The sequence below is a fragment of the Pistacia vera genome, unplaced genomic scaffold (assembly GCF_008641045.1).
Source record: "Pistacia vera cultivar Batoury unplaced genomic scaffold, PisVer_v2 Contig223, whole genome shotgun sequence".
Taxonomy (NCBI): Eukaryota; Viridiplantae; Streptophyta; class Magnoliopsida; order Sapindales; family Anacardiaceae; genus Pistacia; species Pistacia vera.
Window position 1 is genome coordinate 353,771 of NW_022196028.1, and position 72,089 is coordinate 425,859.

A 72,089-nucleotide genomic window follows, 5' to 3' on the forward strand; every position below is an offset into this window, starting at 1 on the left:
AGATCTCACATGTCAAAATTATTTGGTGATAACTTGGTGCGACGCATAGGTGCTTGTTTTTCACGTGTTCACTAGACTGACCTATATCAAGATTCCATATAGATAGTAACCCCAGTGTCTATGGAATACATCCTCTAACGGATGGTAGTGCATGTGATCCTTAAACTTGAGATCACCAAAGCACCATGTGTAAATATTGGTGTAGTTTGACACTAGCTAAACATAATCCTATTTAGGGTTATCAGTATGGTAGTAATTGGCTACATCGAGAAGTACACTATGACTATGGTGGGTTGACAAATGATTCATCACTCCCAGGTACGGGAGAAATTATTTTGGTGAGATATTCGGTAAAAGGCAACGACCTTAAATCTGTGACCACAATGGAATTGAGTTGTTGCTTAAATCCAATTTAGTTTGGTCGTTGGTCTAATAATTGAATACGAATATGTCAAGGAATTTCATACGTGAAGCTAACACTATTTCTGTGCTTCAAACTTTGATGAGATAATAGATGATGAAGGGATTGAATTACATAGTAACCATACCATTGATAGGAAGTTGTTACGCTGAATCCATATATGTTGGGTGGCAATGATGCCTTGCTAGGCATCAATCTTGGTCTGTGTATAGTGAGACGATTAATAGGTTGTTAATCGTGATACTACTCACTACCAACATGATAAGGAGCCTACGGGTCACACACTTAAAAGAAAATTTAAGGAAGATAATGGATAAGGGTATTTTTGTCTTTTCAAGACAAATGGGTATTTTGATAAATCTTACGGCAATTAAATTTGGTGGAAGGTCATTGCCTATGTCCAATTTTATATTAGGATTTATTTTGCAATATTATATATTTATTTAAATATATATATTGGTGTATATGTGTTTTAAATAATGAATTATTATTGAAATTAATATTAATATACATATTTATATATACACACATGTGTATTTATATATGTATTTATATATGTATTAAATATATAATAATAATAATACCAACTCTTACTTGGGGAACAAGTAATATTTAAATATTAAGAAATTAATATTAAATATTACTAGGAATGTTTCAAGAATATTCCAAAGCATATTAGGGTTTTGGTTGCCCTATAAAAAGGGCAACTAAAATAATTTTGCCCTAATCTTTTAGTCTTGCGACCCAAGCTAAAGTGAGAGATCAAATTTCTCTTTGAAATTTTCATCCCCTTTTCTTCCTTGAACCACCATCTTCATTCAACAAATTGATCTTGTGTGGATTATTGTTTGTTCATTTTTATTCTTGAAGTGGTAGCATTTTTCTACAATCAAACGAAGGAGCCATCGATGTTTGGTATGCAATCAAAACCTTGAATGGTTTATTATATTTTCGTGGCATGTAAATAATGTTTAATTCGTTATAAGGACCATGGGCTTTAGGTTTTAATAAAAAAAAATTTAATTTCCGCTGCGTTTTGCCTTGATTAAATACCAAACAGTGGTATCAAAGCCCTTTATATCTGATTCTATTATTTAATTTGTGTTTTGATTGTGTGATTTGTTGATTACATGTTTAAGCTTTTTAATTTGATTAATTTGACTTGATTGATTTAATTAAAATTTATTTTGTTGTGTTGATTTGAAAAATGCATCTGTTATGATTTATTATAACTTTTGTGGAAATTGGAAACTGACGGAACCCATGGAAGCACCACCGTGTGGTGGTGCCCACTGTCGTGTGTGGTTGCACATGGCAAGGGCAAAGCACCAATAGTAGCACGCTTGCACATTGCTGCTACTGCTGCTAGCACCGCATGCTATTGTGCGCAAGGAAAGTAATGGTTGCGTACTCTTACACGCGGCCTTGGCCAATGCTATTGGCCTCATTTGGTGGCTGTGTGCCATGGCACACGATCACCACTCTTGTAGCTACACATTGCCGCACGTATCCACTGTTACTTCCTCATTCGATGGCTGCCTTGGGCCATGTGTTGTCGCACATGGCTAAAACCCATTGGCTATGTGCTTTTACAAATAGCCTTGACCTGCACATTGTGTCTTCACACAAGTGCTTCATTCGTTGTGCGTTTTTACGCATAATAGATCCATTTTGGGAACCTTACTATACTCCTCATAAAATTGCTCCCATTTGCACTACGGTGCATTTTTTTTTTTTTTAGCGATTTAAAATCCAACATGTCATTGCATGTGTAAGGATCGCTTCGATTGGTCTATGTAAGTATTTGGACTTGTGTAGAATAAGGTTTCGTTTCATTTACGAACAATCAACGCTGGTGTGTGCTAATTCACTGCATGTTTGTAGATTGGTCATAATGGATACTATGGTGAGTCAACTGAATCACGAATTGTACCGTTAGCTTGTTGACGTGTTGGTGCATGATTAGCAAGTCTTTAAGCTGCTTCCCACATGCGTGGACGTGCATAAAACCTCTTCAACGAGCAGCCTACGCAATGGTACAAATGGGTTTATTTTGGGCTGGTTTTGCATTGTCACGCTGTAACACCCACATCAAGGTACGCAATTTTATTTATGCCCTAATACCCTTAGTTGGATTTCTTTGAAGTTACCTTAGACAAATGTGAAGAAAATTCCTTAAAACTTCATTAGGGGTAAAATGGTCTTTTCACTCATAATTATTTGAAAAAGTGGGAAGTGAAAGGAAGCAAAATAATGTGAAGAAGATAATAAAAATGAGGGTATTTTGGTAATTGACTAAAGGATTCTAGATGGAATTTCATTAGAAAGTGCATGCAGGGCAAATGGGAATATTATATATATATATATATATATATATTTATTTATTTATTTATTTAGTTATAAGGTTGCAATAACCTAAACCCTAGCCAGTCTAACCCTTATTCATGCCACCCTTCACCCCTATTTTCTCTCAATTTTCTTCACTAAATTTCAAAGGAAAATCATAGGATCTGGCTTGGATTTTCATAGATTTTCAATCCTAAAGCATCCAAAGGTAAGATTCTAGCAAAAGGAGTGTGATTAAACTTTAAAGTTTTAAATTCTTGTGATTTTTATATGATCTAGGTCCAAGAGGAAGAGACTTGTAGCAAAAGGAGGTGATATCACATATTTAAGGCAAGTAAACCTAATTTTATCCTTGATTTGAGCAAGACTTGTGTAGTATGATTCTTGCATGTTTTTATGTGATTGTATGTGAGAATTGCTGGCTGTTTTTGATGCTAAATGATGTGTAATTTCCAGCCATGAGAAGTAGTGTATGGTTATGTGATGATTTGGTGAAGTTATGGAAGAATTAGTGTTGAAATTTTTGAATTGTTGAGAATTGTTGAAAATGGCCAGGTATGATGCTATAATAAGTGAGTTTTTCTAAAATTTTGGTGGATTTACAGAGATGTGGAAGTGTAGCCAACTTAGTAGTTATATGTGCATATGAATTGTTTGATGAAAATCCAAAGAGAAAATGCATGCATGAGTTGGCTAAACTCTAATGAAGAAAGGGTTAGAGAAATGCAAGAATTAAAGTAGGAAGATTATGGTTGGGCTTAACCAAGTGTAAACGTTAGTATTCAAAAGTGCATATTATTATGCCAAAGTTTAATATATCACTTGGTTATGTTAGTTCCATGAGAGTAATGGCCCTTAGTGCTTGGTTCTAGTTACTTGAACCTTTACTACTTCTTGAAATGCACATGGAAGTGTTAGAGAAGAATTGCAAGTTAAAGTGTTACTTTGATATGGCAATTGTGATAGTAGAGAATGGTAGAATATGTCATGACATACCATTATGCCATCATGAATTTTCAAGTTTGTGTATGTGAACTTGGAAAGAACATTAAAGAATGGGCTTGATCATGCATATATTGTGCATATTATTTATATATAGCCTTGATTTGGTAAATGGGAATATGAAAGAATATGTTAGCTAAGAATGAGAAAGAAAGAAAAGAAAATGACTTGTAGTTTTCTTTTAAGCTAACATGCAAGTATGTATATTTTCTCATTTACTAAAGAATGCAAGTGTAGGATTTCCATAGCTTGGAAATTCATGTTGATATGTGCATAGTATCTCTTTCTATTCTCTTTCTACAACATGCTATGTTTAAGGTTGTTGTGATGGGGAACCCGTGAGTGTCAAAGATGCCCACATGAACACCGCCATCAGTGAGTGGCATCAGTAGAGAGATACAATATTTGTACAGTCCATCAGTAGTGTATGTGGATGAGGACTGTACCTAGTAAAGCATACCTACATGCAAGCTGCCATCAGTGAGCAGCCTCAGCAGAGAGATACATCATTGGTATGGTCCGTCAGTAGTGCATGTAGATGAGGATTGTACCCAGTATACACTCACACGGCCAGGGTTCCAAATCCATACATCAACCTAGTCCGATCGGCAAACCAGAATAGAAGAAAGAAAAGAAAGAGAAACGGAGAAGAAAATAAAGAGATACAACATAAGAGTTAGATAACAGAAAAGAAAAGAAAGTTCTTTTCTCAGGAAAGTTTATTATTTTGCATATGTATTATGCTACTTACATGATTCAATATTTCTTATGTGCTTGACGATGTACAGTTTTATTCATTGTCTTTGCACGTTGATAAGTAGCAAATCAGAGTATCAGAAAAGAATGTAGAATATCAGAAAAGAATGAAGAATATTATCAAAGATTAAAGTGAGAAAAGGAAAATCAGAACATGAGTTATGGAGGAAAAACAGTAGTGCAATTGGTTTACTTACTGTGCAATTAGTGCTCACTCTGTTATTCTACTATTTTGTAGGTACTTGATGATTTACAATTGGGTGGGACGTCAAGAAGCGGAGGAGTTTGGCAGCACTATCCAAGACTACCTTGCACTATAAGTTATTTTATGTATATGTTTATATGAATTAAAATTAAAATTTTTGGATTTTACATTATATACCTCTATGTATATATATGTTTACAAAGTTATTTAGTGGATTTTATAATATATTTCTTAAAGAATTACTAGCTAGAGAGTGTATTACACACGCATTGATAATGGACTAGAAAAATTCTCTAATGTGTTGCTACATATTATAGATATTCCGGAGGCCCACTTGGCCCAACAACAAGGGACTGTTAGAGTAGGTGCCCTAGAGTCAATCAATTATTGTAGAATTGACTCTTTCTAATAATGTTTATTAATCAATAAAAGACAATTTTCTACTATATCATGTAAATCATTATTGTATGTATTGATACATGTCCTTAGGATGGTAGAACCGTGATGAGGGTATCAAGTGTTTCAAATCTCGATAGTGAGAACCCTCTGATCATATATGGTGGTCACTCTAGAAAAGTCCGTAGCCCCAATATCATTCTGACCAAGGACACGGATAATACAATAAGACAATCATAGTGTTGAACGACCCTATCGAAAGATACTAACTGATCTCACTTGAGAAGGTTGTTTGCCGACAACCTATTGCAACACATAGGTGCTTGCTGTAGGCAAGTTCACTAGACAGACCAATTGAAGGATTCCATATGAATGGTAAATGGCAACTCAGTAAATGGCAATGACACCAAATTTGTGGCCACAATGGGATTGAGTTGTTGCTCAATCTAATTTGTTATTCCGGTCATTGGTCTAGTAACTGAATACAAAAATATCGAGAATAACCGAGGTTGACACTATTTCTGTACCTCAGCCTCAATGAGATAACGCATGATGAAAGGATTTGATTACATAGTAACTATATCATTAATAGGTAGCTATTTCGCTGAATCAAAATCTATCGGGTGACCATGATGCCTTGCTAAGGGCCAATCTTGGTCTGTGTGTAGTAAGACGATTAAATGGTGTTAATCGTGATACTACTCACTGTGGATATGATAAGAAGCCTACGAGTCACACACTTAGAAGATAATTTAAGAATCAGTTTGTGAAGGGGGTATTTTCATCTTTTAAGACGAAAATGGTATTTTGGTAATCTCACAGTGCAATTAACTTTGCTAAGGTTGTTGTCTGTATTCAATTTTAAAATTGAAATTAAAATTAGTGAGATTATATTTAAATATATGTGCACATATATTTAAATGGATTATTATTGTTAATTAAATGTTAATATATTTCTATATATTAATTGATTTTAATAATAATAATAATTAATTAAATTTAAAATACCATTAAAGGGGTGTTTGGTTGCTAGGGTGGATTTAGGTTGGTGCGCATGGCTATTCCTAAGTGGAATAGGGTTTTTAATTGTTGTACTATATAACTTAAAATTAAAACAATGAACATTATTCATTAAAACAAAACCCTAGCCACCTACCTCTCTCCCTCTCACGTTCTTCTTCATTGAGTGGAGAAGAAAAATCCTTTCTTCTTGATTCTTGAAGCCATCAAGTGGATCTAGCGAATCCCTTTTTGGTTCTACAGATTATCTTAGTGTGGATGACGTGAGTGCGATTCTACTTTGAATCGGGAGCGAGATCAAATCAGAGATATTCAAGGAGCCTCCAAACATTGGTAATGTGTTCTGAATCCTTGTATGGATTTGGTTTTTACACAGACTTGTTCATTAACATGCAAAACATTATAATCATTGCTCGGACTTTGGGTTTAGAGTAATGACAGATTCAGTTTTAAAAATATTTTATTGTGTTTTTCCGCTGCGTGAATCTGATCATTTACTTACAGGGACTAAAATGAAAAGTTTATAACTTGTTAGGTTTAAACACAACAAGATTTAACTTCAAGGGATAATTCGTAATTTACCAAAATGATCAGATTAATTTTTTATTGATTTATGCATATTCACGTGTTTGGATTTGCATGGTGTTTGGTGCATTTGCTTTTAGATCTAGTATTAGTTCATTTTGGGGTTTTCTAAATTCAATTTAAATAAGGCTTGCGTGCCTTGCCTTTCTTTATATTCTATTGTAATTCTTTCTCTCATCTTACTCCCCTCGCATGTAAATTGAGGTTTCTTATTATTTTTGTAAAGTTAAATTAGAATTTATTTTAATGTAATGATCAAGAAGAAGAAGCGTTGGATTGAAGAAGGCTGGTTTTTAAATTGAAGATTTCTCTTTTATTTTCTATTACCTAGGTTGACATACAAATTCCTCTAGGCTTGAGGAATTTGGTTTATTTAAGGCAATGCACCAACAAGTTTACTTTTATTGCATAGTATGCATGCTAAGGGTGGATGTTATGACTATAACATGTTAACCAAGATAATAAAATGATGAGACCAAATACAAAACCCTTATTAAAGATATTAAGTCTAATTCATGCCTTCCAACACCATGGGCCTAGCCAAACCATTATTTGCCGTAACCTTGTTTGCATCAGCGAAGGGTACACTTCTACTAGTGGGAGGCTAAGTCATTTTGGAGTTTTTCCTTAAAGGTGTTCGGTAAAGACTTAACTAGTAGTTTTGACTTGTTCAATCAACAAAGGTTGAAAACGTACTAGAGGCATAGTAGAGAAGTATAATTTAATGATGCACGAGTTGACATGTAGTGTCTACTCTACTGATCCAAGAGTTACACTTGAGCTCAATGGTTGGTGCCATTGACTTATGTAATTGGTCTTATGGCCCAATTTATATTTGAGGATTAATGATTGGTGCCATTAGTTGGTATAAATTGAGTTTGTTTGATCTACCTAATTCAATCTATTTTGGTTTGTTCGATCAACGAAGGTTTAAAATGAAATTGATGGGATCTTGGCCCACTAGGAAGACCAATAGGCCTTCCAGAGTTTAATAGTGAGGGCTATTAAATTTTCAGTAAAATAGTAGGAGCATTTAATTAATTAAAAAACCTTGATTAATTAAAATCATAACATGGGATTAATTAACTCTCTTTATTTTGCAATTGTAGACTCACAAAATGACTACCAATACACTATCATGGTGATCACTTATCGAAAAAGAGAACCAGTTTGATGATAAAAATTTTAAAAACTGGTATAGACATTTTCAGTCTATATTTGAGTTTGAAGATAAATTACATACCATAGAGCAAGCTTTAGAGCTTGATAATGATTCCACCTAGGAACAAAGAGACGTTTATTAACAATGTCTACATGATACTAAGATCGATCTTATAAAGTATCTTATGTTAGCGTCAATGACACCTAAAATTGCAAAAACAGTATGAGAACATGGATATATCCACCATGGTTTTAACCTTTCAACAAAAGGAGAGGTATAAGGTGTCACACAAATTGTTTAGAGGCAAGATGGACAAGGGTACCAAAGTTGGGCCTCATATGCTCAAAATGATGGTGTATATTAAGACATTAATGGTTTTAGGATATGGTCTTGGCGAAGGTTTAGCAATAGACCTAGTCTTACAATCCTTACCTGATACTTTCTCTCAATTCATTCTTGACTTTGTCAAGAATACTGGGGGAAAAAAAAAAAAAACCTTCATAAGCTTTTGAAGACATTGGAGGCCATAACTAGAGCTAGACATGAATATGTCAAATACTATGATGTTGGTCGATGCTAACTGTAGTAGTGATAAAGGAAAAGCCAAGGCTAAGCTTGAGATTTAACAAGCTCATGAGCTAGTGGGAGGGAATATCAAGTATGCAAAAGTAGGTTGTTTTCATTGTGGAAAAATTGGCCATTCGAAGAAACACTACAAGGCCTTCCTAGCAAGCAAGAAGAAGACTGCTACTTCTTCTTCTTCTAAAGGTACGTTCATGATTGAGACTAACCTATCTCCTATTACATCTTGGTTATTGACACTGGATGTGGATCTCACATTTGTACTAATATGGAAGGATTGTGACGAAGTAGATACCTTGGCTGATCGAGGGGAGGTGGACATACACGTCGGGAATGGAGTTAGAGTTACTGCATTAGCCGTAAGGGACTATCATTTATCATTGTCTTCAAGCCTTATTTTAGAACTCATGAATTGCTATCATGTACCTTCGATTTCGAAGAATGTTATTTTAGTGTCTAATTTGGACAATTATGGATATCGTTTTAAAATATATAATGGATTGTTGTCTTTTAGTTTAAATGATATTCATTATGGAAATGCTAGATTACATAATGGTTTATATGTTCTAGATATGGATAATAATGAAATACTCAATATTGAAAATAAGAAAGCCAAGCACGGCGATCTGAACCAAACATTTCTCTGGCATTGTAGGATAGGTCATGTTAATCAGATTCGCATTGTAAAACTCCACAAAGACGGAGCTTTAGACCCATTTGATTTCCAATCTTATGAGGTATGCTATTCATACCTTTTAGGCAAAATGACCAAATCACCTTTCACTAGAATCAGTGAAAGATCTATAAAACTATTAGGGATCGTCCATAGCGATGTATGTGGACCATTAATGGTTCAAGCAAGAGGAGGAAATTCTTACTTCATCACATTTACTGATGACTTTAGTAGATATGGATATGTCTATTTAATGAGACATAAATCTGAATCATTTGACAAGTTCAAGGAATTCAGAAATGAAGTACAAAATAAACTAGGCAAAAGTATTAGAGCTCTTCAGTCAGACCGAAGAGGTGAATACTTAAGCTTGAAGTTTGGTGAATACCTTAAGGAATGTGGAATAGTATCACAACTCACACCTCCATATACACCTCAGCATAATGGTGTATCTAAAAGAAGGAATCGAACTTTACTTGACATGGTTCAATCAATGATGAGTTTTTTTGATCTACCTGTATCATTCTAGGGTTATGCCTTAGAGACTACGATTCACACACCGAACCATGTGCCATCCTAGTTTGTGAATAAGACTCTATATGAACGATGGAATGGGCGAATGCCCAAATTGTCTTATTTGAGAATTTGGGGTTGTAGTGCTTATGTCAAGAAATTGACATCAAATAAGCTTGCCTAAAATCTAATAGATGTATATTTGTGGGGTATCCTAAGGAAACCATGGGATACTATTTCTACAAACCAGAAAAGCGAAAAAAATTTGTAGCTCGAACTAGGGTCTTCTTGGAGAAGGAGTTTCTTCAAAGAAGTTCTAATGGAAGAAAGGTCAAACTCAATGAAGTTCAGACTCCACGGGATATAACAAATGAGGAACATGTACCACCAGAAATGGAGGAACATCATGAGGAGGTTACTCCATCAAATGTGGAACAAAGTGAACCACCTTATACCACACAGAAGATACATAAGTCTGAGAGAGTACGTCGTGAGCCTGAGAGATATGGTTTCCTTATGACTCAGCATGACGACATATTGGTTTATCAGATTGACAAACCTAGAACCTACGATGATGCTATATCAGATCTAGATTCCGCTAAATGGCTAGAAGCCATGAAATATGAAATAGACTCCATGTACCAAAACCAAGTATGGACTCTAGTGGGTTTACCCCAAGGGGTCAAACCCATAGGATGTAAATGGGTCTTCAAGAAGAAGACTGACATGGAAGGTAACGTGCATACCTATAAAGCAATGTGCCAAAGGTTTCAAAAAAAAAAACGCATGGCATAGACTATGATGAAAGCTTTTCACCAGTAGCAATGCAAAAGTCCATTTGGATAATGCTTGCAATAGCTGCATACCATAACTACAAGATTTGGCAAATGGATGTCAAAACGGTTTTCCTGAACAGAAACCTTATAGAGGATGTCTATATGACACAACCCGATAGTTTCGTACTTAAAAGACAAGCAAAAAAGGTATGCAAGTTGTAAAGGTCCATATATGGACTTAAGCAAGCTTTAAGGAGCTGGAACATTCATTTTGACGAAGTTGTTAAGGAATTTGATTTCATCAAAAACAAAGATGAGCCTTGTGTTTATAATAAGTTTAGTGGGAGCACAATGGCATTCCTAATATTGTATGTCAATGACATACTTCTAATTGGGAATGATATGTTGAACTTATAGACAATAAAGAATTGGTTATCCAAGTGCTTCTCCATGAAGGACTTAAGAGAAGCAGCCTACATCCTTGGTATCAAGATCTATCGAGATATATCACATAGGTTGCTTGGCCTAAGTTAGGATACATACATTGACAAGGTACTAAAGAGATTCAATATAGAAGAATCCAAGAAAGGATTTCTTTCTATGTCACATGGTATTTATCTCTTAAAGGACATGTGTCCTAAAACACCCGAAGAGAGAGATAACATGAATAGGATCCCATAAGTATCCTCTATTGGATCCATAATGTATGCCATATTATGTACTTAGATTGATGTCTCTTATGCATTAAGCATTTGTAGTAGATATCAACTGGATCCAGGTGAGTGTCAATAGATAACAGTCAAGAACATTCTTAAGTACCTTAAGAGAACTAAGGATATGTTCTTCGTTTATGAAGGAGAAGATGAACTCACTATAAAAGAATATAGTGATGCTAGTTTTCAATTTGACAAACATGATTATCAATTGCAATCAAGTTTTTTCTTTTGTCTCAATGGAGTTGTGGTGAGTTCAAAAATTTTGAAGAAAATTACTGTAGCTGATTCTACAATGGAGGCTGAGTACATTACATTATCAGATGCAACCAAAGAGGCAATTTGGACCAAGAAGTTCATTACTAAACTTGGTGTAGTTCCCAGCATTGTTGAACCATTGCTCAAGCTAAATAACCACAGTCTCACCAAAGAACCACTTCTCATCAAAGATCCAAACACATACTCAACGATTCCACCTGATCAGAGAAATTGTTCAAAGAGGAGATGCACAAATAAACAGAGTACCTACCAATGACGACATTGCATACTCACTTAGAAAGCTCTGTCATAGCAGAAGCATGATAAGCACCTAGCTTAGTTTAGTGTAAAATACGTGAATGATTGGCTATAAGTGCAAGTGGGATATTGTTAGACTAGGTGCCTTAGAGCCAATCAAATATTGTAAATTAACTTTATGCATTGTGTTATTCTATTAATAAAAAGCTTTATTTATGTTATTAAATTGCATCTTATAATGTATATAATAATATATGTCCTCAGAGTGGTGAAACCGTGATGAGGGAATCAAGTAGCTATAAGTCTTGATTGTGAGATTCCTATAAGCACGTATGGTGACCATTTAGAAATGTTCATAGCCCTGACTAAGGGCACATATAATATGGTAAGATTGTCATAACATTGAACAGCCATACGAAAAGGTGGTGACAAATCTCACATGTCAAAACTATTTGGTAACAACATGGTGCGATGCATAAGTGCTTGTTATTCACACGTTCACCAGACTGACCCATATAGAGGATTCCATATAGATGGTAACCCTAGTGTCTATGGAATACATCCTCTAACGGATGGTGGTGCATGTGTAAATATTGGTGTAGTTTGACGCTAGCCAAACATAATCCTATTTAGGGTAATTAGTATAGTAGTGATAGACTACGTCGAGAAGTACACTATTAATATGGTGGGTCGACAAAGGATTTATCACTCCTAGGTACAAGAGAAATTATCTCGGTGAGATATTTAGTAAAAGGCAACGACATTAAATCTGTGGCCATAGTGGAATTGAGCTGTTGCTTGAATTCAATTTCATTTTGTTGTTGGTCCAATAACCAAATAGAAATATGTCAAGGAATTTCATAGTTGAAGTTGACACCATTTTTGTGCTTCAAACCTTGATGAGATAATAGATGAATATGATGAAAGGATTGATTGCACAATAACCATAACGTTGATAAGTAGTTGTTACGCTAAATCTGTATCTGTCAAGTGACCATGATTCCTTGCTAAAGGCCAATCTTGGTCTGTGTGTAGTGAGACGATTTGTAGGGTGTTAATCATGATACTACTCACTAGTCACACACTTAAAAGAAAATTTCAGGAAAATAATGGATAAGGGCAATTTCATCTTTTCAAGACGAAGGGGTATTTTGTTAAATCTTACGGAGCGCTTAAAAGATTATATATTTATTTATTTATATATACACACATGTATTTATATATGCATTAAATAATTAATAATAATAATAATGAAATACCAACTCTTACTTGGGGAACAAGTAATATCTAAATATTAAGAAATTAATATTAAACATTACTAGGAATGTTTTAATAATATTTCAAAGCATATTAGGGTTTTGGTTGCCCTATAAAAAGGGCAACAAAAATAATTTTACCCTAATCTTTTAGTCTTGCCACCTAAGCTAAAGTGAGAGAGCAAATGTCTCTTTGAAATTTTCATCCTCTCTTCTTCCTTGAACTGCCATCTTCATTCTAGCAAACTGGTCTTGTGTGGATTCTTGTCTTTATGTGGATTACCATTCATTCACTTCTATTCTTGAAGTGGTAGCGTTTTTCTACAATCAATCAAAGTAGCCGCCAACGTTTGGTATGAAATCGAAACCTTGAATGGTTTATTATATTTTCATGGCATGTAAATAATGTTTAATTCATTACAAGGATCGTCGGCTTTAGTTTTTAATAAAAAAAAATTAATTTCCGCTACATTTTGCCTTAATTAAATTCCTAAAAGTTCAAATATATGTTGATGACATCATCTTTGGTGCTAGTAATGAAAATCTTTGCAAGGAATTTTCTAAGATGATGTAGGGAGAATTCGAGATGAGTATGATGGGAGAATTGAATTATTTTCTTGGATTACAAATAAAGCAACAAAAGGATGAGAATTTGCTAAATCAATCCAAGTACATCAATGATCTCCTCAAGCGCTTCAAGATAAATGAGGCAAAAGATCAACCTACTCCTATGAGAATTTCACTCAAATTAGAAGCTGGTGAAAGAGGTAAAAGTGTTGATACAAAGCATTATAGAAGCATGATAGGTGTATTATTGTACTTGACTACATCTAGGCCTGATATCATGTTTAGCATATGCATGTGCATGTTTCCAATCATGTCATAAAGAATCTCACTTGAGTATTGTAAAAAGGATTCTTAGGTACTTGAAGGGAACAACAAACATTGGTTTATGGTATCCTAAGGATCTTTTTTAGTCTTATAGGATATTTAGATGCTAATTTTGGATGTTGTAGGATAGTTAGGAAAAGCACTAGAACATTTCAATTCTTAGGAAGCATGCTAGTGTCATGGTTTTTCAAAGAAACAAAATTTAGTGGCTACTTCTAGCATAGAAGCTGAATATGTGTTAGCAGCGAGTTCTTGTGCACAACATCTATGGATGAAGCAACAACTTGAAGATTTTGGTTTTAAAATGCATAGCATACCAATTCATTGTGACAACACAAGTGCCATAAATTTGTCTAAAGATCTTGTACATCACTCTAGGACAAAGCATATAGACATTAGGTGTTGAGCCCTCATGTGTTTTGATGTACCAAAACGATTCAAAACGTTGATTTGTATTTAAAAAACATACAAAGGTATGACAAGAAGTCATAACCAAAATAAAATATAGTTTTCCCAATTGGTATGACCGTGAAGGATGAAGGAACAAAAGTTTCATGTTTCATTGAGTTGCCCAAATGAATGTTCCTTACAGCACAACCACGTTCCAGATGATTGTGCATTCTTCTACCCAAAATGATGTCAAGTCGCTTCCAATGACACAACCAAGCTATATATCCGTTCCATTCAAGTCAAAATCCAAATGATTTTGCACCTTTGACAAATTAGAACAAGCCTTGAAGATCATGTTGAAGTTCAAATATTTCAAATGGAACAAGCATGTTGCATGACTGTTCCCATTCAAATATCATTCGTGGCAGAACGTCATCGTTCCAGGAAGTTGCGCATGCTTCTAAAATTTTATGGATTTTCAAGGAGCCAATGGACCGGCTGTTCCTCGCGGTGGAATGACTGTTTGCGCTGGTGGAGCAACCATTTGCATTGGTAGAATGATCATTCCGTAAACCCAAGAGCTAAGCAAAAGTATCCATTATGTCGAGAACGACCATTCGTGATGGTGGAATGCCCATTCCTCTAGGTACTTTAGCTTTTCAAAGTTGCATTAAATGTAGAAACGGCTATTTACTTCAAAGGGAAGAGACAAGCAATAAATAGAGTGTTTTATTGCAAAGAAAGATAGAGAGAATACCAAAGAAACAAAATTCTTATAAAAGACATTATCACATAATCCCTTGAGCTAAAAATCCAAATCATTACCATTCTCTTGTACTCATATTGAAAACCTTTGAGAGTATTGTTCTTAATGTGTGTTTAAGCCTAGTTTAAGAGGAAGTAATTAATAAGCTTTTATTCAAACATCTTTTTGGCGAAATCCTGTCAAACTATTGTAAGAGACAAATCCTATCAAACTAGTGTAAAAGGCAAAATTTGATTCTAGTGGAACTTCAAAGAGGTTGTCTTGAAGAAGTGGATGCTGGAGGCTTGTAGATATAGCTCCGAACCACTATAAATCTCTAAGCATTTATTCTCTCTCAACTCAATTATTATTCCTTGCATATTTACTTGAAAATAATCATCACTTGTTTATATTTATTGCTCACCACTATTTATCTTTATTGATCATTATCATTCTCATTCATTGCTTGTTGAGTTTACTTATTGCACATTGATTAGTTAAACTCATTGCTATTCGTTGGTGTTGTTGAAATTTTTTATTCTGCATTTATTTTCATTGATTCATATTCACACCAACCCCACCCCCCCAAAAAGGAATATTTGCCATATAGGGTTATACAATTGGTATTAGAGCTTGGGCTCTTGTGTAGAAAACCTAATAGTTTCAAGAGTTAACCGATCTAGATATGGATGGCTAGTACATCAATACCTCTCTTTAATGAAGGCCATTGTACTACAAGACCTCATTATTTTGTGATGTAAAATACACACAATAAAGAATTAGAATGAGACTTCATATTAGGTCCATAGATTACAATTTATGGAAAATAGTAGAACAAGGGAACTTTGTTCCTATGGACTAATAAGAGTTTGAAAATACACATTTACCTAGTGGTTTATGAGGTTATTCGTAAGAAATTAGGCTTAAATTGGTAAATTTGCTTAATATTTTCATAAATGTCTTTTATGGGATCACGGGTGTGTTTTAGTGTTATCAGGTTATTAATGCTAAATGTTATGCTCAGATGAAGAATCATGTTAGAAATGGAATAAGTGATGAGTAGAAATAAATGGATCGAGAATTAGAGTTGTTATGGAGTTTTGAAGTTAAAGAAAAGATTCTAGATTATGCTTCAGTATTTTGACAATAACTACATCTGTGGACCTCGGATTGAGACGATTCTTGAACAATTGGAAAGATGATTCGAAGCTACATTTCATATGTTTACTAGTGGGCTAGATTCGAACATTATATGCTCAAACATCACCATCTCTAGAGTGCTGAAGAATGATGCAAGGTCTGAACTGAAGAGAAGATTTGGACGCCATGCCGTGGCACTGTGCTGGGGCACAACAAAGTCAGAACCAACCATGCTACAGCATAGTATCACAACACACTCACAAAAACTGGAAAATTTATTTCCATGTTTGACTAGGAAATTGGGGTTTAAAGAGTCCTAAACTTAGTAGAATGAGGGGAAAAGAAACCATAACCCTTGTGCGATATAAATACAAGTCTTTAACATTGTTTGAGAAACTTTTTAGGGGAGATCAAAAGGAAAACCATTAGAAGAAAAGAAAAGAGCATCAGAATTTCTGGAGCTTTTGGAGAAAAATCATAGAGAAAATTTTCTTTGTTCTTCCTTAAACTCATGATTTTTGTTTTCATAAAGATTTTTGTTTTTTTATATTTGCTATGAACTAACTTTATTTTCTAGGGTTAAGAGGTAGCCCAATCTCTTGAATATGTATTGAATAACTTGTGTAATTGCTATTGAGATTGCTTCCTAAGTTTTATTATTATGCCTAATTCTTTTGATTCTTAGGGGCCTGAGAATTGGATGAATTAATGGACTAAGTTGAGAGCGAGAGATGATGCTTAGTTGGTCTAAGGTAGTAAAACCATAGGTTGAGCGAATGCTATAGATAGGTTGCCGTGACTTGTGAGGTTTTGGTAAACTCCATAGAACGTAATGATCTCTAATTGCTTAAATTTGATTAGAGATAATTTGGGTTAGTAATTAGGAGATAATTTGATAATTGTTTTGAGAGAAAATTATTGAAAATTTAGGAAGTTTGACCTTTGGGAAGAGCTTAATGAAATTAGCATGAGTTGTCAATGCATATGAATAAGACTTGGTGTGAAATCTATGCCTTAGGTTAGTCATCTTGAGTTAAAACCAAAGAATTATTGAGTTTGTCTTCTTTTCAGTTTTGTTTTTAAAATTCCATCATTTATTTTAATCTAGGTTTTTCTTGATAAAAGTTAGATTAATCAAATAGTAATAGGATAGTTTATTTTGGTAATTGGTAACTAGTAATTCCCTAGGGTTTGACATCTGTATACTTACACTTTATTACTTTAATAATTTTGTACACTTGCGAAAATCACAAGAAGTTTTCGGCACCATTACCAGGGAATTATTTTTTCCATCAATATCATTACAAGCTATTTAGTTGCTAATTTGATTTTTTTTTAATTTTAATTTTTTTTGTTTTTTAGATCCTAGAGAGCTTACGTTCTAAAGGTGTTGATCTTGATCCTTTTGTTTCAGAGATTTAAAGAATGGCTAGAAAGTTGAGAAAAGAAAAAAAGGCAAGCCAACTCACAAAAATCTATTGAAATGGCTAGATGGGTAATTATAAAATCAAGATGTGAAGAATCAAGAAAATGAGAATGAGGAAATCCCAGGGGGCAATGCAACTGGTGGAGCTGTAGTTATTCAAAGAGCATTGAAGGACTACTCTAGTCCTACTATTGAAGGTTGTTATTTTAGCATTAGGAGACCACCAGTTCAAGTGAATAATTTTGAAATAAAGCCAACCATTATTCAGATGATACAACATTCGATACAATTTGTAGGGTTGTCTAGTGATGATCTTAATTTGCATATTGCCAATTTTTCAAAGGTAGCGACACATTCAGACATAATGGGGTATCTGACGATGCAATTCGGCTAAGGATTTTCCTATTTTCTCTTGGGGATTAAGCTAAGGCTTGGTTAATTTCTCTACTACCTGGAAGTATCACGACTTGGAATGAGTTAGTTCAGGTGTTCCTTATGAAATATTTTCCACCTATCAAGTCTGCCAAGATGAGAAGTGACATTACTTTTTACCAAGAAGATATGGAGTCACTTTATGAAGCTTGGGAAAGATACAAAGATCTCTTACAGAAGTGTCCTCATCATGGATTGCCAATATGGTCGCAAGTGTAAACATTTTACAATGGGTTGCTGCCAAATATACAAGCTATGATAGATGCTACAAGTGGGAGAGCTTTGAATTCAAAAAAAAAAAAAAAAAAAAAAAAAAAACAGCAGAGGAAGCTTACAATTTAATTGAAGTGATGGCAAGCGACAATTACTTGAAGTCTTCGGAATGGAATTTACCAAGGAGAGTTAAGAGGGTGCATGATGTAGATGGTTACACCCCATTGGCTACTCAACTTTCAGCTATTCAGAAACAATTGGGTACTGCTCTAAAGGTAAATGTAATTGATTCTTCTCCTCTAACTTGTGAACTCTGCGCAGGGAATCACTTGTCAAAGGATTGTTAAGAAGGGAATCCATTTGCTCAACCGGAACAAGCAAATTATATCAACAATTTTTAGTGAGGGCAAGGGAATCCATACTCTAACACATACACTCCAAAATGGCGCAATTATCCAAACTTTTCATGGAGCAACAACAATTAGCACAAACCACCATTGGGCTTCCAACCTCAAGAGAAGAAATCCAACATGGAGAATGTGCTTGCAAAGTTTATGGAGAAATCGGGTAAAAGATTTGACAAGAATGAAGCTCAACTCTAGAAATATGAGGACTTGTTGCAAAATTAATCCGCTTCCATAAGGAACCTTGAGACTTAATTGGGACAAATACATAGTATTTTATTAGGAGGAGTTCAAGGTTCATTACCAAGTGATACGAAGAAGAATCAGAAGGAGAGCATCAATGCTATCATGCTGAGATGTGGTAAGGAGTTGAAGGAATCAATCAAGGAAGAAGAAAAAGGGCTAAAACTCATAGAAGAAAAAGTGGACAAAAGTGACCATGTTGTGGCATAGAAGAAACCAGAAGTAAGCATGCCTCGACAAAGTGTATTGGCACAAGGGTAGAAACCAACAAAACTTCCCACATGGCAATGAATGATGAAATGACCCTTCCATATCCTCACAGAGTGTAGAAACGAAAATTAGACAAGCAATTCGGTAAGTTCATGGACATGTTTGGAAGTTTACACATTAACATTCCTTTTGTAGACATGTTAGAGTAAATGCCGAAGTATGCAAAGTTTCTAAAGGAGAGTCTCACCAAGAAGAGGAGATTTGAAGAACATGAGACGGTGATGCTTACGAAAGAGTGTAGTGTGTTGCTATTGAAGCAACTACCACAAAAGCTCAAAGATCCAAGGAATTTCACAATTCATTGCACAATAGGTATTTTTCATTTTGATAAGGTTTTATGTGATCTAGATGCTATTGTAAATTTGATGCCCTTTTCAATTTTTAAGAAATTAGGCCTAGGAGAAGTAAAACCAACCACTGTTCATCTTCAATTAGCAAATAGGTCTATAAAATATCCTAGGGGAGTAATAGAGGATGTCTTAATAAAAGTAGATAAATTGAATTTCCTAGTAGATTTTATTGTGCTTGATATGGAAGAAGATTGGGAAGTACCTCTAATTTTAGAAAGACATTTTCTAGCATGGGTAAGACTCTGATAGATGTTTAGGAAAGCTAATCTTTAGGGTAAAGGATGAACAAGTTGAATTTAATGTCTTTGATACTATGAAGTATCCATTCGAGGTAGATACATGTTTTTGAGATTAGCATCCTTGATGACAAAGTAGCTGAAACCTTAGAAGAAAAATACCCTTGTCCACCCCCAGAAACTTGAGTAGTCAATTTTAGGACTATGTATGAGGAAATTGAGAATAAGAGGGGAAGAGAGAAATTGAAGCTTTATGTAGATGGTGGCATTAAAGATATGAAGGATTTGATTTTCCTTGATAATTCAGATTTAAGGAGTCAAAAAGAAAAAAAAAAGGTCGAGCTTACGACTCTAATAAAGCGCTTCTAGGGAGGCAATCCAAGCTCTTTACTTTAATTTTGATTTTTTTTTGAATTTGTTTTGAATTTGTTTTGGTTTGTACTTGAATTAAATTTTTTTTTTTTTTAATTTCTGATGTTGTATTTGTTTCTCTAAATTCATATATTTAACAATTGAGGTGTGTTGCCGATAAGGTACATTGAAAGTCTCTTTGTTTCAGTTGGAACTTGACTTAAACAATGGAATAAAATGAGGGAGGTGATTGAATTATCACGCGAATTCGCACTTCACTATTAAAAAAGGGGGTAATTTTTCCTTTTGTTTACATATGTACCTTGGGGACAATGTAGATACTAGGTTGGGGTAAGAGAAGTCTCTTCCAAAACTTTTTTGAATTTATGGATTTATGAGGATTTTTTTTTTTTTTTTTTTTTGTATTTTGTTTTCAATTTTGTTTAGTTATGGGATTATTTTGTATGCAAATGATAGCACTATGATTGTGACAAAATGTAACTTTGAGAAGACATTAACTTTTGCATAGTGTAAGGATGTTAGTAGGTGTCAATTTCATCTAGTTTACGACTCTCTTGGGAATGGGTTTGATTGGTTGAGTAATTCGGAAACTTAGGGACGTTTTATGTGTGATTTTATGGGCAATAATATTTTTCTGAAAATTGTGCATAAACTCTAGAACTCATTTGATAACCAGTTGAGGCGAAATCCTCCACATTACTTAGGAAAGGATTTAGACAATTCTCTCTTTGGACTGGTTGAGCTTTTCAAGCCAACCTTTTAGATTTTTATGACTAGTTAACACTTTTGGGCCATTTTAAACACATTATTTGCCGTATTTTCTTTTTTTACACCTACTATAACCCACCTTGATTATAAGCCTAAAACACATTCCTATCTGTTTGATGTTTGAGAGACTAAATCCTAGCACGAGCTTGGTGCGATCAATTGAAGAAGTGAGGGTAGAAGTTGTGTGAAATTGAATCACAACCTGAATTAATGCAACTAGATAGGTTGGGGGTTGTGGGAAGAGCGGAATGATAAGATGGGGTTTGATTGTGTATTCTTCCTTAAAGAGAATTGTTTCTTAAAATAAAATAAAACCGAAAAAAAAGGGTATGTTAATGTGAGAAGAAAAGATTGATGGTGAAGAGAAGAGAAGGAAAAATTAAGTCTCTTAATTTTGTTAAAATTCCTTTCTATTCTTTCATAAACCATTACTCTAGACTAACATTACAACCATAATAAAGACCTAATAATCCAAGGTAGTGTTGGATTCTACATTAGTGGAGAGTGATTTCAAAAGTGAGCCTATGGAGTTTGATTGTAGGATTGTATCGATTTTTTTTTTTTTTTTTTTTTGGAGAAAAACTCTTGGGAGATGTTGTGCATAAAATCATCCGGGTTTGTCGTTGTTCATATGAGAGGGTCTATAATAAACGTTTAATTAATAGTTGTTTATTATTTATATTTATGGGATGTTAATTATTTGAATTGTGTATGTAGACACAATTTTTGAAACAAATATACATAGTGATCTGAAAATTTTTGTTTGAGTCTAGGTTAGGCTAGGTTAGGTTTGGATGTTTATTAGTATCATCGTTAAAAACCCTCACGAGACTACAACATGTCCAACTAGGGCTGCCTAGGGGTTTAAAGGCTTGTTGCATATGCTAAATGCAACCATGTCAATCTACGGAAGTGATTTAGGATAGTTTAGATGCAAGTTTTATTTTGTTTTTAATTTTCAAGCTAAAAGACTTAATTTTTGTCACTTAGCTTGAAAGGGACTAAGAAGAAGCTGGTTGAGGGTTGTGATAAAAGCTTGAAACTACACATTTACTTAGTGGTTTATGGGGATTATTTGTGAGAAATTAGGCTTAAATTGCTAAATTTGCTTAATATTGTCATAAATGTCTTTTATGGGATCACAATTGTTTGAGTTTTTTCAAGTTATTAATGCTAAATGTTATGCTCAGATGAAGAATCATGTCAACAATGGAATGAGTAACGAGTACAAACAAACGGACCGAGCATCGAAGTTGAATTGAAGAAGTTATGGAGTTTTGAAGTCAAAGAGAAGATTCTAGATTACGCTTCAGTTTGAAAATGCTTCGGTATTTCGACAATAACAAGATCTGTGGACCTTGGATTGAGACAATTGGAAAGTTGATTTGAAGGGCCACATTTATATGTTTACCACTTGACCAGATTCGAATGTTTTCATGCTCAAAAATCACCATCTCTGGAGTGTTGACAAATGATGCAAGGTTTCAATTGAAGAGAAGATTTCAACACCATGCCGTGGCACTGTGCTGCAGCACAACAAAGTCAAAACCACCCATGCTGTGGCATGGTACCATGGCACACTCACAAAAACTAGAAAATTTATTTCCATGTTTGACTAGGAAATTGGTGTTTTAGGAGTCCTAAACTTAGTAGAATGAGAGGAAACGAAACCCTAACCCTTGTGGGATATAAATACGGAGACTTTTGGGGGGAGATCAAAAGGAAAACAATTAGAAGAAAAGACGAGCATTAGAATTTCTGGAGCTTTTGGAAAAAAAATTATAGAGAAGTTTTTCTTTGTGCTTCCTTAAACTGATGATTTTTGTTTTAATAAAGATGTTTGTTTCTTTTATATTTGCTATGAATTAACTTTATTTTCTAGGGCTAAGGTGTAGCCCAATCTCTTGAATTGCTATTGAGATAACCTCCTAAGTTTTATTATTGTGCCTAATGTTTTTTATTCTTGAGGGCCAGAGAATTAGATGAATTAATGGACTAAGTTGAGAGTGAGAAATGATGCTTAGTTGGTCTAAGGTAGTAAAACTGTAATAACTCCTTTATACTAGGATACTCATAGAAATACATAAAGTAAAATACATTTATATCAACAAAAGTAGACGAGCCCAAAATTTTCTTTTATTATATATAAACATTCTTATTACCAAATAAGATATCATTTTACAAAAAGTAATCAAAAACAGTGGACAGTGTAGCTATTGCTCCTCGCTTGCCGACACCAATCCAACCGTGTCCTCACCTAGATCCTATAAACACAAAGAAAAACAACGGGGTGAGCAAAAAAATAATGCTCAGCAAGTAAATCCTCTACTCCTCTATCCCCGTAACTCTTTCTCTTAATTCTTTCCTTACACACTTCTCGTCTCATTTATTTTCTCTTTCTGTTTCTCTTTCACACAGCTCTCTTTTATTAATTTTCTATTGTAAGTCACAACCTCATCTTACCGGAGGTACAACCGGGTGGAGTTCACAAAGCACCAACCTGCTTTTCGTGACTCTACTCATTCTCTCTTCATTCTTTCTCACTTGAATGTCCCAGTCTCATCTTACCAGAGGCACGGCCGGGAAGAGTTCACAAAGCACCAACCCGCTCTTTGTATTTTTCTCATTCTCTCTACTCTTAGAGTAGTTCATTCACAAAGTTCTATACTCTTTCTCAAGCTACTTCTCAATGCACAATTAATGTATAAGGATGGTTCATGCTTAAAATTTCTTAGTTAATGCACTTATGAAATGCACAAATGCAATGTTGCATCAAGATAGTCATTCTGCACAGGTCACACTCAAGAAGGCATAACTTGAGTTATACATATTGGATTGCTACAGTTTTAGTCTTGTTTTAAAGCTTAGAGACAGGGATACAACTTTTATGTTTCGGTCTCAACCTAGTTCAATATGTAAGATGCCCAAAAATCACTCAGAATGTCACGACTGTNGTATTTATAGTTTATTGACTTATTTTGTTTGTTTATGTGTAATTGTGTATTAGTGATTTTGTATTTGTTTATTTTGGTTGGTATTTGTAGTTTTGTATTATATGTTATTGTTTGTTTATGTGTTATTTATTTATTTTGGTTCATATTTGTTTATATTCTTAATTGAATTGAATTTAGAGTAGTTGATTTAGGGGGTGTAAATGTAAAAAATTTAAAACTGCAGGAATTTTGGGGGTGTAATTGTTATAATTGAAAACTATTAGGGGTGAAAGAAACTAAAATCTGGAGAGAGAAAAAACAGGTCCACCCGTACCCGTATAGGGTAGGGCACGGGTCCAAAATATTGGACCCGTATAAGGCCCGTACCCGTTTGACCCGTACCCATTGACCCGGCCCACCCACCCGTTTTGCCAGGTCTAATTTTAGGGGACGAAAGTGTAATTTCGTCACAAAATGATTAGCACTCAATTTTTGCCCCACGCCAACAATGCCATTTGAAGGGAAGGATGAAATAGTATGGAGGAAAATCATTCTTGGACGAAATTTATTATTTTTGGACGAAAAGTTTTTTAGCTAAAAACCTTCATTTCCTGGGACGAAATCTTTTATCTCTAATTGTGCAAAATTTGGAAAACTTATTAGGGACAAAATATAATTTTATTCTTGATCGTAAAAATATATTTTTAGGGACAAAATATATTATTTTTGGACAAAACATTTTGTAGCTAAAAACATTTTTCTTGGACGAATTGTTTTGTCTCCAAAAACCTAATACCCATTAACCCAAAATTTTCGTCCCAAAATGTCCCAAAGTTTTCGTCCCCCGAAACCTAATATCCATTAACCCGAAATTTTTGCCCCAAAATGTCTTCTTCTCTCAATTGAGATTTTCGCAATCTTCACTCAAATTTCCTCCAAAACCGATGGCTAGATCCCTCTTTCTCTCTCTAAACAAATCCATCTCCACCCCCGCCACAAGCGTCACCTCCTTCCCCTCAGCCCATCGTCTCACCTTGTATCTCTCCGTGCTCAATCCAACCAAACCGACCTCTCGGACCTTTCCACTTCTTCTGACTCCACCATCGACCCTTTGCACTCGACTTCATTATCGATGCAATGTATTGTTTTAATTAGCTGTTTGCTTACTCATTTGCTCAAGTTCTTTAGAATTTTGATGTGTTATATTTTGTATTTTTTAATGTTTCGAATGGGTTAACTGTTTTGTATGCTTGTATTGTTGGTTGTGCTACTTGGAATTGGTACCCAGATGGATTTCATATCACCTACTGTAAGTACTCGCTACTCCGTGTTTATCCACTGGCTTGTAATTATATAATCATCTTCAATTCCTAAAATTACTTGGGGCTTTGTGACTTTTATCATGTTATAATTTGTAAATAGGATAGTATGATGTTGAATAAACATTTAGTAGTATATCTGGCTTGAAATACAGATTTTTTAATGTTTTATGCTGTGTCATGAGTATTTTGAAACTCAAAGTAGGCATTGTCGCTTGAAATGATGAAAGTTTCAGAGTGATAACTTCTTTCACATAACATTTATGACATTTAGAAATTCATTCTAAATCCAACTTCACGGCTCAAGGTGATTATTGTTGTCAATAGTATTTTCAATTTAGGATTTTGACTTTTAATTCTTTCATTTCAACTTCACGACTCAAGAAGCTCTCTACAATGCTGATTGTTGTCAAACACTGATTTTGGTGGGAGAAAAGCTTTGGTTCTGTGGAGTTGTTGCATTTTGGTTATTTTTTGGATTTTATGTTGGAAAAAAGTAGACGAATTTCTGAAAATGCTATTAAAGATGAGGAGTTCCCTTTGTTTTTCTGCATAACATAGGATAACTGATCCATCTTTTACTTTGCAGGGGCTCTGGTAAATGTTTTAGGAGCTATTGCTTTGGGCGCACCTATGGGCATTCAGTATGTGAAGTAACGGTGGATAAAAAATTGTGCCTTGTTTTTTGGGTAAACAAATTTGTGCCTTTTACTGTTATTATGGAAAAAGGTCAAAATGTGTCCACTCACAGTTCCTTAAACAACACCTTTCTTCACTGTCAGCTAGACAAAGCCCCTACATTTTCAAGTGGCTTTCTTGTTTCCTTTTAAAACTTTCTGAATTTTGCTTTTCTCCCAAAACAAAAAGGAAAACTTCAATATAATCGATAAAGTTGGGTGGGGAATTCATTTAAAAAATTTTACCTATCCAAATCTCAACTGTGACCTTCTTTTCAAAATTTGGAGATAGAATGTACCCAGATAATTTTGGATTAAATGTATTTAACAGTAAATAACTTGTAATTGTTTATTGGTTTTAATCAAATTAAGTTATTTTACAAAATGTGCATTGATCATGTGTCTTTCTTATTTTGATCATGTCTCTTTCTTATTGGATATAGGTACACGACGAATACCTTTGATTAATCTCTTATAATGTCACTGCTCACTCTTATGTACATGACTTCTTTCAGTTTTTCCTGCTATACTATAACTAAGAAATTGTAGTTGGAAGTCTGTTGAATTATACCTCACGTCCTGTATATAATGCCACACATACATTGCAGATATAAAATGTCATAAATGTTATGTGAAAGAAGTTTTCGTTCAATTTCTTTAGGTGGTTGGAATACAGCTGAATCCTCAGTTTATGGGCATTGATCTCAGGTATGTAATCCCTCTTCAACTTTCTGGGAAACTTTTCTTGTTCATGTGCTTGACAATATATTGGAAGCAGTAATGACCATTATTTATTTTGATTTCTGTTGTTGTATATTCTTGAAATTGGCAGGCTCTACTGCAATTAATTATTGCCCTTACAATCAAAACTCTTCTTCTGTCTTCTTCTGAGTTTTGGTTGTGTTGATCAGTCTGAGTAATGGCATCGTTGACATAAATGTGTCTAATATACATGGTAAATTTTATATAGAACACTCGGTTAACAGTGGGTAATTGAACGGACGGTAAAATGGAGGAAAAATTATTGTGAATGATGTTATTTTTCAAAGGCATTCAGAAAGCTATTTCTGGTTAGATATCTTATAAAGAAATTTTTTTGATAATTATGTCACTTTTTTTGTGCAGATGAGTGTGGCAGGAGCCAGAAAAGCTGGTCAAAGTCAATATGGGTGGTTGAAGGAAGCATTGGATAGATTAGTAGAGCAACTAACGTCGCAACGACAACAACTTGATGAGGAATAACTGGTAAATCATTCTTTGAAGCTAATCAAGAAAATCTGAATTGTAAATAAAATGTTGTTGAAGACAAAGAGATTGCATTTAGGGCGGATAAACTTGAGCTCGAAGTAGTAGGGATGGAAGCAAACAAGAAACTATGACAGCATTGAAGATTTTGGGCTATAGGAAAGAACAAAGATGTTTGCAATTTTGTTTCTTGTTTCACTCTTTTGGGATTGGAATCCTGAAACTTACTTAGAAGATTCTGTGGTAGTGGGTAAGTAGGAATTGTAATGTTGACAGTTTTTGTTAATAAAGAAGTGCAATTTGATTTGGGAAACTAAGCTTTTGTTGCTTTGTTTGTTTATATAGTGAAGTGAAAATGAATCTGGGTATTATCATGAAGGAAAATTAGTAGGGTTGATTCATAAATTGGGACTACGGTTAATCATCATATTATCAACCCAATCAAGGAGAAAATTTTTCGTCCCCAATTCATCATACCATGAGGGACGAAATTTTTCGTCCCCAATTCACTACAACATCGGGGACTAAAATTTTTGTCCCCAATTCATCATAAAATTAAGGACGAAAGTTTTTGTCCCCAATGATTGATCCAGTTAGGGACGAAATTGTTTCGTCCCTAATTGTGCTTTTTTTTGGGGACGAAACAGTCTCATTTGGGACGAATAATTATTCTTTTGTGGACAAAAAATTTCGTCACAAAATAAATAATTTTTAACGACGAAACCGTATTTCGCCCCCAATGGCATGGCTTTGGGACGAAAGCGAAACCGTATTTCGTGGGCATTATCCTTTGGCGACGCGGCTTTGGGGACGATTTGGTCTGTCGTCCCACATTACTTTTTAGGACGAATTTTGCACTTTATGTGATGAAAATTTTCGTCCCTAAATGTTAAATTTCTTGTAGTGGCTATAATATAGAAATATATAAATGATTGCTATGATATACAAATATGTATAATGGCCACCATATGTGATCATAAGGTTCTCACAATTAAGATTTAAAACATTGAATTCCTTTTTCACGATTCAACCATTTTAAGGACATATATCTATATATATACAAATATATAAATGAATGCTATGACATAGAATTTATGTCTTTATTGATATTCAATATAATATTACAAGAGTCTAATATTATTGGCTCTAGTATACCTAACCTAACAAAATACCCTTGAACTTGAAAAAAAAAATTACCCAAGATTGGTGGCCGAATCTGGCCATCACCTCTAGTCATTGTCACCAGAACGGTGCATGATCAGTCAAATCTAGCCTACATGCATCACTCTAGCCGTTTCCAGCTAGATTTATGGCTTCTAGTCGTCGTCAACAAATAACGACCAAATCATGGTTGTTAATAGCCAGAGCCGATTGTACGCAGTTCTGGCCACTATTGTTGCGACCGCAGTGGTGGTCGGCAGTGGCTTGGGGTGGGTAGGAGTGATTTTGTTAGAAATTAAACTTTTATGTGACTGAAGTGTTTAGCAAAATCTCAAATGTAGGGGGTTAAAAATGATTCAAAAAAATAGTATATTAATATTTAAAAAGGAGGGTAATTTAGTAATATATATAACATACCCACCAATTTATTTCTCCCAACCAAACATATCAATATAACATACCCACCAATTTATTCCAACCTAATCAACACATTTCCATAAACATTCTCAGTAATTTTCAAGGTAATCTATCTTTCTATTAATATAACATTCTCAATAATACAACAGTTCTTAAGCCAAACACACTCTTAAAGTTGACTGACAAATTGGTAGTTTGTAATTTAAAAAAAAAAAAAAGGTATTTTTGAATATACCTTATTCAAGGAAACAATAGCATAATTCTGCCACTTCCATTTTTTTTTTTTTCCCTTTCCCATGCGTCTCCTATTTCTCCTCCCCCTCTTCTTTTTCCTCCCTTGCTTGCAAGGAAATGCCTCAATGGGCTTCCCGGAGCCGAACTAGGCCTCTACTAGTTGTTTAAAGGCCAAATTTGGCTTTTATAAATGCCCATAGAACCGAATCTAACTTTTTCAGGTATCGAGAAGCCAAATTTGACCTCAGCAGCATCGAGCTTGATCTCACCTATTAACATGTGTGGAAACTATATTTGACCTCTATCCAACCACAAAGGGTCTAGATCTGGCCTTGACAATTGTCGAGTGGCCTTGTTTAGCCTTTATCAATGTTGCCAATAAGGCTTCCAAGCCATTCAAGTGGCTGCAAAGCCTTTAGTGGCCTCAAGCGGCTGCCATGAGGCACCCTATGCCTCTACTGGATGTTGCAAGCAGGGGCGGATCCAGCCCCTTTAGGCTTACCCTTAGATTTAAAAAAAAAAAATTGCTTATATAAGCCCATAAAAAATTGTTATTAATATATATATATATCAACTTATCTAGGCATACTCTCAGACTTTTAAAAAATGAGAACTATATATATATATATCCAAGCCCACTAAAAACTTGTTATTAATATATATATTTCGAGCTTATATTATATTAAAAGTTTAAAACTCTTTTCATAACTTTATCTGCTTTTTATGATTCTACCCCAAAATTTTTTACTCTCTCATTCTTTCCTTCTCTTTCTTAAGCTATTCGCTCTTAAAATTTTTGAAGATTGAAATTGTTGAAGCTTTCATTATTCAAGGTGTCACAATTAGCTCCGTTTTTTATTTTATCAGTTTTAAGTATGTGTATTGCTCATTTCAATTTAGTTTATTTTAGGGTTGAATCATACTTTTTTTTAGATATTTTTTATTCTAATTTGATGAAAAAATACATGGATCTTGTGAGTTTGTTTTGTGTCTCATAAGGTTTGTTGTTCTCCAAATTAAACCTTAACTAATTTTACTGGACGTTTATTCTTCCACATTTACCCACCACTTCCTACATTTCAAAGTCACCGTTTAACTACTCAAAATTATTAAGAAATTTGAGTTATTATTATGTTTATACCAAAAAATTCTTCATTTTTTATTCATTCATATTAAAAGTCAACAACGTGGACTTGATTTAAGTTTTAGTCAACTTTAATTTAGGCTAGGTTGATCAAAATCATGAAAATTTTATTATAATCTTTGGAAGCCAAAAAAAAAAAAAAAAAAAAAAAAAAAGAGAAATAAGAAATTTGTGTGGAATATTTTTAGTGGACTGTGGTTGTTGTAAACTCTTTGATATATGAATTTAAGGATCGTTATTTCCCGTCGTTTTTTGCTCTCTCCACATTGAAGAGGTTTTTCCACGTAAATTGTTTTGTGTTTCCTGTGAATTTAATTTTATTTTCAAAACATTTGCTCAAGCTTTTATTTTTCATAGTTTTTATTAAGTATGAAAGTATTGTGTTATACATTCTTTCATTTCAGGTTCTTGAATTGTATTATTTATTTCAGGTTTGATGATTTTTTTAAAGTTTTTACTAGTTGTTTGACAGACAATGATGGAGCCGCAGAGGCCCCTTCAGGCAAAAAAATCCTAGGTCCCTCACTAGTCGCAAGGCCAAACTACAACATAATTTATACATAATTCCAATTGGATAATCTTAATGTGCACCTTTTTCATAATTTATTACATAATTCCAATATTATAAAAATATGGATAATCTATGTGTACCCTGAAATCACATGGCAAAAGGTCAAATTTTTAACAACATCAATATAATTTGTTCACAAAAAATAGAAAAACACATTTCTCAGTACATTTTATAACCCGAATTAGTATTTTTATTACCTTGATATATATTCTTTGGAATGTAAATAAGAAAAAAGCATAATAAATTTTACGCTGAAAACATTTGAATATTAATTTATTAAGTGTTTGTTGTGGCTGATTTAGTTGCGTTTGGCCATCTATTTTTATCATATCCTACTCTACTATCCTATCCAAAATGAAAAATAACATTTGTTTTAATATTCTCAAAATCAAATCATATTATATTCAACTCAAAACATTAATAATTATCTTTCTTATAAAAGTTTCAAATTATAAAACACCACCCACCCACCCAGCCTATCACCAGCTAGCAGTCACCGCTGCTGGAATGGCGCACGATCGACTAGATCTAGCCGGTCATGTGCCGATCTCCATTTTCTTGCCAAATCTATGACCAATGATATGGTCGTTGACGGCCAAAATGTCTAGCCGGTCATGCGCCGATCTGGCCATTTTCCTATCAGATCTACGACCAATGATATGGTCGTTGATGACAAAAATCTAGTCGCGTTTAGCCATCAACGAAGGTTAAGATTTGGTCGGAAAATGCCAGATTGGCGCATGACTGGCCAGATCCAACCGTTTTGCGCTATTCCGGCAACTTTCGACCCCACGTTCTAACGCGGTGGTGGCTGTTGGCAATTAATGGGTGGGGTGAGGGTGTTTTTATAATTTATAAACTTTTATTGTAGATGATGTTTAGTCTAAATTAACAAATATAGGGTGTTAAAAAGTAATCTAAATATTTAGAAAATGTTTCCAAACTACTAAAACACATGCTCATAATCCTATCCTAAAAATGTATGTAGAATAGAATTTGACAAATGCTTTAAAAAAAGTATCCAAAAGGAGCCTTAATTTTTTAGTTTTCATTTTAATCCTTGTAATACGTGTAGAAAAAATTGTTGTTAATCCTTGATTGTTCTCTCTTTATGCAAAGGATGGCACTATAAGACAATTAAAATTAAAATTGAGATTCTTTTCTCACATTAATTTTATTTCAATCTACATCAATTCTTGTCCTATGACCATAAAGAATTCATGTGCTATGAGGCACCAAATGTCTATTCTCTCAAAATTAGGACTGGACGATTTATCCAAACTCTTTAATCTTTTCACCACAATATTTGCAATTTCACAGTCAAGACCGGGCTTAACTCAGTCAAGGCCTACTACAATATTTGACCAGTCTAACCAGTCGGTCAAACTAGTGACGTCATACTGACATCAGCTGATGTCAAAAATAAAAAATTTGAATTTATTAAATATATAAACCCTAAAGAAGTTATCAAGTTATCAACGCCACCAATTTTTCTTCTCCGTTGTGAACGCCACTCCCCCACAATTGCAGCCGCTGCCATTAGTAAAAAAAACATAACTCATCTCAACTGCGAAGGACATCAAAAGTCCAAACCCACATAATGAAAGGGAACCTCTCTCGTCTCAAGTCAATCAACTCCTCTTTTCTTCCTCTCCAACTCTTCTTTTCTTAAATCGCCATCACTTTCCCTCCTCTTCACAAGCCCTCACTTTCTTCAATTATATCAAATCCAACTCAATTACACAACGAAACACCCAAATGCTCTATTTCACCTTTCAAGCCATTTCGAGCTCGCCAATTGTGAACCGGATTAAATCTTTCTTTCCTTTTCAAATTAGTGTTTGGATAGCAAGAAAGTATTTTCTTGGCTATGCTGGAAAGTGAAGTGAATGCTTAGGGTTTTGTTTGTTTTGAATTGATTTGTTCAAACTCAAAGATGGATAAAGGAGGAGAATGAGATTTTGTTTTAGCCTTTTCGGGATGTTGACTTTGAATGTGTAGTGGACCGGTTTTCCATCTGATCCAGTTGGACCGACAGTTTGACACTATTTCATCGATCCAACAACGGTCCAAAACGGTTCAATAAACATAACCATGTTTTAAACATTATTAAATGGGAGTGATGTAATATTCTCTCTAGCTAGTGATTTTTTGAGAAATATATGACAAAATCTACTAAATAACTTTTGTAAACATATATACATATATGTATATAATGTAAAATCCGAAAGTTTTAATTTTAATTCATATAAATATATACACAAAATAACTATTATACTTTAATAAGTACAAAATATTATTGGACAGTGCTGCTCAACTCCTTTGCTTACTGACGTCCCACCTGATCGTATATCATCTAGTACCTGTAAAACAGTAAAATAACGGAATAAGCACTAATTGCTCAGTAAGTAAACCAAACTGCACTACTATTTTTCCTCTGTTATTTATATTCTAAATTTCTTTTTCTCACTTTAATATTTTCTGATATTCTGATTTGCTACTTACCAACATGCAAAGACAATTAATAAAACTGTACATCGTCGAGCACATAAGAAATGCTAAATATTGCAAATAGCATAATACATATGCAGAATAATAAACTTTTTCTGAGAAATGAACTTTCTTTTCTTTTCTGTTTTCTATCTCTTATGTTGTATCTCTTTCTTTTCTTTTCTTTTCTTTTCTGTTTTCTATTTTTGTTTCTCTTTCTTTTCTTTTCTGTTTTCTATTCTGATTTGCCGATCGGACTAGGTTGAGGCATGGATTTGGAACCCTAGCCATGTGAGTGTATTATGAAATTCTTTCTGGGTACAGTCCTCATCCACATGCATTACTGACGGACTATACTAATTCCGTTCTGCTATTCTGAGGTCACTCACTGATGGTGGCGTGCATGTAAGAATTTTCTGCTGGGTACAGTCTTCATCCACATGCACTGTTGACGGACTGTACAAATATTGTTTTTCTATGCTAAGGCCGCTCACTGATGGCGGCATGCATGTGATAATTTTTTGCATTTCTGTCACTCACAGGTTCCCTATCGCAACAACCTTCTAACATAACGTGCTGTAAAAAGAGAATAGAAAGAGATTCTATATATTTTTCTAAATAAATTTCTAAGCTATGGAAATTCTACACTTGCATGCTTTAGTAAATGAGAAAATATACATATGTACATGTTCGCTTATAAAGAATCTATAAGCCATTTTCTTTTCTTTCTTTTTCTGATTCTTTGCTAACATTTTCTTTAATATTTTCATTTACCAAATCAATGTTATATATATAAATAAATTATATGCACAATATATGCATGATCAAGCCCATTCTCTCTCATTTCCAAGTTCACATACACAAACTTGAGAATTCATTATGACATATTGATATGTCATGACATATTATACCATTCTCTACTATCAACAATGTCATATCAAAGTAACACTTTAACATGCAATTCTTTTCTAACACTTTCATGTGCTATTCAAGAAGTAGTAAAGGTTCAACTAACTAGAACCAAACACTAAGGGTCATCTCTCTATGGAACTAACATGACCAAGTAATATTCTAAATTTTTGGCATAACAAAATGCATTATTGAATACTAAAATTTACACTTAGTGAAGCCCAACATAATCTTTCTACTTCAATTCTTGCCTTTCTTTAACCATTTCTTCAATAGGGTTTGGCCAACTCATGCATGCATTTTCTTTTTGAATTTTCATCAAACAATTCATATGCACATGCAACTACTAAGTTGGCTACACTTCCACATCTCTCTAAATCCACCAAAATTTAAGCAAAAACTCACTAGTTATAGCATCAAACCTGGCTGTTTTCAACAATCCTCAACACTTCAAAATTCCATCACTAATTTTTCTATAATTCCACCAATTCATCACATACTCAAGCATTACTTCTCATGGTTGGAAATTACACATCATTCAACATAAAAAATAGCCAACAATTCTCACATACAATCACATACAAACATGCAAGAATCATTCCACACAAGTCTTGCTCAAATTAAGGCTAAAATTGGGTTTACTTACCTTGAATGTGTGATATAACCTCCTTTTGCTAAAAGTTTCTTCCTCTTGGACGTAAATCATATAAAAACCATAAGAATTTAAAACTTTAAAGTTTAATCACACTCCTTATGCTAGAATATTACCTTTGGATACTTTAGGATTGAAAAGCTATAAGAATTTAAGCCAAATCCTATGATTTCCCTTTGGAATTTAGTGAAGAAATTTTAGAGAAAAAAAGGTGAGGGTGGCATGTACAAGGCTGAAAATAGGTTAGGGTTTCTTCTAATGAAACCTTATATATAATAATATATGCATGTATTCCCATTTTACCCTTGCATTTTCTATGAAATCTCATCTATATCTTTTAGTCAATTACCAAAATACCCTCATTTCTATTATCTTCTTCACATTATTTTGCTTCCTTTCACTCTCCATTTTTTCATCTACTTATGAGTAAAAATATCATTTTACCCATAATGAAGTTTTAAGGGGTTTTCTTCACATTTGTCTAAGGTAACTTCAAAGAAATCTAACTAAGGGTATTAGGGCATAAATAAATTACGTACCTTACTGTGGGTGTTACAAGTGAGGAGTGAAACCCGATCGAACTGGACAAGCCGACCAGTCCGTGTTTCAGATCATTGATATTTTGTTTAGAATATTTCTTTCCAAATATAGTAAAACCTCTCTATAGTGATACTTTATATAGAAATAAATTCTACACAGTCATAAAAAATTCTAGTCCCAATTTGGGATAGTTATAAATAAGAATAAACTACACATTGTTATAGGTTATAATTTTTTTAATTACCGCCTTAAGAAAAGTTGTCTCTACATAGTAATAATTATATGTATATTACAAAAAAAAAAAAAAATATGTTAAGTTACATTAAAGATTTAAGATGAAATAAAATATTTATCTAAAGTTGTTTGGGACAATGATTTATGTTTTAGAATTGTTACCATATCTTTTACCTTGCGAATACGTAATAGCTCGCCAACATGGACATCTTTTTATTGAAGCTAAAATATTTTTAGCTTCTCAAGCATGTTTAAAGCTTCATGGCATGAAACTTTTTGAATTTTCGTACTATCATCTTCAAGATTATTTCATTTATCTTCTTGTCTAATTGTAGCAATGATTTCTTCTTTAATTAAAACATACACGATTTGTCACTTATTTGGATCAATGATTTCTTCTTTAATTAAAACATACACGATTTGTCACTTATTTGGATGATCAAAGAAGACATTAATATCCATTCGATTAAGATGATTATCCATTCGCTTAAAATGATGAAATTATCAAATCTGATCCCTCAATTCTGCAATGACTCTTATATTCTCCTCATCCACTTCATTTGTAACTTGCAATTCACTGAAATTGGGGGTCCTAATTTTGTAGTGCTTAAAAGCATTGACAATTGTTTGTGGCTTCACATCAATTGACCATGCATTAAGTGCATTTACAATTTTATCAATGACACTTATCTTTGCTGATTCCAAGATACAATCTTCTATTCGTTTCAAAAGTAGACAATTATAGCACTGAATTGAAATCATAATACTACTAAAATATGAATTGAAATTATAATACTATACTACTAAAACATGAATTATAAAATAAAAAATCAATACAATAATTTTTGTAATTACACCTCTATTAAATTATAACTTCTTTATAGTAATAAAATTAGTTAGTCTCACCATTATAACTATAGAAAAGTTTTACTGTATAGTCTATCCATGGAAACAACTTGCAATGTCGTCAAAATGTCAAATCTTGCCAATAAGCAAACTTTACACCGCTTAAGCAATATTCTGATATAATAAACAAAATTAAACAAATTTTAATAAAAAATTATTAATGATATAAATACTTATTTACTTTTAATAATAAAATTTTGTTTAATATTTATTTATAATTACCAAATATTAATAAATCCCAATTATTAATTATTAATAAATACAATTAATTAATTATAAATAATAGATAATAACAATTTGAAATTACCTAAAACCATGCAACGGTAAGAGGAAGAAAGCTTTAAACAGGGCGTACAAAAATGAGACCTATGAGACCCTGAGCTCAGCTCCATGGATCTCGAATTTGCGGTTAGCATAGCACTATTAGAAATTTAGTGCATGTTAGAAATAGTACTGCTTCCTTCCACGCAAGTTATAAGGATATTTGTACTGTCCTGCCTTTTCAATACCAGTTCACCGAAAACATACACCCCTTGGAATCAAAATACCCAGTACAATCTTCGGAGCTCAAATTTAAACCCAAAAACATAAAAAAAATCTCAGCGCTCAATACCATAGTTTTTACCTTAAATTAGTAAGGAAATAGAGTGAGACATTGTGAAAATGCAGAGCCTCAAGGTTTTATCAGTCATGAGTGATTTCCTCAAGAAAATACCACTTCCGTATAAACCTTACATGTAGCAAAGCAGTCATGAAAAAATCATAAAAACAAAACTCTTAGCAAAACTAAGAATTCAGACCAGTAATAAGCATCAACGGAGAGACAAATCTGCAGCAAGCATAGTAACACTATTGAACGAGAAAAGTTATTCAAAAGTTTATCCCTTCTAGTTCGATAATATACTAGAGTTTTGAGGGTTTCATACCAAGCTAGTTTCCAACATGGATCATACATTATCATGTCACCTACTAATGAGTTCTAATGTAATTAACTGGACTAAAAGTCAGTGACATAAGGACAATGGACTAATCATGTAAACCTTATCGTATTCAATCGTAACTAGAGCAATATTAGCGTATAAAAGTCATGAAATTCATATCTACAAATTACACACCACCATGATACAGATACAAAACACCATACTATAACTAAAAATGTGGCCTCTAAGACTCATCATTTCCTCAGAGTGGAATTTAATTAACAATCAATTAAGCGATTAAAGAAATCAAAAAGCTAAGATGGCTTTGGAAAATATAACTGGAAAACATATCAAAAAAAAGAAGTAGAGGAGGTGACAGTCTTCCCTATCTTTTAAAAATATTTCATAAAGTCACCTTTTCACCTTGCTCACGCGCAATTGAGGCCGAAAGAATTCCAAGATCATGGTTTAAAAATGTTAAGGCAGATTCACACTCTGAAATAATTCTTGTGACTGAAGAGGGCTCGCCAGCAATTGTTTCAGACGATCCAACACCAAGGGCTGCATATGAGTCCCTAAGATTTCTCAAGTTACCTAAGAACTGCAATAAAAGGATTTCTAATTACAAATTAATAGTCAAGCTAATCCCAAAATAAAATAAGACACATCTGTTTAGTCTATAACATAGATCAAAACTAGAATAATGACAAACATAATATGAACAAAACATTGTTTGGATACACTTTATCTATTCTGTTATCATAACAACCGGTGATTGTCCAATATTTTAAGAACAAAATGTGCCATAATGCATCAGTTTTTTGCAATTACATCATAATGAAGAAACTAGCCAATCGTTCAATTTCTTTCCACCCACAAAACTAAACCAAAATGAAAATTCGTGTAACATGTGTTACGTGTAAAAGGGTCTATAAAGAGTTAGCATACACAACATCATGCAAAACTAAGTTAGCAGTACTAAGGAAAATTGAAGTCATAAATCAGCAATCAGATTCCCAATAACTATTGTATATAATCAGTGGCAAATCTAGCCAAGATATAGCTTACTAATTAAAGGCATAATGCACTGTCATCGTGTCTATAGCTAGGCTGTTAAAAGTGATAAATGACTTTCCTTTCAGTGAAGAACCACCTGATATCTGCTACATGAGATGATTAAAGGAAGAGACAACAAGAAGAACAATCACTGTTTACCTTTAAAAGCATCTTGTATGCCTCTAACAAGCGATTGGCAGCAGGCCCAAACCCATGAAGCTGTGGTACCTCCATCATGTGAGTCCAGGGGCGAATTTCCTACAAAGAGCATGATATCATTACTCAAGAAACTACATAAACAAAGAGTCCAGCTCAAAAGTTGTTCATAACAGATATTACAATTAACTTTAGGTTGATCATCAATTTCAATTCCAATTCCAATCATGTTATTGAAATTGCAGAGTAGGTCAAAACAGAGAAAAATTTTAGGGCAAGCATATTTTTTGTACTACATGGAAATTTCAAAAATGAAATAAAATTTTCTATTTGGTCACTGAGTTTTAAAAAAAATGCAACCTAGTAATATCAATTCTTCAATTTATATTAAATTTTCATAATTCAAGAATACGGATTTTGTTATCTTTTGCAAAGCATGAAATGAATTTGGGGAATTTACAAATAATAAAAGAGGACAAAAAGAAAAAATTAAAGAATAAAGGTTAATATATACCATAACATATCCAATTTCATAACAATAAAAGCCTTTTTTTGTTACAAATGGAAAATTCCTTCAATTTAACCATTGCATTCAAGTAGATATAACAAGGATGGTAGCAAAGTAACCCAAAGCAAATCAAGTAAAAGCAAGAGAGGAGCAAACCTTGGTGTAAATTGTATTAAATGATCTTGCGGTTTCAAGAAAAGATTCCAGATTAGCCCGAAGTTGGGATTCCACCTCTGCATACTCCTCATCTGGATTGTAAGCATGCTGACAGAAAGTAACACAAGGACATATACTATCAAACAGCATAAGAAAAAACAAGAAGAGACAAAATGGAAGTTTGGGAAATATTCACTGGCAAAAAAAAATAAAATTTGAAAATAAACCATTTCGTGATGAAATGGTGAAATTTTAGAATGAGTCCGAATAAGAGCATTATGTCGTCAATCCACAAGAAGTAATAATTAGAATATCAATTACCATGACCTAAATATACTTCAGGTAAGATTTGAACAGATCCCAAGATTTTGGCACTAGAAAATGCTTGAACATCATATATATCACTTTACAGGATTAGAATCACATAGAAGAAAGAGCTCCACCCATCAAAACTAATGACCTAGGCAACCTACAAGTGGGAGAAGAAAAAAGCTAAACCAAGTTTCACCTCACAGCAACGCTAAATTCAAGCAAGTAAATTAAGTGACTTAAAGCTTCCATCATATTAATTGTCATTATTATTTATGCTTACTGTGGTCTCAAAGCATACATAGGAAAAGTTGATGCCAGAGACAACCCATGGGAAGCTGATCAGTCTAGAGTAGTCTAGTGAACAATGGACAAGACAGACAAAAATAAATAGCTAAGGAACAGGGATAAACCTTAGATGCCAAATCTGTGACCTTCTGTTGAAGATTCGAGAGTATCTTTGATTGTTCTGAAAGCTTTGTCTCCAGCTCAGAAACATCTGGTCTACAAATGAATTTTGAATGATGGAACAGAATGTTACTAAATCTAGTAATAAAAGTAACCATACTGACACTAACACAAAATATACAGGGGTTATCATAAACAGGATTGTATTTGTCTTTCATAAAACTTATCACACATTTAGCAAAGGACTGAGTCTGAATCTTAAACAGGGAGAAGTCTAAAAGGAGGAGAAGGTTTTTGCCAGTCCACACAATCATATGGTAATTATGACAAACCCCGAGAGACATTTGCAAATTCTGAAAAACAAAAAACCAAAATCATTATAAACTTACTTCCTATTAGTATTGGACATATTACAACATACCTATTACAACTTAATATGGTCCTTTTCTAAGAATTGGGATATTCATCCAGAAGGATACTCTATACACCCAGTTTTTCATTGTACCTCATTTAAATTTAGATTTATACACCCTTTCATATTCAAATATAATCACATCTTCTGCTCCTTCCATTAGAAAAGAGAACTAAACTTACTTTTCTCCAATTCTCTACACCTTATTTCTTAATGATAAAGTGCTATTATGACAGTAGACAAAGATTTTGTTATACAAAGAATTTAAATTCTTTTGGTATGAAGGGGAAATATCACCCATACCATACTAAAAAATAAGCAAAAAGAAGTGCAGCGCGAATATGTATTATTTTGCTCAACTTAAGTTGTATGTAAAAAAGAGTTACACTCTCTAGCATTCCAGTTTCTATTGAACTGGACATATATCAGAGGGTTGCTAATGAAGTGATGTACTAATGAAAATTAATGTTGTGACATGTAGTAGTGAAGACTAGTGGTAGATTAGTCTAACGTTTTGCAATGACACATAACTTTGGCAAACATCAGAAGAAATCAAACACACACAAAAAGACATTGCTTGTACTTAAAATAATTTTAATTAGCAAAGACACGTACATATGATGAATCAAGCATTCAAATAAGCTAGGCTTCAAAAATTCAATGGAAAAAACTCTTAACCCCCTAACATCTTGTAACAATCAAATTAGAGAAAAAGATGTAAACATAGCGGATAAAGAAACAAAGTTCTTACAATGGATATATTGACTGAATCTGCACATCTGCAGGGAACAACTTGCATTCTTCTGAGAAAATAAGAGCTTGTTTCTCTGCAATAGAGTCTATTAGTTGTATGTCCTTTGCTACTTGCTCATCAATGCTGCAGAAGTATACAAAATAAATATCAGGAACGCTGCTAAACGAGAAGAAAAAAAAAAAAAAAAAAAGAACATGAACATCCAATACACAAGTGGAAATAATAAATTTAGTTATACATGTCTTCCATGAAAGCAAATATAATTTCTCAACTAATTTAAAGTCAGTCATATCAACCTCCAATCAGGATTATCAGCATAGATGCTCGCCTCCACAAGATCAACTATAAGTTGAAGCATTTCAGTTCGATCTTCATAACTTCCACGCCCCTGAAATGTAAAATGTTATTCACTTATTAAACTTTTAGTAAACACACATGCTCCCTCAAACATTAGTCAAGTGCAGATCATAGATGCAAAAATTCAAACTTATGATTGGCATGTCTTGGACCTCCCACACTACGTAATAGGGAGCTGTAGGAGACCAATTATGTTCAATATATGTACTCAAATCACATGACAGATATTAACAATCAGAAAAACAAAAAAATAATGCATAAAATATAATGATGCAACTGAAGGTACAATTTACATTATTTACATGTATGTGTTGTGTTCTGTCAAATTCACACTGTGAATGAAATGTGTAAGGTCGAGAAGTAGCCCCCATTTTAAAACTTTATAAACACAAGAAAGGTCAAGAGAATTCTGGGTAGTTTGAAAAAAAATAAAAAAAAAACTAACTCATTTCTAGTACTCCTCTATGCTACGAGAAAGAAGATAAAAACAAACCCAAACAATCATCTTTTTTTATTTTTATTTTTTATTAAACTTTCTTGCTCTCAATATATTCTCAACTTCTATGGAAACAAAATTCATAATGTTCATGCTAAGAACAGTATAAAACTGCAACTAGTAATATCAATTCTTCAATTTATATAAATTGTCAAATTCAAGAATACGGATTTTGTATCTTTGCAAAGCATGAAATGAATTTGGGGAATTACAAATAAAAAGAGGACAAAAAGAAAAAATTAAAAAATAAAGGTTATATATACCCATAACATATCCAATTTCATAACAATAAAAGCCTTTTTTTGTTCCAAAGGAAAATTCCTTCAATTAACCATTGCATTCAAGTAGATATAACAAGGATGGTAGCAAAGTAACCCAAAGCAAATCAAGTAAAAGCAAGAAAGGAGGAGCAAACCTTGGTGTAAATTGTATTAAATGATCTTGCGGTTTCAAGAAAAGATTCCAGATTAGCCCGAAGTTGGGATTCCACCTCTGCATATCCTCATCTGGTTGTAAGCATGCTGACAGAAAGTACCACAGGACATACTATCAAAACAGCATAAGAAAAAAACAAGAAGAGACAAAATGGAAGTTTGGGAAATATTCACTGGCAAAAAAAAATAAATTTGAAAAATAAACCATTTCGTGATGAAATGGGTGAAATTTTAGAATGAGTCCGAATAAGAGCATTTGTCGTCAATCCACAAGAAGTAATAATTAGAATATCAATTACATGACCTAAAGTTACTTCAGGTAAGATTGAATAGAGCCAAGGAATATCCATGGAAACAACTTGCAATGTCGTCAAAATGTCAAATCTTGCCAATAAGCAAACTTTACACCGCTTAAGCAATATTCTGATATAATAAACAAAATTAAACAAATTTTAATAAAAAATTATTAATGATATAAAGATCTCAGAATAAACTAATTTTAATAAAAAAAATTATTAATGATATAAATACTAATTTACTTTTAATAATAAAATTTTGTTTAATATTTATTTATAATTACCAAATATTAATAAATCCCAATTATTAATTATTAATAAATACAATTAATTAATTATAAATAATAGATAATAACAATTTGAAATTACCTAAAACCATGCAACGGTAAGAGGAAGAAAGCTTTAAACAGGGCGTACAAAAATGAGACCTATGAGACCCTGAGCTCAGCTCCATGGATCTCGAATTTGCGGTTAGCATAGCACTATTAGAAATTTAGTGCATGTTAGAAATAGTACTGCTTCCTTCCACGCAAGTTATAAGGATATTTGTACTGTCCTGCCTTTTCAATACCAGTTCACCGAAAACATACACCCCTTGGAATCAAAATACCCAGTACAATCTTCGGAGCTCAAATTTAAACCCAAAAACATAAAAAAAATCTCAGCGCTCAATACCATAGTTTTTACCTTAAATTAGTAAGGAAATAGAGTGAGACATTGTGAAAATGCAGAGCCTCAAGGTTTTATCAGTCATGAGTGATTTCCTCAAGAAAATACCACTTCCGTATAAACCTTACATGTAGCAAAGCAGTCATGAAAAAATCATAAAAACAAAACTCTTAGCAAAACTAAGAATTCAGACCAGTAATAAGCATCAACGGAGAGACAAATCTGCAGCAAGCATAGTAACACTATTGAACGAGAAAAGTTATTCAAAAGTTTATCCCTTCTAGTTCGATAATATACTAGAGTTTTGAGGGTTTCATACCAAGCTAGTTTCCAACATGGATCATACATTATCATGTCACCTACTAATGAGTTCTAATGTAATTAACTGGACTAAAAGTCAGTGACATAAGGACAATGGACTAATCATGTAAACCTTATCGTATTCAATCGTAACTAGAGCAATATTAGCGTATAAAAGTCATGAAATTCATATCTACAAATTACACACCACCATGATACAGATACAAAACACCATACTATAACTAAAAATGTGGCCTCTAAGACTCATCATTTCCTCAGAGTGGAATTTAATTAACAATCAATTAAGCGATTAAAGAAATCAAAAAGCTAAGATGGCTTTGGAAAATATAACTGGAAAACATATCAAAAAAAAGAAGTAGAGGAGGTGACAGTCTTCCCTATCTTTTAAAAATATTTCATAAAGTCACCTTTTCACCTTGCTCACGCGCAATTGAGGCCGAAAGAATTCCAAGATCATGGTTTAAAAATGTTAAGGCAGATTCACACTCTGAAATAATTCTTGTGACTGAAGAGGGCTCGCCAGCAATTGTTTCAGACGATCCAACACCAAGGGCTGCATATGAGTCCCTAAGATTTCTCAAGTTACCTAAGAACTGCAATAAAAGGATTTCTAATTACAAATTAATAGTCAAGCTAATCCCAAAATAAAATAAGACACATCTGTTTAGTCTATAACATAGATCAAAACTAGAATAATGACAAACATAATATGAACAAAACATTGTTTGGATACACTTTATCTATTCTGTTATCATAACAACCGGTGATTGTCCAATATTTTAAGAACAAAATGTGCCATAATGCATCAGTTTTTTGCAATTACATCATAATGAAGAAACTAGCCAATCGTTCAATTTCTTTCCACCCACAAAACTAAACCAAAATGAAAATTCGTGTAACATGTGTTACGTGTAAAAGGGTCTATAAAGAGTTAGCATACACAACATCATGCAAAACTAAGTTAGCAGTACTAAGGAAAATTGAAGTCATAAATCAGCAATCAGATTCCCAATAACTATTGTATATAATCAGTGGCAAATCTAGCCAAGATATAGCTTACTAATTAAAGGCATAATGCACTGTCATCGTGTCTATAGCTAGGCTGTTAAAAGTGATAAATGACTTTCCTTTCAGTGAAGAACCACCTGATATCTGCTACATGAGATGATTAAAGGAAGAGACAACAAGAAGAACAATCACTGTTTACCTTTAAAAGCATCTTGTATGCCTCTAACAAGCGATTGGCAGCAGGCCCAAACCCATGAAGCTGTGGTACCTCCATCATGTGAGTCCAGGGGCGAATTTCCTACAAAGAGCATGATATCATTACTCAAGAAACTACATAAACAAAGAGTCCAGCTCAAAAGTTGTTCATAACAGATATTACAATTAACTTTAGGTTGATCATCAATTTCAATTCCAATTCCAATCATGTTATTGAAATTGCAGAGTAGGTCAAAACAGAGAAAAATTTTAGGGCAAGCATATTTTTTGTACTACATGGAAATTTCAAAAATGAAATAAAATTTTCTATTTGGTCACTGAGTTTTAAAAAAAATGCAACCTAGTAATATCAATTCTTCAATTTATATTAAATTTTCATAATTCAAGAATACGGATTTTGTTATCTTTTGCAAAGCATGAAATGAATTTGGGGAATTTACAAATAATAAAAGAGGACAAAAAGAAAAAATTAAAGAATAAAGGTTAATATATACCATAACATATCCAATTTCATAACAATAAAAGCCTTTTTTTGTTTCAAATGGAAAATTCCTTCAATTTAACCATTGCATTCAAGTAGATATAACAAGGATGGTAGCAAAGTAACCCAAAGCAAATCAAGTAAAAGCAAGAGAGGAGCAAACCTTGGTGTAAATTGTATTAAATGATCTTGCGGTTTCAAGAAAAGATTCCAGATTAGCCCGAAGTTGGGATTCCACCTCTGCATACTCCTCATCTGGATTGTAAGCATGCTGACAGAAAGTAACACAAGGACATATACTATCAAACAGCATAAGAAAAAACAAGAAGAGACAAAATGGAAGTTTGGGAAATATTCACTGGCAAAAAAAAATAAAATTTGAAAATAAACCATTTCGTGATGAAATGGTGAAATTTTAGAATGAGTCCGAATAAGAGCATTATGTCGTCAATCCACAAGAAGTAATAATTAGAATATCAATTACCATGACCTAAATATACTTCAGGTAAGATTTGAACAGATCCCAAGATTTTGGCACTAGAAAATGCTTGAACATCATATATATCACTTTACAGGATTAGAATCACATAGAAGAAAGAGCTCCACCCATCAAAACTAATGACCTAGGCAACCTACAAGTGGGAGAAGAAAAAAGCTAAACCAAGTTTCACCTCACAGCAACGCTAAATTCAAGCAAGTAAATTAAGTGACTTAAAGCTTCCATCATATTAATTGTCATTATTATTTATGCTTACTGTGGTCTCAAAGCATACATAGGAAAAGTTGATGCCAGAGACAACCCATGGGAAGCTGATCAGTCTAGAGTAGTCTAGTGAACAATGGACAAGACAGACAAAAATAAATAGCTAAGGAACAGGGATAAACCTTAGATGCCAAATCTGTGACCTTCTGTTGAAGATTCGAGAGTATCTTTGATTGTTCTGAAAGCTTTGTCTCCAGCTCAGAAACATCTGGTCTACAAATGAATTTTGAATGATGGAACAGAATGTTACTAAATCTAGTAATAAAAGTAACCATACTGACACTAACACAAAATATACAGGGGTTATCATAAACAGGATTGTATTTGTCTTTCATAAAACTTATCACACATTTAGCAAAGGACTGAGTCTGAATCTTAAACAGGGAGAAGTCTAAAAGGAGGAGAAGGTTTTTGCCAGTCCACACAATCATATGGTAATTATGACAAACCCCGAGAGACATTTGCAAATTCTGAAAAACAAAAAACCAAAATCATTATAAACTTACTTCCTATTAGTATTGGACATATTACAACATACCTATTACAACTTAATATGGTCCTTTTCTAAGAATTGGGATATTCATCCAGAAGGATACTCTATACACCCAGTTTTTCATTGTACCTCATTTAAATTTAGATTTATACACCCTTTCATATTCAAATATAATCACATCTTCTGCTCCTTCCATTAGAAAAGAGAACTAAACTTACTTTTCTCCAATTCTCTACACCTTATTTCTTAATGATAAAGTGCTATTATGACAGTAGACAAAGATTTTGTTATACAAAGAATTTAAATTCTTTTGGTATGAAGGGGAAATATCACCCATACCATACTAAAAAATAAGCAAAAAGAAGTGCAGCGCGAATATGTATTATTTTGCTCAACTTAAGTTGTATGTAAAAAAGAGTTACACTCTCTAGCATTCCAGTTTCTATTGAACTGGACATATATCAGAGGGTTGCTAATGAAGTGATGTACTAATGAAAATTAATGTTGTGACATGTAGTAGTGAAGACTAGTGGTAGATTAGTCTAACGTTTTGCAATGACACATAACTTTGGCAAACATCAGAAGAAATCAAACACACACAAAAAGACATTGCTTGTACTTAAAATAATTTTAATTAGCAAAGACACGTACATATGATGAATCAAGCATTCAAATAAGCTAGGCTTCAAAAATTCAATGGAAAAAACTCTTAACCCCCTAACATCTTGTAACAATCAAATTAGAGAAAAAGATGTAAACATAGCGGATAAAGAAACAAAGTTCTTACAATGGATATATTGACTGAATCTGCACATCTGCAGGGAACAACTTGCATTCTTCTGAGAAAATAAGAGCTTGTTTCTCTGCAATAGAGTCTATTAGTTGTATGTCCTTTGCTACTTGCTCATCAATGCTGCAGAAGTATACAAAATAAATATCAGGAACGCTGCTAAACGAGAAGAAAAAAAAAAAAAAAAAAAGAACATGAACATCCAATACACAAGTGGAAATAATAAATTTAGTTATACATGTCTTCCATGAAAGCAAATATAATTTCTCAACTAATTTAAAGTCAGTCATATCAACCTCCAATCAGGATTATCAGCATAGATGCTCGCCTCCACAAGATCAACTATAAGTTGAAGCATTTCAGTTCGATCTTCATAACTTCCACGCCCCTGAAATGTAAAATGTTATTCACTTATTAAACTTTTAGTAAACACACATGCTCTCTCAAACATTAGTCAAGTGCAGATCATAGATGCAAAAATTCAAACTTATGATTGGCATGTCTTGGACCTCCCACACTACGTAATAGGGAGCTGTAGGAGACCAATTATGTTCAATATATGTACTCAAATCACATGACAGATATTAACAATCAGAAAAACAAAAAATAATGCATAAAATATAATGATGCAACTGAAGGTACAATTTACATTATTTACATGTATGTGTTGTGTTCTGTCAAATTCACACTGTGAATGAAATGTGTAAGGTCGAGAAGTAGCCCCCATTTTAAAACTTTATAAACACAAGAAAGGTCAAGAGAATTCTGGGTAGTTTGAAAAAAAATAAAAAAAAAACTAACTCATTTCTAGTACTCCTCTATGCTACGAGAAAGAAGATAAAAACAAACCCAAACAATCATCTTTTTTTATTTTTATTTTTTATTAAACTTTCTTGCTCTCAATATATTCTCAACTTCTATGGAAACAAAATTCATAATGTTCATGCTAAGAACAGTTTATTGCATGCTACCAGCTTCCATGCCAACTTCAGGAAAAGAAAGCTTTATCACCTTGCTATTCTTAATTCAAGTTTGAAAGAAAAAATGATTAAAATTTCAACAATGTAAAAAGATCTGTAGACCATTCAACTTTTCTGCTACCCCAAAATGAGTGCAACATTCCAGATTATCTCAAGAAAATTAAATTTCACAATATGACTCAAGAACATAGTTCAAGCTACTAGTAGAGGGAAAAAAGAAAATCTAACACATATACTACAGTTCCTACTAAAAAAAAAAAAAAAAAGAAATTCAAAATAAAAATGATCATACAGAAAAAACTGTAAATTAAGCAACTGACATAGTGAACAAATAACTTGATTCACTTACTTGAATGGCTTCAACATCTATAGTTGTTGTAATACCCAAAAACTTCGCAATCTCTGCCAAATCTGCAAAACATCAGGTTATTAACCATAATGATAATAGCACATTTCCAAATGCTTTTTACACTAAAAAAGCACTTTTAAAATAAGTCAAAAGTAATTTTCTACTTTGTACATAAATTTGAAATAATGTTGCGGAAAGTGCTTTTCGGAGAATCAGTTACACCTCCCACAAAATCAAATTCTGTATTCTTAACCAAACTAATAACAATAACGATGAAATTAAACATACATTGAATGCGACCGGTCTCTTCATCGCGATCCATAGCATCTCCCTGTAAATTTTGTTGTGAGAAAGGAGATTTATCGCCCAATAACCTAGAATCGGAATAGAAACCATTAAACGAGACTGTTTTTTTTTTTTTTTTATCAAATTGCATAAACTGAAGGAGAAAAAATGGTAAAATATTACTTGAAGAAGAGCCATTCGAGAAGAGCGTAACGCTCCATGCCGGCGAAGAGAAGAGACTGCGCCGGCGCATTGGCTCTTGGATAATTCAGCATTCCTAATTTCCTCTGAATCTCCTCCATTTGCTTCGCTGCCATTTCCGCTCCGATGAAAACGACGCCTTTTTTTGATCAAATTGTCTAAACTGAACGAGAACAAATATTATGATATTACTTGGTGAATGTACTATTCTTTCTCCACATCAACGGAAAACGAAACTGATTTTCGTAATTTTTGAGAATCATATTACAAATTGCAAATGAATACGCATTAATTTAAGAGTTAAACACAGAATAATTCGCATAAATTATATAAAAAGAAAAAAGAAAAAGAAAATAGCCACAAATGAAGAATTATACCGCTAAGATCTGTGTGAAGTGAGGCCTTTACTATTGTGAGAGACTATTTTTTGCTTATCAGTCAGATCAGGAGAAAACGAAATGAAAACTGAAAAGAAGCAACCAACGAATTTAAATTTGAAGGAAGACTGGTTCATTATTTGAAGAGGATGATTTTGATATAATTTAAAAAACAAATGGTACATGACATAGACCTCCCTAATATTTTCAAAAAATAGCTCCCCCCAATTCCGCAAAATCGTAACATAAAATGTTAATTCCCGTCTTGCCCTCCTTAAATTATTTTACGGTTATACCAAAATGTCTTTGTCAATTCGTTAAGCAGAGCTCACAAAGTAAAAAAATGAAAAAGAACTGAAAAAGTTTAGAAGATTCGTTACCAAAATGAATATGAAAACAAAACCAACCTGAGAAGGATGAGATGTGAAGCAAAGATGAGGAACAAATCTGTGAAGCTTTTGGTCGGGATGGGCGGTGACGAAAATAAGAGCAGTGAGGGGACTTAATGGAGATCGAAGTGTTGACCAAGTTGATGTTCCCAAATATTCTGAAGATCCTTTGCGAGGAATTGACGGTCCAATGACTAGGGCAAAGACAAAGAGGATGAAAGAGGCTTTGCAAGGCTTGATCATGGAAGTGCAATACAAAGAGACTGTACTAGAAGACTCTAAGACTAAATTCGAAGATTTCAAAGCTTCACCAAGGATTGTCTATTATCTTTTTATGCAAGGGGTAGATTCGAAAGATCAAGTTGGATGCAAGGATTAATTTAGGAATTAATTTTCGTTTATTTAATCTTGGACTTTTTTTTATGTTTTAATTATCATTAGATTCTTTAGCCTTTTATTTATTTAAGGTTTATTTATGCCCAATTCGCTTGTATTTAGGCCCAACCCATTTTTCAATTAGCTAGGGTTTTCTTTTAGGGTTTGTTGCTTATAAAAAGGAGCAACCATGTTATTTTTTGGGAACAGATTATTATCAATTGAAGTTTATTTCAGAAAGCTATTTGCTTTGCCTTCTTGTGTTCTTGATTGAATGCTTGAATCTCGACTTATCAAAGGGAGTAATCAACCTTTGTGGCATCTCAAGATTAGGGTTTTAAGGACTTAGTTTCCTTAGGGTTCTAATTCGATCATCCTTAACACATTCCTACCAAACCAACTTATTCCTATTCCATCATTTGGTATCAGAGCTTTGCTTGCTGAAAACAAGTTATCTATCTCCAACACTCTTTGTTTGCGTTCTTGATTCAAAAAAAAAAAAAAAATTGAATTCATCTTTTCATAGTTTTTCTGCGTTTTCTTTGAATTTCGTTTCGTAGTTGTCTTTGGATTTCGTTTCATAGTTCTCTTTGAATTCTTCCTTCCTTTTTAATTTTTCTTGTGTTTTATTTCCTGTGTTCAATCCATCTTTGTTCTTAAAAACAAAAAAAAACAAAAGAAGAACAAAGTGGCAATTTCAAGTTGTTAAGTTTCACATTCTTGTTCTCTTCGCTAAGTATCCTATTTTTGTTGAATTAAGTCTCTTTGTTTGCGTTCTTGATTCAAAAAAAAAAAATTGAATTCGTCTTTTCATAGTATTTCTGTGTTTTCTTTGAATTTCGTTTCGTAGTTGTCTTTGGATTTCGTTTCATAGTTCTCTTTGAATTCTTCCTTCCTTTTTAATTTTTCTTGTGCTTTATTTCCTATGTTCAATCCATCTTTGTTCTTAAAACCAAAAAAAAACAAAAGAAGAACAAACTGGCAATTTCGAGTTGTTAAGTTTCACGTTCTTGTTCTCTTTGCTAAGTATCCTATTTTTGTTGAATTAAGTTTCCATTTCTTGTTTTTCTTGCTTGAGTTTCTTATTCTTGTTGAATTAGTTTCCTTTATTATGTTCTAGTTTCCTTTTTATTTTGTTCTAGTTTCCCTTTATTTTTGTTCTAGTGATTGTTTCAAGCATATACAAGGTTGTTTTGTGTCATTTGCCTTCTTAGTCATTTAGCGTTAATTCCAATGATTTCTTTCACATGTTTGTTGCTTCCTTTTAGAGTTTTCTTATTTTTCTTGGTTCTTTAAAGTCATCTTGGTCTTTCTTTCTGTTCACTGTTTGCCTCAACTAAGTTTTTAAAGTTCTAATTTTTGAGATTGTCAACATCTAACCGGTTGCTTCGTGAGATTTGTTGAATCCTTTGATTCTATTAAGAACATAGAGGGGGCTGGCTTGGCTTTGAGTGGTAAAAGGCAAGAGAGATCATCATCAAGAAAAAGCCAACATAGTATGAAACACGAATGATAACAATCTGATTTGAGTGCAAACACATGAGGGAGTGTGTGAGGAACAACACCTTTTATTTTATTTAAATTTACAGGTTGAAACCATGAGTAAGGAAGGAGGAGAACCACAAGAGGTCGACATGAAATTCTTCATCAAGGCTGTTAATGACCAATTTGAATTGCTGAATGCGAGATTGAATGATTTGGAGTCCTCTTCCAATTTTAAATCACATAGAAGAGATGAGTTCGACGAAGAAGACGAAGTTGATTCCGAAGTGGAGAGAACAAGTTATAAACGGGCCAAGAAGGTTGACTCCAAAGGAGATAATAATATAGGCAGTATAAAGATGGCAATTCCGACTTTTCAAGGAAAGAATGATCCTGAGCTATACTTGGAGTGGGAAAGAAAGGTTGAGCACGTATTTGATTGTCATAATTACTCAGAGAAGAAGAAAGTAAAGCTAGCAGTCGTGGAGTTTACAGATTATGCAGGTATATGGTGGGATCAATTGGCGATCAATAGGCATAGAAATGGTGAGAGGCCTATTCGGTCATGGGAAGGGATGAAGTTGGTGATACGCAAGAGATTTATACCTAGCCATTACTATAGAAAGTTGCAAGGGCTGGTTCAAGGTTCCATGAGTGTAGAGGATTATTATAAGGAGATGGAAATCGCCATGATTAGAGCAAACATAGAGGAAGACAGAGAAGCAACAATGGCTAGATTCATTGCCGGATTGAACAAGGAGATTGCTGATGTGGTTGAGTTGCAACATTATGTAGAGATGGAGGAGCTACTGCACAAAGCCGTTAAAGTGGATAAGCAAATCAAGTCCAAGAGGTTCAGATCTGGTTCGTCCTCTAGCTCTTCATGGAGATAAAATTGAAAGGACAACAAAGCTGCCTTCAGAACAAAAGAAGAAGCAAAGTCAAAGAATTCGGTTGCTGTTCCTAAAGGTAAACCCGAAACTAAAACTCTTACTAGGTCACATGACATTAAGTGCTTTAGGTGTTAAGGATTTGGACATATTGCTTCCGAATGCCCAAACAAAAACGTTATGGTTGTACGGGCAAATGGAGAAGTCGAAAGTGCTAGCTCAAGTGACGATGAGATGCCACCATTGGAGGATTATTCTGATGTTGAAGTGGAAGAACCTGTGCATGGTGATTTACTTGTTACAAGGAGAGCCCTGAGTATACAACCTAAGGATGAAGGAGATGAGAAGCAACGTGAGCATATTTTTCACACAAGATGCCACATGAAGGATAAGGTATGTACGTTGATTATTGATAGTGGGAGTTGTACTAATGTTGCTAGTACTTTGTTGGTAGAAAAGTTGAATTTGAAGTGGAAGAAGCATCCTAAACCGTACAAGCTACAATGGCTGAATGACTGTGGAGAAGTGAAGGTAAACAAACAAGTTCGGGTTCCTTTTTCAATTGGCAAGTATGAGGATGAGGTTTTTTGTGATGTGGCACCGATGTATGCTGGTCATATATTGCTTGGTCAACCGTGGCAGTTTGATAGGAGGGTGTCGCATGATGGGTACAAAAATCGTTATTCTTTTGTAATGAACAACAGAAAAGTTGTATTAGCCCCTCTCAAACCCTTACAAGCTATGAGGACCAGATTAGGATAGCAAGAGAGTGCAAAATGAGAGAGAAACGACAGTGTGAGCAAAAGGAAAATAGAAAGAGAGCAAATGAGGTCGAGAGGAAAAATGGAGAGAAAAGTAAGCAAAAATGAGAGAAAAGTGAGCAACATGGAGAGAAGAATAAAAGAATGAGTGTAGTTGCTGAAAAACATGAAGTTAAGAGTGTAATGATGGTGAGGCAACAAGTACTTGTACTTATGTACAATGATGTTTATTTTTCTACTAATGACCTTAACTCATCTTTGCCTAGTGTTGTCGTGTCTTTATTACAGGAATTTGAGGACCTATTTCCTGAGGAGATTCCCCATGGATTACCTCATCTAAGAGGAATTGAGCATCAAATAGACTTCACACTTGGTTCCGTCATACCAAATCGACCTGCTTATAGAGATAATCCCGAGGAAACGAAGGAGATACAAAGGCAAGTGGATGAGCTGTTGCAAAAGGGATTTCTAAGGGAGAGTCTCAGCCCATGTTCGATTCTTGTCCTCTTAGTCCCAAAGAAAGATGGAACATGGCGCATGTGTGTAGATTGCCGAGCTATTAACAAGATAACGGTAAAGTATAGACATCTTATCCCTAGATTAGATGATATGCTTGATGAATTGCATGACTCTCAATTGTTTTCTAAAATTGATTTAAAGAATGGCTATTATCAAATTCGCATGAAAGAGGGAGATGAATGGAAAACTGCATTTAAAACTAATAGGGATTGGTATGAGTGGTTAGTAATGCCTTTCGGTTTACTAATGCACCTAGTACATTCATGAGGTTAATGAACCATGTCTTGCGTGCTTTCTGGGAAAATTTGTGGTAGTTTACTTTGATGATTTAGTTTATACAAAAATTTGGATGACCATGTGAACACTTGCATGCTGTGTTTAGTGTGTTGGGAAGCACCAATTGTATGCTAATCTTAAGAAGTGCACGTTTTGCATGGAATCTATTGTGTTTCTTGGATTTGTTGTTAGTTCGCAGGGTATTAGTGTTCATGAGAAAAGGTAGGCAATAAGGGACTGGCCTACACCTAAGAATGCGAACGAGGTAAGAAGTTTCCATGGTTTAGCAAGTTTTTATCGAAGGTTTGTTAAAGATTTTAGTTATTGCTGCACCTTTAATGAACTTGTTAAAAGAATGTGTTTTTAAGTGGATGATGTGCAAGACCGGGCTTTCAAAACTTTGAAAGATAAGCTAACTAATGCACCTTTGTTTGTTTGCCTAATTTGATAAAGCTTTTGAGATAGAATGTGATGCATCCGGGATTCGAATAGGAGCTGTTTTGATGCAGATTCCAAACCAATTGCTTATTTTAGTGAAAAGCTAAGTGGGGCAACGTTGAATTATCCTACTTACGACAAGGAGCTTTATGCATTAGTGAGAATCTTCAAACATGGCAGCATTACTTGTGGCCAAAGGAATTCATCATTCATTTCGATCATGAAAGCTTGAAGTTCTTGAAGACCCAAGGTAAGCTTAAAAAAGACATGCTAAGTGGTTGGAGTTCATAGAAACGTTTCCTTATGTAATCAAATACAAGCATGGAAGGAAAACGTTGTGGCTGATGCATTGTCTAGGAGGTACGTATTACTACTCATTGCAAACTAAATTACTTGGTTTTGAATTGCTCAAGGATTTGTATGCCAATTATTCTAATTTCAGCCAAGTATGGAATGCATGTGATAAGTGTGAGTTTGGTGATCTTTATAGGCATGAAGGATTTCTATTCAAGAAAGATAAATTATGTGTCCTATTGTTATGTTCGTGAGTTACTTGTTAGGGAAAGTCATGGGGAGGTTTGATGGGTCACTTTGGTGTTCTAAAGACTTTAGATAATTACGTGAGCATTTTTATTGGCCTAATATGAAGCATGATGTGCAATCTTTGTGATAAGTGCATTACATGTAGCAAGCAAAATCTAAAGTTAGACCGCATGGCTTGTATCCCCTTACATGTACCTAATCAACCTTGGATTGATATATCTATAATTTTGTTTTAGGATTACAAGGACTCAAAGTGGTAAGGATAGCATATTTGTTGTTGTTGATATTTAGTAAAGGCTCATTTTTTTGCATGTTCTAAAACAAACGAAAACATATATTGTTATTTGTTCTTTAAAGAAGTGGTTCGTTTGCATGGGTTGCCTAAGACAACTGTTAGTGATAGAGATGTTAAGTTCCTAAGTCATTTTTGGCGCACTTTATGGAATAATTAGAATCAAACTGTTATTTTCTACTGTTGCACATCCTCAAACGGTGGTCAAACTGAAGTAGTTAATAGGACACTCACTATTTGTTGCATACTATCATTCAAAAGAACTTAAGGCAGTGGAGAAGTGTTTGCCACATATTGAGTTTGCATATATGGACTGTTCATTCTACTTCTTCATTTTCTCCTTTTGAAATTGTTTATGGCTTTAATCCTTAACACTTGTGATATTTTACCTTTGCCTACTAATAGCATGCTATCTTGATGGTAAGAAAAAGGTAGATTTGTGAAGGGTTTGTTGCTTATAAAAAAGGGCAACCATGTTATTTTTTGGGGGATATATTATTATCAATTGAAGTTTATTTCAGAAGCTATTTGCTTGCCTTCTTGTGTTCTTGATTGAATGCTTGAATCTCGACTTATCAAAAGCAGTGATCAACCTTTGTGGCTCTCAAGATTAGGGTTTTAAGGACTTAGTTTCCTTAGGGTTCTAATTCGATCATCCTTAACACGTTCCTAGCAAACCAACTTGTTCCTATTCCATCAGTATGGAAGGAGTTAAGGAGGTGGTACTCCCTAATGGTAACAAAAAAACAGCTTCTTCTTTTGTTCTGAAGGCAGCTTTGTTGTCCTTCCAATTTGATCTCCCACGGAGAGCTAGAGGACGACCAGATCTGAACCTCTGGACTTGATTTGCTTCTCCACTTTAAGGCTTTGTGTAGTAGCTCCTCTATCTCTACTAATGTTGCAACCCCACATCAAACATCTCCTGTTCAATCCGCAATGAATCTAGCCATTGTTGCTTCTCTGTCTCCTCTATGTTTGCTCTAATCATGGCGATTTCCATCTCTATAATAATCCTCTACACTCATGGAACCTTGAACCAGCCCTTGCAACTTTCTATAGTAATGGCTAGGTATAAATCTCTGCTATCACCAACTTCATCCCTTCCCATGACCGAATAGGCCTCTCACCATTTCTCGCCTATTGATCGCCAATGATCCCACCATATACCTGCATAATCTGTAAACTCCACGACTGCTAGCTTTACTTTCTTCTCCTCGAGTAATTATGACAATCAAATACGTGCTCCCTTTCTTTCCCACTCCAAGTATAGCTCAGGATCATTCTTTCCTTGAAAAGTCGGAATTGCCATCTTTATACTGCCTATATTATTATCTCCTTTGGAGTCAACCTTCTTGGCCCGTTTATAACTTGTTCTCTCCACTTCGGAATCAACTTCGTCTTCTCGTCGAACTCATGTCTTCTATGTAATTAAGAACGGAGAGGACTCCAATCATTCAATCTCGCATTCAGCATTTAAATTGGTCATTAACAGCCTTGATGAAGAATTTCATGTCGACCTCTTGTGTTTCTCCTCCTTCCTTACTCATGGTTTCAACTGTAAAATTAAATAAAATAAAAGGTGTTGTTCCTCACACACTCCCTCACGTGTTTGCATCAAATCAAATGTTATCATTCGTGTTTCACACTATGTTGGCTTTTCTTGATGATGCTCTCTTGCCTTTTACCACTCAAAGCCAAGCCAGCCCTCTTTAGTTCTTAACAGAATCAAAGAATTCAACAAATCTCAGAAGCAACGGTTAGATGGTGACAATCTCAAATTAGAACTTTAAAAACTTAGTTGAGGCAAACAGTGAACAGAAAGAAGACCCAAATGACTCTAAAGAACCAAGAAAAATAAAAACTCTAAAGGAAGCAAAAGATGAAAGAACATTGGAATTGACGCTAAATGATTAAGAAGGCAAAAGACAGAAAACAACCTTGTATATGCTTGAAACAATCACTAGAACAAAAATAAGAAACTAGACAAAATAAAAGGAAACTAGAACAGAATAAAGAAACTAATTCAACAAGAATATAAAAACTCACAAGAAAAACAAGAATTGGAAACTTAATTCAACAATAGGGCACTTAGCAAAGAGAACAAGAATGGGAAACTTAACAACTCGAAATTGCCACTTTGTTCTTCCTTTTTTTTTTTTTTTTTTTTTTTTTTTGAACAAAGATGGATTGAACACATAAAATAAAGCATAAGAAAATTAAAAAGAAGGAAGAATTTAAGAGAACTACGAAACAAATTCAAAGAAAACGCAGAAGAACTATGAAAAGACGAATTCAATTATATTTTTTTTTTTTTGAATCAAGAACGCAAACAAAGAGTGTTGGAGATAAATAACATGTTTCCAGCAACCTGCTCTGATACCAAATGATGAAAAAGAACAAGTTGGTTTGCTAGGAACGTGTTGAGGATGATCGAATTAGAACCCTAAGGAAACTAAGTCCTTAAAACCCTAATCTTGAACGCCACAAAGGTTGATCACTCCTTGATAAGTCGAGATTCAACATTTAATAGAATACAAGAAGGCAAAGCAAATAGCTTTCTGAAATAACTTCAATTGATAATAATCTGTCCCCCAAAAAAATAACATGGCTGCCCCTTTTTATAAGCAACAAACCCTAAAAGAAAACCCTAGCTAATTGAAAAATGGGTTGCCTAAGTACAAGCGAATTGGCCTAAATAACCTTAAATAAATAAAAGACTAAAGAATCTAATGATAATTAAAACATAAAAAAAAATCCAAGATTAAATAAACGAAAATTAATTCCTAAATTAATCCTTGCATCCAACTTGATCTTCCGAATCTACCCCTTGCATAAAAAGATAATAACCATCCTTGGTGAAGCTTTGAAACCTTCGAATTAGTCTTGAGCCCCCCCCCCCCTCCTAGTACAACCTCTTTGTATTGCACTTCCATGATCAAGCCTTGCAAAGCCTCTTTCATCCTCTTTGTCTTTGCCCTAATCATTGGACCGCCAATTCCTTACAAAGGATCTTCAAAATATTTGGGAACATCAACTTGGTCAGCACCTCGATCTCCATTAATACCACTGATGTCTTAGCCCTTTTTTTCTTCTGAATCGAATTCTCATTCTCATCACCGTTACCCAGGCTACTAATACTTTATTCCGTATTTGTTGTGGTCGCATTTAAGTTACTATTACCGCTCGGTGTAATAGTAATTGTATCTTGCATTGTAGTCGTAGGGGTGCTTGAGGAACTCCCGTCCATTTACAAACCTATATAAGAAAAAAAAATCAAGCATTTCTCAAATGCAAACCGAAGTAAAGCCATGAAGATCTTAAGACCAAAAGCAAAATTATTATTTCAACTCCATTAAACCCACTCAACTACATAAACATTAAAAGCAAACTTTTTTTTCCAACTCCATTAAACCCACTCAACTACATAAACATTAAATGACTATGGAGTTTTGTCAGCCTTCATTCACACCTTTAATGGTAATTTTGCAAGTTTTTTTACTGGTTGCACAGTTGCTCTTATTAATTTACCTCTTATTAATGTCTTAATGCATCTCTTATTAATTTACCAGTAGCAGTAGGGGACCGATCGACCAACAAGCAGCAACTTTTGTTTTTCATATTACTTTACCGGTGGGGGACCAACAACTAACTAAAATATTACCATCGTTTATCTTTAAAATCATTTATTTTCCATTAAATGTTCTCCAACTCCAAGTTACAAACGTGCAGCACAGCAGCAGATGGTTATTGTTTTGTACAATTTGTAGATCCACTTAATTTAATCTATCCTCTCTTCCTCAGTCTTACAAGTTACAATTTACAAATTACAAATGTGTTGTGACTTGTGTATACGGTATACCTGCTAAGTGCTAAGTGCTAACTCTTTTAAAAAGAGTACATTTTCTTTAAAGCAGATGGTTGGTCCTTAGTCCTCACTCCTTAGACTCCTCACCGTGCAGCAAACATATTCGGGGACCTGTCAAATATTGAGATTTCGGCAGATTATTTGGGGAGGAAAATACACCCACACCACACAAATAAATTAATCAAATCTGGCAGCAAACTATACCCACAGAGACAGAGTAAAATACCTATAGTCCTTTACAAGCCGACACCTTCAGCAACACAACAACGTTCATGGCAACGCCGACGACAAGCCCACAGCACGATAGACGACCACGAAGCAGATGGGTTTGGGACTTTGGCCTTTGGGTCTTTTGACGACGAGATTCGAATGAGACCCCACAAAGCAGACTACGGTCCTACGGTGAAGAAGATGGCGACCACAAAAGACACCAAAGGTGGCTTACACTTACCGGAGATGATGAAAGACACTTGAAATTGCTCACCCCTCTTTGGTTTTATGGCAAACAATGGTTAATCGTGTTTTTAGGGCTTAAAAATCGGGGGAATGTTTGTCATTTCTTAAAACATTTTCCTTGCACAATTTTATGTTAATCCCCCTTACTCTAAAAACTCCGTTAATATGCCCTTCAAGTTCGAGCCTAACTCGGCTCGCGAACCAGACGAGCCTAATTTGGCTCGTAAGTCGAGGCATGTTCGAACTCGGCTCGTATACTCTGATGAATCGAACCGAACCGAGCCGAGCTGGCTCGAACTTAGCCAAACCGAGCCAGACTTGAGAAGAACCGAACCGACTCGCGAGCGGCTCAGTTCGTTGAACAGCCCTACGACAGTCTAATTGTTGGTAGTGGCAAACTAGCAATTCAACTGGCGGGACTGCCGTGTCATTTTCTGATTATACCAAACCCAAAATTTTACCAGACCTTACTTTAGGGACTAAATAGTTATTTTCCAAAAAAAATCCAACTCCAGATGATAATAAACTTTAAACATTAACAATTTACAAATTATATAAAAACCATTACAAATTTAAAGTTTTGTTTATATAAACCGAATTGCAATTGTTTAAACCATTGAGAAACCCTTCCTTCGAAACAACAATTATAGAAGGATTTGAGAAAGACAAATGTTATACAATGAATTAATTTTATTAAAAATTTAATACTAACCAAGAAAAATGTTATGTGTCATAAGTTATATTTTACGTTTTCAAATAACAAACATCCTATCATTGTTTTTATGCATAGATAAATGAGATTATACATAAGAGTTCATTTTATTTACCTTATGAAATCGTTAAGTTTTAAATACACTCACTTGTTATTAAAAAATATTATATTCTTTTATAATTATATAAAAAAAAACCCTTAAAAATATATAAAAAAACTTATTTATAACGATCAGGACAATATAGAAAAAACCTTTTAGTAAAGGTATTTAATACGTTGCAATAATAATTAGTGTGTTTCATATTAAACAATTTCGCAAGTAAATGAAGTAAATCCTTCTAGAATGCAAATAGGAAGGCAAAAATGTGTGTTTGTTTCCCTATTTTTACACTATCATATTCCTATTTTTTCCAAAATACACATTTGTTTTCTTATTCTGAAAATCCTATTTTATTTTATTTAATTATTTTTAAACCCCCTAGGTTTGTTAATTTGACTAAACACCTAAAAAAAAGTTTAACAATTGACAAAGACACCCCCACCACCCACCTTTGCCAGATTTCGACCATCACCACCGGTAGGTGGCCGGAATCTAGTATAATAGTGCATTACAGGCTAGATTTGGCTGGTAGTGCGCCAATCTAGCCTTTTCCAGCCAGATCTATTGTGATCTAGTCGGAAAAGATTAGATCTAAGGCCAAAGATTTGGCCGTTGACGACCAGATCTTTGGTCGTAGCTAGTCGTCAACGACGACTATATCTTTAGCCATCGTTGACGACCAAATATGGTCAGATCTGGCCATCAACGACCAAATCTAGCAATAGATCTGACTTTTTTCGGTTAGATTCACAATGGATCTGATTGGAAAAGGTCATATCGACACAAGACCGGCCAGATCCAACTGATCGTGTGCCAATACGATGGCTCCGGCTACCCTCCAACGGTGGTGGCCAGCTGTCGGTATTTAATGTGTGGATGGAGGTGTTTTTGTTAATTTTTAATGTTTTATTACAAGGGTGTTTAATAAATTAACAAACCTATGGGGTATTTTTGTTAATTTTCAAATCTTACCTCATAAGCTCTTACTTTTTCAAAAATCCTATAAATCATATCTAAAATAATAAAACAAACAGATGAACGTCTTTAAATTTTCTGAAGGTCATTTACATTAGCATCCCTATCGACTATCATGGGGTTTAAGAAATATCACCTATTCAATAAGATAATTGATTGCCACCTTGGGTTTGGGCTTTAGTATGTCCAATTCTGCAGTTCAAAATATTAAATATTGACCTCCTTAATTTTAATAGACAACAAAATAGATAATTTGCTCCTACATATAAAAACAGAAAGGGCAATTCACTTTTAATTCAACTGTCTTTGCTTAAAATATATTGTTTCAAAGTTAGAATTTTAGTAACCATCGTTAGTTTGAAGGAAGTACTTTCAAGTATTTAAAACATTAGTAACTTGACTTATTGATTGAAAATTCATAGTGGTTTAAGACTTTGGAGTAATGCGTCACCTAAGAAATGATTTTTTTTTTTTTTTCTTTTATAGGGAAATGATCATTCATTCATAAAGAACAATGATCTTTTTTTTTTTTCTTTTTTCTTTTATAGGGAAATGATCATTCATTCATAAAGAACAATCGTTCTTTATGAAGGAATAGACATTCCTCACAGAAGAAATGACCGTTTCCAAGGGTGAACCCAAGAATGAAACTCAGGGGGGTCAAACGTTAAAATAACAATTAACATAAATATAAATAAAGATAAACACAAATATTTGTATTAATAAAATTCTCATTAACTGATACATTTATAATTGTCCTTGACCAGATTTCATCTTTTGAAAATATTGTATAATGACTTCATTATCAATACTATCAAATACATCGTTTTCCATATATAAAACTAAACTATCATTCAACCATTAATCTCTCATTCTATTTCGCAAACGATTCTTCACAACATTTATTGTTGAAAATGCTCTCTCTAGACTAGCAGTGGCAACTGGTAAAATCAATGTTAATTTTATCAACAGATAAACTAATGAAAACATTCTATCCTTCTTAGTTTCAACCATCACTCTTGCAAGATCTCCAGTCTCATTCAATTCCATAAATTTGACATTAGAGCGTACATCCAAAATGTAAATATCAAATTGAGAATCAAGTGCTATGAATTATAAGTTAGAAAAATCTTATGGATAAAGTTCAGCAAGACGCATCAATTTTTGCATATCAAAAACAACAAAAAATTCATTAGGACATAAGCCTTCCAAACAAATAAATAATTCAATATTTATCTCATTGAAACGATTATTCAACTCTTGAAGTTGTATATCTAGGACACTATAAAATATTATACGGTAATGATGCATGTTTATGATACCTTTAGTCTTCCATTGTAATCGCCCTTGAATAAAATTTTTGACATCCATATTTAAAATATCAATGTCATGTTTGGCACAAAAAGAACAAACTTTGCTAAGTAAATTCTCCCTTCCATTATCCCTCATCAATTGTAAAGCTTGTTTATACGCTTCAACCAAATTCATAATATTTACAATATCTTTATTTTTTTTTATTTTTTTGTAGTGCTTGAGAATGTTCATTTGTAAAGCTAAGTAAATCTTTCATCATAAATAGGCTAAACACAAAATTAAATAATTGCATAAATTTCAATATATTATTAGAGAAAAATAGGGTTTGAGAGATGGAGAGGGGCACGCTGGACGAGAAAAAATTAGGATTGGGGAAAAAATATTATTAAAGAAAGTCAAATTTTTTAATTAATTTAATTTACTAAAATTTGTAATTTAGTTTTTTTATGGGGGCAAAATGAAAATATTTAAAAAAATCCAAGTGGGGTACTTGACCTCACGTGACCCCATGTGGGTCCGCCCCTGATTGTTTCTCTCTAGGGAACGATCATTCACTCCTTATGAAATAACTATACCTTGATAATGTATGACCATTCCATAAGGAATGAATGATTGTTCTTTAGAGAGGGGCGATCATTTTTTCATGAGGAACGATTGTTCCTTATTCGTGTCTAGTCAAAGTCATTTAATACCTTGAGTGTGGTGTGTAGCATTTTTTAAGACTTTAAGTCTTTCTCTTCAACTAAATGACTGATTTACCCTTATAAAAATTAAATGTGACGCAAGCAAGAAAAAAAAATCAATGGAATAGAGTCGCCCAACATAATTTCAGGTTTGGGTTCGAGTGGGGCTTAAGCCACAACCCTAAGAGTAATGTTATGTGTACTAATCAAATTGTACTAATCCAAATACTAACAATTGAAATTTTGATTTTTTTTTTTTTTTTTTTTTAGTTTTTTGGGAGAACTGACGTGGCAATAAGAGAGGTTTGCCACGTCAGTTAGTACTTGGGTTAGTATGGGTTAATGCACATAACATTATTCATAACCAAAAATCTTACACATCAACATATCTCACATCATCACCAATTACATACAACCAAATGTACATATCTCATTTCATCACCAATTACATGCAACCATGTGTCGAATAATCTTCCAACATGTTAAAATCCAACAATTTTAGAACTTTAAAACTCCTACATGTCAATCAAGTAGACCATGCTTAGGATTATATAAATATATAGATTTATAACTTTTTAGAAAAATTAAATATTTCATAAAATGTTCTCACATTTAACCTAGTTTTTTTTAACTATATTATCTGTGATTTTACACATTTAACCCTGGTCAATTCCCACTAATTATTTTAAAAAAAATACAGTGAAGTGGAAGTTTGCAATAATTTTTGGAATGAGGGTAGCTGTTTTCATACATTTGGGGTATTTTTAAATAGGAAAATAATAGAGTTACCGAAAGTTATACACCAAATTCGTGCATCGAATGACGTAATAAAATCTTGACCGTTAATTAATATTAACTTGTAATGAATCAACATCAAGATTTCGCTACGTTATTCGATACAGAAATTCGGTAAATACCTTCGGTAACTGTAGCATTACTCCTTTAAATATGACCCTGTTCACCGGGGACAATTTCGTATTTCCCTATTTGCCCTCCTGCTCAAACCCTTACTAGGGTTCCGCACCCATCAAATATATAAATAATCGTCTCCTACAGACGAGCCGTTCCTCTCTACACTAAAGGCTGAGCTCTGTACATTTGAAGAATCAAATCAAGCAGCCGCCATGGGAGTCTTCACTTTTGTCTGCAGAAACAACGGCGGCGAGTGGTCCGGGAAGCAGGTTTCCGGTGACTTAGAGGCCTCGGCTGGGTCCACTTATGAGTTGCAGAGAAAGTTGGTCCAAACTTCTCTCGCTGCTGATTCATCCGGTGGAGTTCAGTCCTCTTTCTCTTTCGTCACTCCCACTTCTGCCGTTTTCCAGGTCTTAACTCGCTTCACTTTTTTTTTTTTTTAAATCTATTTTTGTAATTTTTCTAAAATCCTGCTACTTTCGGGGAACAAAGGCCCCTCTTTTGGATCAAACATTGTTTGAATTTTATGATGGAAGAAGACATTTTATTGATTTAATAGTCAATAGTTTTTATTTCTTTAGACATTAAGCTGGTAATTCTGTAGTGAAAGCCACTGTGCCTGTGGTAAAAGGCCTTAACCATTGACCCGGTTGGATTTGATGTTAGACAGAAAACATTGAAAGAAAGAGGAGACTATATTGATTAAGTGATCATAGATTTATTTCTTCGAATGATTAGTTGTTTTTGGATTCACTAGGTTTGGTTGATTTACCAAAGATAATAATTTTTGATATTATATATGATATGGTTTTATGGGTTGTGAATTTTTATACATCATTTCCCTGTGTTTTGTTAAGATGTTGATTTGTTTTTGAGTCAAATAATTGTGATTTACTTGAGCAATAAATTTTGATTTGTATTTTGGTTTGTTTTTAAAATGAGAAGTCTAGTGTTGTTGATTTAAGCAGTCACATATTTCCATGTTTGCATTTCAAATTAAGCTGATATGATTTTGTTTTGCTTCTTGTTTTGTCCTTTGTGAGACCAGAACCTTCAAGTTGAGAAATAAAATTCTGATATCTAGATTACCAAGGGTATATTGCCAAAGTTTTGTGTGGCTGTTCAAATCAAAGAAACTAACACGGCTAGATGATTTATTAACTTGATGATGAAGATGAATGATTGAAAGGGACAAAGCTATGTCTTTATTTATGGGAATATAACTTGTAAAAAGAATTATGAGAACATGACGTGTGCACAAGGAAAAAATCTCCCATATAACAGATTTTGGTACGACCATCGAATGATGGAGTGGCATGTCACTTGAGTGAGATACACTTGCCTCATGCTTGGATGTTTGGAAACATCTGTTGTAGGGAAGGTTTTCTCGTACATGAGGAGGTGACAGTTGCTAGCTTTCCCCTTTTTTGTTAAATTATTTTGTGTTTTTTTAAAGGGCACTCTGTTTTTATCTGTATACTGGTTACAAACTTGCCATTATGCCTTTTATTTCTGCTTGTTGCTTCTTGTTTTTGCTGTAAAATAAATTCGGTTGGGTACAGGTAGTTGTTGGTGCTGTTGGTGGTGGAGCTTTCATTGGAGGTGGTGGAGCTGCTGCCGCAGCCCCTGCAGGCAGTGCTGCTGCTGAGGCTCCTCCTGCTGAGGAGAAGAAGGAAGAGAAGGAGGAGAGCGATGATGACATGGGATTCTCACTCTTTGATTAGAATTCAGTGGTTATTTAATCACCAATTTTCTCTTAAGGTTTTGTATTTTGTTGGGCACTTAGATTATTGTGGAGTTTTGAGTTAAAGAGATCAATACTCTAGAAATCTTTATTTGACTTTTGTGTGGTGGTTTTTGTTGAGCATCTGTATGAATTAAAAATATGATTAGTTGGCTGCCCTTACTGTGTTCATCTGTTTGTTAGTTATGAAAAAATTAGATGGTTTAACTAATAAGTTATTAAATATCTCAAATAAATTGTTTTCCAAGATTAAGCTGGTCGAGGCTAGAATTGATCCTTAATTCAGGAATTTTGTTTTAAATATAATTTGGGCATTTTAGAGGTGTTATTGTTAAAATCTTTGCCAGATTCCTCTCCTCTGTTTACAACGTGAGCTTTTCAATATACCCAAAAAGAAAGAAATTTTATTCTATTAAATAACATTATTTGTGTTTGAAGTTTCTTTTACTTCTCTTTCTTAATGAATTAAGTTAAATACAAGTGTTTAACCATTTAATTAATGAATAATGATGATGATATTGAAATTAAATAAATATAAAATAATAAAGGAATCCCATCTCTTATAATAGAGTAAATGGATCCGTGGATGTCATGTCACCCCCTCTCTAAATGTTGAATAAATAAGGGGAAATGACTTACACCTATCCAAAGTTTGCTTTAAAGATAAATTGGTATCTAAAAGATTTGAAAATGATAAATAAACACTTTTCGTCATACGTTGTTAGTGATTTCTGTTTGCTAAAGGACAACAATAGTAAAAAAGACTAGAATGTCCTTGAAAGTTTGATATTTTAGCATTTTTTATTAATTTATGATTAATCAACTCATTCAATTACGTAAATACCCACATCATTATGGTGAATTACAATTATGCCATCAAATTATTATGAATTAGTGAAATGACCAGTTTGTCCTTATGAGTTTGTAAAAAATAGACACAACAAATGACCATTTTGTCCCTATTTTGCTAGCAAATTTTCAAAGTCAATATATGCAAAGAATGCGGCAGAATAAAATTGCTTATTGTGGCTGATATTCTTTATGAATCATTCATACAAAAGAACATAATTTGTAATGAAATTCTTCCTTAGTTACAAATAAACAGAAACTGCTTACAGGGAAGATATACAAAAAATGCAGAAGCAATTTTCAAGATGCTTCTGTTACGGCTCTGTAACGCCCACATTAAGGTACGTAACTTAACTTATGCCCTTATACCCTTAGTTGATTTTTGTTAAAGTTATTTTGAGAAAATGTGAAGAAAATGCCTTAAATTTTCATTACGGGTAAAATGGTGTTTTCACTCAAAATTAGTTGAAAAAGTGGAGAGTGAAAAGAGATAGAATAATATGGAGAAGTTAATAAAATGAGGGCATTATGGTAATTGATTAAGGGACATAGATGAAATTTTAAAGAAAGTACAAGGGCAAAATGAGAAACTATATATAATATTATGTTATATCAATGATTGAAGAGTAAAACCCTAGCCACTCTTTACCCATTTTCATGCCACCTTCACCTTCATATTCTCTCAATTTCTTTAATTCTTCTTCAAGGGAAATTCATAGATTTTAGGTACTTTTGAGTGGATTTTCAATCTCAAACATCATTAGATAAGATCCTTACATCAAGAAGTGAGTTTTAATTTTTAAAGTATTGAATCTTGATGATTTATGTTCATAGGATTTAAGAGGAAGAGAGTTGGATCAAAAAAGATTTTTAAAGTGTTGGATTGCTCACATATAAGGTAAGTAAATCCTACCCTAAGTATGATTTAAGTAATATTGTGTAGAGAATTTCTTTTATGCATATATAAGTTTTATATGAAGAATTGTTAATGGATTTGGTGTTGAATGATGATTATAACTTATCCATGAGAAGTTGTGTTGGTGTATTTGATGTTTGATGAATGTTTGGATGAAGTTTGGAAGAATTGGAGTGGAAATTTTGAAGTGTATATTTTGGACAGGTTTGGCGTTAAATATGGAGGGTTTTATTCCCAATTTTTGGTGGCCTAGAAAAGAGATAGAAGTGTAGCCAAATTAGAGTTGCTTTGTGCACATAAGTTGTTTGATGAGATGTCAAAGAGAAATGTTTGTATGAATATGATTATGTGTTATGTTGAGATAAGTTTGTAGATGGTAGAGAATGACATGTTTGCATTTCATATTGCATTATTGCATCTAAACATGTGAATTTATGAAGAAATATAAGCATGAAACCATCTACATGCATACATACTAATAAGAGCATGAAAAAACACTAAGGGTCTGCTTGGGAGTTTTATGGTAGCGGTTATGAAAGTAAACCATCGTAGCGGTTTTAAGGATAAACCACCGTAGCGGTTCTGAGGGGTTTTTAGTAGCGGTTTTTAAAACACCTAACCTATGCTTGGGAGTTTATTTTCCAATGGTTCTGACAGTTTTTTTAAATAATAAATTTACATATATGCCCATGAAGTTAAAACACTCTCTCTTTTGATGAATTAACTTTGATAAATACAGATAATGCCTACATTATTTGTTTTTATTTTCTTTCTCTCCAATCAAACAAGAGGACATTATTTGTCTATCTTTCGCTTTATTTTATTTGTTAAGGTTAAACGCCTTTTGCTTCTAGGATTTTTAAGCTAAAATGCAAATTAGTCCATTACTATATGTGTCAAAGAATAGAAGTTTGCTGCGTTGATTTCCATTACCATCATAAGAATGGAGGAGTTGACTCTCAAATTCACCACGCATTTTACTTACAATTGCTCTGGTGCCTAGCCAACTCCATAAAATGATATAGGTGGTGTTTAAAGCCCTAACTTGACATAATGAATGACTCTATAGGTTTGGGTTACGCACACCTTCATATTACTTTTGAAATCTTTTTTATTTATGCAGCTACAATAGTTCGGATGAAAGATTTTGATAGTTGTTTCTAATATTTAGAGACACATTGAGATTAGTACTAGATCCTTTTAACTTGTATTTCGGTTGATGTTAATAAGTTAATTTTAATGCATTGGTGTTGAACAATAGAGATTGTGAAGCTAATGTTTCATGTAGGGTTAGAGGCATCTACTGCTGTAATGGCTTGGAGAAGCAGGAATTCAATTCTGGTTTAAAATTTTAGGTGCATTTATCCTTCAAGTGCAAACAAGAAAAAACGCATTCCCCTAAAAGCATTTCTACAAACATTCCAGCAAGAGATTTGTGTGCAGCAAAGGGATTATTAGTGGAAAAGGGTTTTTTTAAGATAAATTTTTTAAACCAATCAAAACACCCCGATTTGGTGTGCTTTATAAACCTCTCAAAAATACATTACACTAGTTTTGGGGGGTTTTTAAACCAGTCAAAAGCAGCCTATTAAAAATCTGGCAAGTAATGGTTTTTAAACACCTCAAAACCAGTCTAATTAAAAACCCCCCAAAACCAGTGAAAAAAAAAACTCCTAAGCAGACCCTAGAGAATGTTAAAGAGTAAATAGAAACAAATGTGAATATTAAAGAAGTTCAAAACTGAATTTTATTTAAAGAAGTGTAAAAAGATAAAAAGAAGAAAATGTTGTTGCGATGGGGAACCTGTGAGTGACAAGAAGAATTTTTCCTACATACACGCCGCTTTTAGTGAGCGGCCTAAGAATAAGAAAGAAGAATTGGTATAGTCCGTAAGAGTGCATGTGGATGAGGGCTATACCCAAGAAAGAAAAATACACTCACATGGTCAAGGTTCCAAATCCATGCATCAACCGAGTCCGATTGGCAAAAGAATAAGAAAAGAAAAGAAAAGAAAAGAAAAGAATAAGAAAGAAAAGAAAAGAATGAGAAAGAAAAGAAAAAGAATGAGAAAGAATAGAAAGAAAGACTAGAAAAGGAAGCAAAGAAAGAAATACAGAGAAAAGAAACAGAAAACAGAATAAGAAAAATATAAAAAAAAAATGCATATTTTATACATTTGTGCAATTGCATTATATATATGCCTAATATCATTGTCCATTATCTAAGTAGTGGGAAATTAGAATAGAGAAAGAACAGAGAGAAAAACAGAGTAAGAGTAGAGAAAGAATAGAGAAGAATGAGGAAATGTGAAGTAAGGAAAAAAATTCAGAATTTAAACAATGGAGAGAGAAGGGTAGCATAGCGGGTTTACTTACTGAGTACTTAGTGCTCACCCCGTTGTTTTCAATGTTTTTGCAAGAAACATGTGAGATGTGGTCACTTGGAACATCACGTAGCGGAAGGGTTGGGCAAAATTGTCGAGTTACTATTTTGAGACTTTATTATATTGTGTAAAGTTGTGTATAAAGAAAATTAAATATGGGCCCATAATTTTATCCTCGTTTATATGTATATATTCTCTTATATATATTTAGTAAGTTTTACTGTTATTTTACGAGTATACTAGCTAGAAAGAGAGTCATTACAGACTCTTAAATGTTGTGTAAATCTTCAACTATATTTGCTAAGTTACATCTTCGACAATTTCCTCCATACTTCGTCATTGGGATTTCCGGAAAAGTGTAAACTGACAAAGAGATACACTATGGTTTTCAATAACAAAACAAAAAGATGATAAAAAATTAGAAATAAAACTATAGTAGATAAAGTTCAAGATACTAAACAAACAAATAATAATTAAAAAATTAAGAAGTATGAATTAGTAAATGAAAACTCAAATTAAAGCATGCGAACTAAAATTGGATAGAGAATACTAGAATAAGACCATTCTTATTTATGATTCATAATATTGCATTTAAAAATGAGACAAAAATCAATCGATAATATTCCATGTACAATGCATTTAGCATTACGGAAAGTGCCCATTAGAAGTGTAATGATGATTAACAATTAATTAATTCATCGCTTAATTGTACACAGCAACATAACAAAACAAAAAAAAAACCTGCCCCAGGCAGCCCACAATCCCAGCCCAGAACCCCAGGAAAAATTAGAACAAAGATTCACCTTTTTACACTTATAAGTTGACGACTTGAAACAGCCTGTAAAATTGCAGCAACTTTGACACGTGACTTCCCGGAGCAGCACCAACAGCTGCTGGGACATGGACATGGACATGGTGAGTAACATGACACAGAGCATACACCAATAATAATTAACAAACAAACAAACAAACAAACAAAACAGTAAGATAGGAAAGACGTATCATAAGAAGTAAAAATAACCAAAAATTAAAAGAGATGGTGCACAGATATCATACAGGAAAAGTCAGGAACAGATGAGCTAACTTATATCTCAGCCATTTCGAATTCACATACAAATTGCATTTGGTTTGAGAATAAACAATTGAATGTACCATCCTCATCAATAAGCTGAGTTGAAGTGCTTAAATCCAACAACATAAGATTCTAATAAGCATTAATCTCCACATTAAGATTCTAATAAACAATTAAACCCAACAACATTGTATGTACCATCCTCATCAATAAGCTGAGTTGAAGTGCTTAGATCCAACAACATTAAGATTCTAATACTTCAAAACATAAATGCTTAAATCCAGCAACATTAAGATTCTCCACTATTCACTGCAGAAGCAAAGGTGTTCACATATTAGCAATTGATCAAATACACAACTTATTAAACTTCAAATTGTCAGATGAATGCAATAATTTTTGTTGATAAATCATAAATTGCAAGAATAATAGTATCTTATAACTATTTATCTTTAATCCAAACTGTACATCATGCCAATCACACTTTATTGCAATTTCACTTCCATGCCCACCTTGTAGACTCCTTCATCAACTGATTTTAGAAATTAGATTCGAAAGCTCTATATAAAATTTATTTTCTATACTTAGCAACCAAACAAACTAACAAAAACCTCAAAAACAACCAAACATCTAATCTAGTTCCCAATGCAAGTAAGGGCGAATTATGAATTTCAAATTGTTATCTATTCTATGTAGTCATGTGACTTCAATTGAGAA

General features: G+C 33.6%; 3 protein-coding genes, 1 long non-coding RNA gene and 1 other non-coding gene across 7 annotated transcripts; 2 read left to right on the top strand and 3 right to left on the bottom strand.

Moving 5' to 3' along the window:
- Window positions 1-18,039: 18,039 nt before the first annotated feature.
- Window positions 18,040-18,143, bottom strand: LOC116130714. The gene has a single exon (XR_004128116.1). It is a non-coding gene; the product is annotated as a small nucleolar RNA R71 (small nucleolar RNA).
- A 6,381-nt stretch (window positions 18,144-24,524) lies between these two features.
- Window positions 24,525-27,289, top strand: LOC116130698. Of its 2 annotated transcripts, none has more exons than XR_004128103.1 (4): window positions 24,525-25,044; window positions 25,644-25,743; window positions 26,340-26,439; window positions 26,857-27,289. It is a non-coding gene; the product is annotated as an uncharacterized LOC116130698 (long non-coding RNA). The 2 variants fall into 2 exon arrangements; XR_004128102.1 differs by having other exon boundaries at window positions 24,528-25,044; window positions 26,393-26,439.
- A 9,956-nt stretch (window positions 27,290-37,245) lies between these two features.
- On the bottom strand, window positions 37,246-41,310 carry LOC116130696 (AUGMIN subunit 7-like; the record flags this gene model as incomplete). The annotated part of the gene is made up of 6 exons (XM_031416421.1): window positions 37,246-37,755; window positions 38,370-38,468; window positions 39,031-39,138; window positions 39,753-39,843; window positions 40,911-41,036; window positions 41,210-41,310. Coding segments are annotated over 6 exons (723 nt in total), but the record flags the coding sequence as incomplete, so codon positions are not given.
- Window positions 41,311-43,570: 2,260 nt separating this feature from the next.
- Window positions 43,571-49,578, bottom strand: LOC116130638 (AUGMIN subunit 7). 2 transcript variants are annotated; one of them, XM_031416373.1, is made up of 10 exons: window positions 49,430-49,508; window positions 49,035-49,210; window positions 48,855-48,940; window positions 48,567-48,628; window positions 47,534-47,625; window positions 47,235-47,360; window positions 46,077-46,167; window positions 45,355-45,462; window positions 44,694-44,792; window positions 43,571-44,079 (listed from the first exon to the last, which is right to left on the bottom strand). In XM_031416373.1, exons 2-10 carry the CDS (start codon window positions 49,166-49,168, stop codon window positions 43,882-43,884), a joined length of 996 nt encoding a protein of 331 aa, XP_031272233.1. In that variant the 5' UTR covers window positions 49,169-49,210; window positions 49,430-49,508; the 3' UTR covers window positions 43,571-43,881. The 2 variants fall into 2 exon arrangements, with proteins under 2 accessions (XP_031272233.1, XP_031272232.1); XM_031416372.1 differs by having other exon boundaries at window positions 43,572-44,079; window positions 49,035-49,215; window positions 49,430-49,578.
- A 14,969-nt stretch (window positions 49,579-64,547) lies between these two features.
- Window positions 64,548-66,324, top strand: LOC116130605 (60S acidic ribosomal protein P3-like). The gene is made up of 2 exons (XM_031416328.1): window positions 64,548-64,821; window positions 65,974-66,324. The coding sequence occupies exons 1-2, from the start codon at window positions 64,624-64,626 to the stop codon at window positions 66,133-66,135; spliced, it is 360 nt and encodes a 119-aa protein (XP_031272188.1). The 5' UTR covers window positions 64,548-64,623; the 3' UTR covers window positions 66,136-66,324.
- The last annotated feature ends 5,765 nt before the right edge of the window (window positions 66,325-72,089 follow it).

What these genes read in the sequence shown, in the direction of transcription:
- LOC116130638 (XM_031416373.1), bottom strand. Translation starts at nt 49,168, where the DNA reads ATGGCAGCGAAGCAAATGGAGGAGATTCAGAGGAAATTAGGAATGCTG. An exon ending in CTCGAATGGCTCTTCTTCAA is followed by an intron (nt 48,941 to 49,034) that starts GTAATATTTTAC and finishes TTCCGATTCTAG; the next exon opens with GTTATTGGGCGATAAATCTC. An exon ending in CATACAAGATGCTTTTAAAG is followed by an intron (nt 44,080 to 44,693) that starts GTAAACAGTGAT and finishes CTTTTATTGCAG; the next exon opens with TTCTTAGGTAACTTGAGAAA.
- LOC116130605 (XM_031416328.1), top strand. Translation starts at nt 64,624, where the DNA reads ATGGGAGTCTTCACTTTTGTCTGCAGAAACAACGGCGGCGAGTGGTCC. An exon ending in CCACTTCTGCCGTTTTCCAG is followed by an intron (nt 64,822 to 65,973) that starts GTCTTAACTCGC and finishes GGTTGGGTACAG; the next exon opens with GTAGTTGTTGGTGCTGTTGG.